The sequence below is a fragment of the Acipenser ruthenus genome, chromosome 3 (assembly GCF_902713425.1).
Source record: "Acipenser ruthenus chromosome 3, fAciRut3.2 maternal haplotype, whole genome shotgun sequence".
Lineage (NCBI taxonomy): Eukaryota > Metazoa > Chordata > Actinopteri > Acipenseriformes > Acipenseridae > Acipenser > Acipenser ruthenus.
This window is the reverse complement of record NC_081191.1, coordinates 66,802,573-66,874,661: the sequence shown is the minus strand read 5'-3', so window position 1 is coordinate 66,874,661 and position 72,089 is coordinate 66,802,573. Positions and strand designations below refer to the sequence as shown.

At 38.1% G+C, this 72,089-nt stretch overlaps 1 long non-coding RNA gene across 1 annotated transcript; it reads right to left on the bottom strand.

Annotated features, from left to right (window-relative positions):
- Positions 1-23,687: 23,687 nt before the first annotated feature.
- Positions 23,688-57,423, bottom strand: LOC131721883 (uncharacterized). The gene is made up of 4 exons (XR_009319955.1): positions 57,359-57,423; positions 53,969-54,018; positions 50,859-50,988; positions 23,688-23,947 (listed from the first exon to the last, which is right to left on the bottom strand). It is a non-coding gene; the product is annotated as an uncharacterized LOC131721883 (long non-coding RNA).
- Between the last annotated feature and the right edge of the window lie 14,666 nt (positions 57,424-72,089).

Genomic DNA, 72,089 nt, shown 5'->3' with positions numbered 1-72,089 from the left:
CAAAAGCCCCGAAAAAAACGATTTACATAAAACTCGAAAACAGCTGAAAATAAGCACAGAAAAATACAATTAATAAAACCCAAAAAACAGAAGCCCTAATTATATTTGATTGTGAAATCTTCAGATAGATATTTTAAGACCGTGAAGTGCTGTGAATGAGCCCCATAAAACCACACACAGCCACAGCTGTATATCGCTTGAACTTCAAGTTGCCGGTTTCTGCCACCAGAGATCGACGCGTGACAGTGAGCTTGTTAATTACAGTGGGCTTGTAGCTTTCGACATCAGTTGAGAGTTTCTGGCTACTGCTAAAAGAGAAAAAGAATATTTCTGAATGAATTGCCTGGTCAAGGGCAGCAGATTGCATAGGCAGCACTATAAGTACGCTTGCTACTTTTCGATATTAATCAGTAAAGCTCATTAAACATCGAATTCCCAAAGGTTCTTACCAAAAATAATCATTTCAAAATCATCTCTAGTTTGTGTAGTTTTTATACTTACTGTCTATCCCGTCTCTGTTCCGCTCTGAATGGCTAGGGGTCGCTATCAGTCATCTCAGTGGTCACTGTCACTTTCACACTGTTCTGACATCATTGACTGAAGCAGTGCTAGAATGCTCATATTCGTTTAAATGACTGTCAATCATCAAGACCTGCACCGACTGTGCACTTTCATTTGCCAGCTACAGCGCCTGTCATTCAAAGCGTCTATTTTGAACTTAGCAGGTTAAGGTGTAGGTAAGCTTTTTCTATAGGTATACAGTGACAGTTACTAGTTTGATTTGAAAATGGTGCGCAAGAGGAAAACACTTAATGAATATTGTGAACAATACCCTGACTGACAGCTGAAGTCTCCATGGCAGGACGAAGCGAGCCCATCTGCCTTGCCTTTCCACTGACTCTGAGTCCAGGTATGCTGAAGCAGGAGAGGAGGGAGATCAGGCTCAGAATAATAAGTGCAAGTTATTATTCTTTCAACTATCTGATGTTTTGTTCTGTTCATATTTTTACTTGTAGATTTATGCTATAAAAGTCTGTGTGCTGCATTTTCTACAGTTTATTTGAGAACATTTGTTTAATTTGTGTAGGATCTTTATCTTTACAAGGTATAGCTCCGAATGTTGGTAACCATGGTTGTGTTGCATGTTGAATATGATAAAGGGGTTTTGCTAAATGAGATATTTCTCAGTGGCATAAATAGTCTGTGTTTTTTTTTTTTTTGTTTTTTTTTTAAAGCATAAAATCTGAATTGAAAAATAAAGATCGAAAAAAAACATGGTAAATTATTTCTAAAATAAATGACGATATTAATCGTCGTTTTGGGAAAAAACAAAACAAAAATAGTAATCGAATAGTAATGATTCAATGCGCGTATCCCTACAGGCGCTATTATAGGAGCCCACTCAAAGTTTTGGGTAACAAAGCATTGCCACTCCATAATTAATGTAGACTGAACAAACACAGTCATGAGTCTAAGGGGCGCAGCTGTAATTAAATATTTTAGTATGAATGAATGCGTTGCTACTAATTCTGGAGCCTGAATGGGTCATCGGGCCGAGCCGGCAGCCTCGGGATTGAACGAACAAGTACACCCAAAAACACACAGCAACAGGATAGGACAAACAATCATGTACTATCCCATGATTCAATGTGCGCCCACCACCACGGACGCCATCATTGGAGCCCACCCAGAGGTGGTAAACAAGTATTTAGACTGATATTAGAATGGACTTTTAATTTCTAACCTTGAAAGACAACCCACTACCAAATTGCACAGGGAATCACTGGAAGCCAGAACAAGAAGGTGAATACATGCTGCCACAATTACTGTTGATAGACCCAACATAGGCGTGACTATACTATAAACACAGAGCACTGTTGACAGAACACAGACTGCTGACATAAAACAGACAGCCAATCGGGAATGCATTCGGGTATCGGAGTGAGACAGCTTTGTCCAGCAGTATCGAGGGTAGAATAGTCAGTGGTTTGTCAGCTGTGTTTTATATTTGGAGCGCCCAGTCAGGTATTTACCACAATTTGAAATAACCAATTAATAAATGCAGCCCACAATTTGAGCCAGTTGCTTCTGGCAACTCTACTCTAAGCAATGGGTATGGCCAAACTATATAATACATATTTTGCCTGGCTAGGCTTGATCTGGTGCATGAGCAGCAGAGGTTGCTGAGGCACAACGTGACAACCTACCCCAGATTACTTCTCATCAATCCAGAGGTCAATGTTGTGCTCCCTGTTTTACCAGCAATCTCACAATCGCAAGTGTGAAAAGTAACTTAAACACAAGTACAATTATCTGATATATGGCACTTTAGGTTCATAATATTACAATATTACTTATTCCACAATTGTCATGTAAACATACACAAACACACACACAAACATGGAATCGTTAACACAATAACTCTTATTTAATGTTTTTTTTTTTTCTAATAAAACTATGGGATCTATTTTAATTAACTAAACAGTGAAAAAGCTCAATACTTACTGAAGCCTTTTAGCTATATTAATATGTGCAGTAGAAAGTGATCTGATATAGAACCGGGTCACAAGTCATGTTGTGATGTGCTGCTTTTATGACAGTGCCTGTTCTTTAAACACATCTACATTGCTAAAAGGGTATGTGTCACTTTTTGGTTTGTTAGACAGCTTCAGGAATGGAAATTATGCAGCCAGAAATCTCATCCTCATCTAATCAAACCCACGTTCAATTTAGACTGTTATATTCATGTAACATGTCTATTAATAGATGGGAGCCCCACTGTATAACAGTATTGCCAGAGACCAGATTTGATGTCAAATTTAGTGGCTAATTATCACATGCAGTTCCTGCAGATGAGTAGCATTGAAGACGACCATGTATTTTGTTAGAGAGCAGCTAAACTGCACACAGGGATTTTTGTTTTTAATTGGTTTTAAATCCGAATGTCAAATTTAGACATTTACTTTGCCACTTATCTTTTTTCACAGCTTCTGCAATTGAACTTTGTTCAATATATTTCTTATGTCCTTAATTTGAATATGAGTTTTAAACTTGTAATGCAAAATGTCAATGTTAATTTTGCACTGAAATTTTGCATTTGCATTGTGTAAATAGACAGATTCTAAATTTTATATGACAAATAATATTAAAGTTGAGTCAATGTTAAAAGGGAATACAATGGACATTATACATACAGTACCAAAGATTAATGATTGTTTACACCAAAACCAACAAAGTAGATGTGGACTGCTATATCAATGCACTACTATAGTTTTATAGCAAAAATATCAGAACCTTTGTATGTCAGAAAACTTTTTAAAACCTAATTTTAATCAAAAATCTGAAACTAGTCTTGGCGAACAAGACATTTTGACTGTAATTCCTTCAAGGGTTTACTGTAAAATGCATCTTAGCCTACATTTAATAATAATAACTAGAAGTTGCAAGCAACTTGACGGCTTCCAAGGCATTCTTGTTCCTATCTGTGTTTCATAGTAACCATGACCCTATCTGCACTCTGTAAGGAGTTTAAGATAGTTTTGCATTTGACCTTAAGGAGAGGTCAAAGGTCACAGTCAAGGCAATTTTTGAATAAGCATATATTGGTTCCTAAATATGTTCCATAGTAACCATTACTATATCTGCACTTTGTAAGGGGTTATAAGCTAGTTTTGCATTTGACCTCAAGGAGAGGTCAAAGGCCACGGTCAAGGCCATTTTTTGATAGCGCATATATGGGTTACTATATGTGTTCCATAGTAACCATGGCCCTATCTGCACTCTATAAGGAGCTATTAGCCAGTTTTGTATGTTGATGATGTCATCTAACATGGCAGCAATCCGTTTTATTGTAGCAACTTCCCTTGAACATCCTTTAAAGACAACCACACTACGATCATATGTGCCATTGGGTTTGTTTCAGACTAGCGATTTGGGAGAAGAAGATATTTGTAGTTTGTGATTATGACATCTGTACCGTGCAATTCTGACGTCATGCAGCATGGCCGCCATACCACACAACCTATCAGCTTCTTACAAACACCAGTTAATCTTGGACTATCCCTCAACAACTATACCAACTTTCAGCACTCTGCAATAAGTCGTTTTTGAAAGATTAATTTCTACATTTAGGCAAAATGTTTTTTTTCAATCCAATACGATGACCAAACAATGTGACTTTTGACATATGTTCATTAGCATTTTCCATCTTCCCTTAAGCATTTACCAACCTACCGAATCTGATGAGTTTTCAAGCAGCTCTGGTGGAAAGAAGAAGAAGAAGAAGAAGAAGAAGAAGAAGAAGAAGAAGAAGAAGAAGCAATAACAATAGGCTTCCCAGCCTATGACCTGGAAGCCTAATAATAATCCTAACAATTACAATAGAGCTCCAGCAACTTCATTGCTTGGACCCCTAATAATAATAATAATAATAATAATAATAATAATAATAATAATAATAATAATAATCCCAGCAATAACAATAGGCTTCCCAGCCGTTCTGGCTTGGAAACCTAATAATACAATAAAACCCACTTAATGTCACGCTCTGCATATTATCACCACATTGAGATGTCCTTGTCAGAGTATAATGGGAGTCAATGAAAAAAAAGTTCCTGATAATATCACTTCAGTATTATCACACTCTGTTTTATATCAATCAGATTTATAAACTGTTCAACAGATTTGCACAACACTTAATATAATTTCAAACTGCGTGGATGATCACGTTTCCTGTCAAGAAGCAACTGTTGGCTGTGCAGCGTATGTTCTCCTTAGGCTGCATTCACACTGCTGAAACAACGTATCAATGTGCTTGCTGTTCACACTTATCTTCGAGCAAAGAGATTGAGTCTGTTTTTTTTTCAGGATCACATTCGTTTGTGCTCACAATGCAGTTTTCAGGTGCACTGAGTTCGTTTATTTGGTTTACAATATCCAGCAAGGAAACTTGAAAGATGGCAGCTATTGAGGTATTACTCCATTTTTAAATAACATGTTTTAGATTCTTACATATTGCTGTGGAAGAAAGCAGGGGAATAGGGGGGGAGCGCTTTGCTAATTTAATTAATTAACTTGTTGAACAACGTGCAGTAGGAGAATAGTGCAGTGTTCAGTTACACAACACTGCACTGTTCTCCTACTGAGAAAAGACTGGGTGTTTTACTATTTTTGTGAGTTTTGTCCAGTTGTTCAGGTTGGATTTTGGTGTCTGACCACATTTATATCACAGCTTTAGTTTCTTGCACTGTCCATGTAATTAGGGTTATAAGTTTTGCAGAGTGAAAAAGTGGGGCGTTTTATTTTCTTCAATTCACTGACGCCGTACCAGAATTGCTACACATTGTCTGATTTTACATTTAAATGAGAAAAAAGTCATCCTTGTGGATCATTAATATTTTCAAACATTATTCTACAAAGCTTTACCACATGGCAACATGCAGAACAGTTTTTGTTCTGCTTGTGGCAGCCCAGTTCTATGCTTTTGGTATCCACATATTGGTCTGGACACATGCCGGTCTGTCCTCCTTTTTAGAGAGTTTCCCACAGGGAGTAACAGTTCTGGACTGATAGCTATTTAATTTGTACATTTCAATTTGATCACAGAGGGTTATTTTGTTAGGTATTCCTTCCATCCAAAATATCTGTGTTGGCCAGAATTCGCTATTTTTCATGTCAGGGTTCCCAAGCCTCATTATCATCTCCACCCGAGAAATGAAGTTGGTTCGATCGAAGGACCACTTACTTTGGCTGCATAGGCCTTCCATTCAAAAGGAACTAATACCTTATACAAGAAAGAAGGGGTTTGAGGGTTACTTGTGACAAGATCCAGTGAGAGAAGGGCTGCATTCTCCAGAACCGGCGCCTGAAGGAGAAACCCTGCTATCTCCAGAACCAGAGGGAGAAGCTCCATTGTCTCTAGAACCAGTGCCAGAGGGAGAAGCCCCATTGCCGCTAGAATCAGTGCCAGAGGAAGAAGCCCCGCTGTCTGCAGAACGGGAAGGAGACGCTTCGCTGTCTGCAGAACTGGAAAGAGAAGCACCGCTGTCTCCAGTACCAAAGGGAGAAGCACTGCTGTCTCCAGAGCCAAAGGGAGAAGCATCAAACCCAAAACCGAACCCACCCCATGGGCAGAGGCCCTGCAAACTGGGAAAATGTGTATTTTGTGGCTGCTTTTACACAGCCACATGTTTAATTGTTAAATTGATAGTGTTTTATTGATTTAATTAAAGTGTGGAATGTGGTTAGGTGGTAACTGAATGACTGATTGTCAATTACCCCTGGTCACACCCAAAATAAACCAGGTCTGCAATGTTTGTGGTGCTGTCGGTCTTCCTCTGTGTGAGGCCTGGAGGAAGTCTGTGGGGACAGACCGTGAAAAGGTATTGGAATTAAATGTTTGGTTACTGGTAAACAGCTTAGCTGTCCAGTTTATAGATAGAACTGGGAAAAGTTTAGCTAGCGGTCCGTGACAGAGTTAGGCTTTTAGATTTTGTTTATTTTGTTTTGTGGTGTATGAATAAATATACAGGCACTGCCCTGTTTGAACCTATTATTGCATGAAGTACTTATTTTACACTAGAAGACAGTGATAAAGGTCCTGAACGTGGCAAAGCAACCCCCACTTTGCAACACACAAATAAAGCACTCTACTGTGATTTATTCAACATGACCTTGCTTTGCATGAACAAAATGTAAAAAAAATGCTCGATCAACTGACATTAAAATCAGTTGTATTTGATCATAATTGGATGATGTCACGTTTACCCAGAAAGCGACCAGACAGGATTGTGATCATTTAGAAGTCCCAATGTGTCATGTTATTTATTTTTGTGCAGAATTATTATTAATTTACTTGTTATATGGAGATTTCCGTTTATTGTGATAGGGCGGAGCTTGTATACATTATTTAATATGCACTAGTCAATTGGGTATTTCAGATGTTTTAGTCAAACAGACAAAAAAAGAAAAGATTATTTTTTATTGTTAAGCCAGAGATTATTTTGGTTTTACAAAAACAAAGAAAGGAAGACTGAATTTAAAGACACAGCGACACAACAGAAGAAAAACTTTATTGATTTATTTTTTTAACATCATAAGCATCTCGAGATATATCTTACTTTTGTTGAGAAAAAATCCTGTCTTCTTAATGGATGATATACAATTGCTAAAGGCTAAAGTTTTCACAAAACAAAATGGCTGTTGACCATATATAGCAGGGGTAGTCAATTATTTTTATGTCAAGGTACGAATTCCTTGATCAAGGTAAGGTCAAGGTCCAGAGAGAAATTTCACACTGCACCTGCCCCTGTCCCAAACACAAAGGCCTAGGTGTATACAAAAATATACATAACTTTCAAGACTATTTTATGTTCTTAGAAATGAACATTAGTGTCAGCAAAAGGACATTTATGAATCAATATTTAGAACACAGGACAACTCTTTGTTTTAGTTTTCTGCTTCAGTGGTTTTTAATTGCTGTCCGGTGACGGCTGATTTTCCCTCCCAGCACAAGGAAGATAACGTTAGGTTACCGATAACCCTAGTTCCCTGAAAGAGAAGACGACCACCAACCAATACCTTTGGGATATGCCTGCCACAGGTCAGGTATTCACTGAGCATTTTATATCAAAGCTGCCAATAGACCTCTCCGGGGAGTGATGTCCTTGGTCCTGCCTAGGGAATAAGTAGTCACTCTGCAGAGCTCAAATCTTTTGCATCGAACCCATGAATGTGAGTGATGCAACCTTGCAAGGTTTGGTGGTAATCTTCTCTTTCAGGGAACCAGGGTTACATCTGTAACCTAATGTTCTCTTTCAATTCAAAGACGACCACCAACCAATACTTTTGGGAAAGTATACCAAAGCCATTGCAAGGGAGTGTGAGCGGACAGCAGACGAGGGTCATTTTGCTGCCGCCAAACTAATGTTTGTGGTGCAAGCATGCAACCTGAAGGACCCTTGTGCCTAAGTCGGTAGAACCTGGTGATTGTATGTGGAGTAGCCCAGCTATTCGCAGTACATATATCATTTTATGAGGCTCCTCTAAAGAGTGCCCATGAAGTCGTCACTTCTCTAGTAGAGTATGCAGCTACCCACCCAGGTGGGGGTAAGCTGGTATTATTATACGCAGTCGAAACTGTATCCACAATCCAGTGGGACAGTCGCTGCTTGGAGAGGGCTTGATTGAGGGTCCTTTCACCATGACAGACGAACAGCTGGTCAGACTGACGCAACGCTTTCGTCCTGTCTATATAACTTCTCAATGCCCAAACAGGGCAGAGGGAATTCTATCTCCAGTCTGTCTTCTCTGCAAAGGAAGGGAGATAGAAAGCCTCTAGTTTCACTGATTGATTCAAGTGAAAAGCCGTAATCACCTTAGGGAGGAAAGCAGGGTTCATGTGCAATGATACCCTATTTCCATTGTCCCAAGTACACATACAGGAACTGTGCACGGACAGAGCCTGTAGCTCACTGACCCGCTTAGCGGAGGTGATGGCTAATAGAAAGGCTGTCTTCATAGAGAGATATTTCAACTTTATGGAATGTATAGGCTCAAACGGGGCCTTAGTAAGAGCCTCTAATACCATGTCTAGGAAGCACCCTTCAGAAACTGGTAGAGTCGGGGATTTACCCGCCTCTAACAAATTTTGCATAAACTGCAAAATAGTTGCTATACGGAAATAAATGGGATCATAACCTCTGGTCCTGCGTACAATGCTGTTTTGGAGAAGGCCGTAGCGTTTTGCAGTGTACCGACGACTGCGTCTGAGAGCCCTAAGGTAGACAGAAGGTTCAGGGGCCAGACCCACAGTTGGAGTCTGCCCGGTTCTGGGTGCCAGAGGGTGCCTCTTGCCTGACTGAGGAGATCCATGCACAGCGGAATCACCCAGGGCTGGCCTCGCAGCAGCTGGCAAAGGTTAGAAAACCAGGCCACCTGGGGGCCACCAGGAGAACTCTCGTCTTGTCTCTCCTGACCTTCTCTAGGAAAGCAGGGAGCAGCAGTATCGACAAGAATGCAAACAAGAGTGCTTTGGGCCACTAGTGGACCTCCGCAGCGGCGGAGGGAGAACCACAGGGGTTAATGGGTCGTCTCTGCCGTGGCAAAGAGATCAACTTGGGCTTCCCCGAAGCGTTCTGAAATACGTTGCACCACCTGAGGATGCAGTTGCCATTCTGATGGGTGAGGACCCTCCCTCGAGAGGAGGTCCACCACCCAGTTCACCACTCCCGGGAGATAAACAGCCCAGAGGGATAGTAACTGCATCTGTGCCCAGATCAACAGCTGAAAGGCTACGCAGTGTAACCATGGGGACTGAAGCCCTCCCTGGTGATTCACGCACGCTACCAAAGACATGTTGTCAGTGTGGACAAGGACACGTCTGTACTGGAGCACAGGAAGGAAATGCTGGAGAGCGAGATGAACTGCTTGGCGCTTCAACGCATTTATGTGCAGGGATGTCCAGTGAGCCAGCCATGGCCTGCAGACTCTGCCTGCACAGACCGCACCCCAACCAGAGTTGGATGCATCTGTCGTCACCACTTGACGGCTGTGTAGCACTCCCATCCTTACGCCTTTACGCAGGTGACAGGTTTGCCTCCACCAGCGTAAGACTTTCCAACATGAGCGAGACACGGTCAGCTGATGGTGCAACAAAAAATACCCCTTTTTTAACATCAAGAGAAACTCGAAAAATATCTTATCTTTTTTAAGACAAAAACACTGTTACAAGAGGGACAAAATACTATTGCTTTGCTTTTAAACAAAATGCATTGAAAGAGGTTGCAGTAAAAATGACTGCTCTTTACCCCTAGTCTAAACAAAGACAACATGGCAATTTAATAACCCACACAGATCACAAAACACATGAAAACAGACTGAAACACCAACACAAAAACATACTTAAAAAAGTATATGCTAGTTGCTTTTTTTCTTTAAAAATGTTTAACAAAATTAGTTTCACGATCACATGCACACATACTGAAAGAATAACCTTAAGAAAAGAATAAAATGTTGCTCAAGCTCCAAATAACCCTAATATGAATTTAAACTTAAAAAAGAGAATGTATAAGCATGTCTTACTGCAGCTCTGCTGCTTTGCTGTCTCTGCTCTCCACTGAGACAATGATGGATGCCTGATGCTTTGTTTAGTTCAGAGACTGCTGGGCTCCATGGCCCTCCTCCTCACCCCTGGATTTACTATTTATCTCGAAACTTAAGATTGATTGTCATCCTTGTCATGTTGTAACCCAGAGCTAATTCAATGTAATTTTTCACATAGAAAACAAAAATTGTTCTGAGTGCGACAGCAAAATTGCCATACTCATTAAGGATATTCGTTTGTGCTCATTGATCAACATGGGCCTAATAGGAATGCCCTTACAATAGATTTTAAGACTTTGCTATCAACAGCACATAACATTAATACATAAGTAAATAGCAAATGGGAATATCAATATTTCAAAAATAATTGTTTAAGTGACACAAACTTAACAAGAATGTCACATTCCATGAATTCATTCTAAGTGAATTTCACCCCAGGTGTTTACTTACTTACACTGACCTAAGTACTTAACTTTTTGCTGGATAATGATTTTGAGGCATTGTGGACAACATCTCTGCTAACCTCAGAGAGATGCTTGGCAGGAAACAAGTGTGGTTACTAACTCATACTGACAGAAACAAGTGTTGAAAAGCCAAAGAGCTTAGATTTGTAAAACTCCATTTTACTTCTTTTGACTGGGGAATTTGTTGAGAAAAATAAATCGAAGGGTGAGTGTCCATGACCTGACTAAATTAAGTACATCTGGGGCCTTATGCTTGAAGGGAGATTTGTTGCATTAATAAATGTGTCATTTGAAACAGAACTGCTATTTTACAGATCTAATAGTCATGAAGCAGCACGTCACAGGAAACAAGGACTTGATGTATAATTAATGGTTTTGCCCCTGATGTGATCTGTTCAGCTGAATGAATCAGTTTGCCATAGTTTCTGTGTGTTTGTTAATTTGAGTACATTTATTTTTCTTTTAGGCCTAGACACAAAGAAAACATTTAATAATGTATATGACTCAGCATTTACTCTCATCATTATTTAATTAAATGGCAGGAAGTTTTCCTGTTGTTTGTATATATCCCTGCCATCATCTCAGTTCATCCTGGTGCCTGGTTCTACTAAATGTAATCCTGGTAAACTCTTGCTCAGTTTTCTTTTATTTTATATCTGCGTTTCACTTTATCCAGCTCCTTCATTACAATCACTTATAAAATGGCTTGGATAAATTAAGTGCTGTGATTGGCTGAACAAGATCACATGACCGTCCGGTAATAATTGTCTTACCACACAGCTATGACATCATAAACCAACTTACTTACCTGATCTATTAATATTACTACGCCTGAATAGTAACAATTATCTAAACAGTGTTTCTGTAGATAAAAATGTCAACATACAACTGAAACAGCATTTAAATCACTCAACAATCTTTTTTTTTTATCTCTGTCACTAAGAATTACAGAGAAATTGTCAAATATACTGTGGTACTTATTTAGTCAGAGAACAGAACAAAGATGAGGCAAGCAGTCGCAGTAACACTATTCAAAAGCCATATGAGAAATCACCACGCCAAGTCTCACTCAGCATGTAATATATACAGTATATGCAGCAGCGGCATCTGCTTATTAACTAAATATCGCCTTGTAAAACTGACTAGCGAGTATGCAATTTTTAAATTCGACACAACAGATCTCAGCACTACTCTCCAATTTCAGAAACATATTTAAAACAAAATTAAAATCTCTCCTGCTCTCTGCTGACACAACCGTTGATTTTAAACAAGGTCGGGTTCGGCATAGAATTCTATTGTGCTCGCCACGGATGGGAAGGACTGCGCAAACTGACACGGAAGTCGTTTAGTCGTTTAATGCTGGTTTACAATCTAGGGAAATTATGCTGGTTACCAGCATCAGTGTGAAAACAGCCTCAGAAATGATTGGTCAGCTTCTCTTGAAGACCGCAAAGTCTGAGTAGAACGATTTCCTGCAAAAAACAACCAAACAAAAAAAAAAAAACACTCGGAAGCCCCTCCCTCGAGTGCCAGTGCAGTGCAGTGTTTGGCTGTTCCATGAATCCTCCCTCAGAAATGGGAAATCAGTCTGCTTTCAATTCACAAATGTCATTTCATCTCAAAAATGTTACTATAAATGGCAATGTTCAATGTAATATTTATGGCAAACAAAAAAAGCACAAAATATACAATCAGTTTTCAGGGACTATTTTTTCTCAGTGGAAGGATACATAATATATTTCTTATTTTTTTCCTTAAAAAAGCTAGTTTGTGTAATTATTTTAAAAAAAAAATGTAACCATTTTTTAAGCGAAATAACCCACTCCAGGGTCTGCGGCCTCGTGCCTCACAACGCACCCAGGACGTGCGGTAAGAATTGTCTTACCGCACACCCTGTCGTGGGTTATTTCTTAGATAATACTGCAGTATTTTTGTGTGGAATGCATTTGACTACCGTATTTACTCAAGTATAAGTCGAGACATTTAAACCCAAAGCACAATTCTGAAGTGGGGGGGTCAACTAATACACAAGCAAACATATTGACCAATCTAAAATTTATAGTCAAAGCTTATATTTATTGATTGATTTATTGAATAATAATAATAATAATAATAATAATAATAATAATAATAATGTTACCTTTTCTATTGCGTGACCCTGCAGCATAGTGCTTCTGTGGGGAACAGCAGCACCTCCATTGTTGTGGGCAAATCCTTGTTGCCCTCATTGACAGAGCAAATGCTTCTAATTTCTCTCAGATCAAAATGCAAATATCTCAAGATTTGGCAAAAACAATTCTGTGACATTGTCTATATATACAAAAAAAAAATCCCAGGTTTGTTTTCATCCAGGAGCTGTCACGTAAAACACAGACACAGTTTCATTGAATTACAGCCAGAGCACACCACTTACGTATGTACTGTATTGTGATGCGCATCAAAATGACGCATCTGGCGGTTCTAGGTAGAAGTGCTTATAAAATTATTATTTTTGCAAATCTGCCGCTCAGACGCCATCAGGATATCTAATACATATATTTAGGAAAAACAAATTATACCCGAATCTCGCCCTCACAATGGGAGGGTCGACTTTTACACAAGGTCAACTTTTACTCTAGCAAATATGGTAACTAGGCAGATTATCATATGTTTATAAGACCAATAACAATATCAGTTAATACAAAGTATGAATATACAAAGTATTAAATAAAGCAGAAAGGGCCAGATTGTTTGTGCTTTTTGCTCAAAATTGTTATAAACACTGTAGCAGGGCAGAGGAGAGTCCTGCACATAATTAGAGGGGGCAGGGCAAAGCCTTGCTGATAAAATGTACTGTTTATGTTTATTAAGAACGGGTGATTGTGTTGTAGAATAAATGTATGGTGGTTTATTGATGTATTTTTGTAGTAGTATGAGTTGAAAAAAATGTATTGTTGTGGGCTTATTTTAAAAAAAAAATACAATGATGTTGTTTGTTATTGTTTGGCAGTTTGCATGTGGTTAAAGCCCCATCTCTGCAAACGCATGCAGAATGTGTCTGTCTCCAAATTGATTCATTTGTCATTAATTCGGAGATGGCCACATGTACAGACGTGCTCAAATTTGTTGGTACCCCTCCACAAAAAACGAAGAATGCACAATTTTCTCTGAAATAACTTGAAACTGACAAAAGTAATTGGCATCCGCCATTGTTTATTCCATATTTAATAGAAATCAGACTTTGCTTTTGATTTTTTATTCAACATAATATTGTAAATAAGAAAACAAATGAAAATGGCATGGACAAAAATGATGGGACTGCTAACCTAATATTTTGTTGCACAACCTTTAGAGGCAATCACTGCAATCAAACGTTTTCTGTAGCTCTCAATGAGACTTCTCCACCTGTTAACAGGTAGTTTGGCCCACTCTTCCTGAGCAAACTGCTCCAGCTGTCTCAGGTTTGATGGGTGCCTTCTCCAGACTGCAAGTTTCAGCTCTTTCCATAGATGTTCGATAAGATTCAGATCAGGACTCATAGAAGGCCACTTCAGAATAGTGCAATGTTTTGTTCTTATCCATTCTTGGGCGCTTTTAGCTGTGTGTTTTGGGTCATTATCCTGTTGGAGGACCCATGACCTGCGACTGAGACAGAGCTTTCTGACACTGGGCAGTACGTTTCGCTCCAGAATGCCTTGATAGTCTTGAGATTTCATTGTGCCCTGCACAGATTCAAGGCACCCTGTGCCAGGCGCAGCAAAGCAGCCCCAAAACATAACCGAGCCTCCTCCATGTTTCACTGTAGGTATGGTGTTCTTTTCTTTGAAAGCTTCATTTTTTCATCTGTGAACATAGAGCTGATGTGACTTGCCAAAAAGCTCTAGTTTTGACTCATCTGTCCAAAGGACATTCTCCCAGAAGGATTGTGGCTTGTCAATATGCATTTTAGCAAATTCCAGTCTGGCTTTTTTATGTTTTTCTTTCAAAACTGGAGTCCTCCTGGGTCTTCTTCCATGGAGCCCACATTCGCTCAAAAAGCGACGGATGGTGCGATCAGAAACTGACATACCTTCACCTTGGAGTTCAGCTTGTATCTCTTTGGCAGTTATCCTTGGTTCTTTTTCTACCATTCGCACTATCCTTCTGTTCACTCTGGGGTCGATTTTCCTCTTGCGGCCGCGCCCAGGGAGGTTGGCTACAGTTCCATGGACCTTAAACTTCTTAATAATATTTGCAACTGTTGTCACAGGAACATCAAGCTGCTTGGAGATGGTCTTGTAGCCTTTACCTTTACCATGCTCGTCTATTATTTTCTTTCTGATCTCCTCAGACAACTCTCTCCTTTGCTTTCTCTGGTCCATGTTCAGTGTGGTGCACACAATGGTACCAAACAGCACAGTGACTACTTTTCTCCATTTAAATAGGCTGAATGACTGATTACAAGATTGGAGACATGTGTGATACTAATTAAAGAAACTAATTAGTTTGAAATATCTCTATAATCCAATTATTTATTATCTTTTCTAAGGGGTACCAACAAATGTGTCCAGGCCATTTTAGAATATCTTTGTAGAATAAGCAATAATTCATCTCTTTTCACAGCTTCTTTGCTTTATTCTATGACATACCAAAGGCATGCAAGTATACATGATAAAATAGCTTTTAATTTCATCACTTTTCAGGAGGAATGAAGCATTATTTCAATGAGCTGTAAGGTTACCAACAAATTTGAGCACGTCTGTATATAAGGGTGTTTTTTCTTTGGGGGGGGGGTGTTCAAGAGGAGGAACAAAAACAAAAGTAAAACGAAAAACATGACTCTAGGATCAGTGAAGGCAACTGCCAGCCTGACCTAGATTTTATGTTGGTGATTTGTTTCGTTTAAATATTTATTTTGCTCTGTGAGCTGTGGGTTTTGTGAAAGTATTTTTGTCTACACTTTTTATTTATTATTGTTTTGAATAAAAACGGCACACCCGCGCTTTCAACCCCACAAGTACCTGTCTGCCTCTGTGTCAGATTCCTGGTCTGGGAACGTCATCATTACTCTGCTGTCCTGTCACAAACATGTAGAAAAAAATCCTTTTGTTATAGGAACAGCAATTTTAATTAGTAGGAAACAACTTAAGATTGATAGCTAGTAACATTAAGTGTCATCATATATCTGGTTAAATCCGGTTGTGCTTTTCTATTTGGAAAATTTGGAGGAAAAAGCTTTGTGAATGTACCCCATCTAAATTGCACATTTTAATACTCCATATTAACAATGTACTATTTAATATAATGGTGTCCTGTATTAGTCACTTACATGGCAGTCTTATCTAATTGATATACTGTATATGTGAATTTTATAATGACATGTCTACATGGGCTTAATTCTCAAAAGCCACTTTCACATACAGATGCTGGTAGTGAGCCATCGTAAAAAGACCCATTCACACAGTACAAAATTGCAACATCTACAGTATGCCGGTATAGTACCATCATAACCCTTTCACACAGCCAAAAGGATCATGAGATCGTTCTCAATGCAACGGAAACCACTTCAACAAAATCAGAAATAAATGATACAATCTACGGCCAAAGAAGTAAATTTAGCTGCGATTTGTTTGCTATTAATTTTCAATAATATTATACAATACAACAACCTGTCAAGTGCCAAATTGCAGGAGCTTCAGGTACACTGTAGGTCTCACATTTTCTTGCAAAGAAGAAGATACAGTCTAATTAAATGAAATATAAAGGATGCTCAACCTGGGTAAGGGAACACCAACATGGTGATAAATTTTTACATGTATGTCTGGTATACAGTTACCACTTTTAACACTAGAACTGCCACGGCAGTCATTTTGACTGTTTTCACTTTTAAAATTTAAATTACTCTGCATGTGTGAAAGATATGCGATTGCCTGTTGACTTTTCCTAAATACATGTATATTAAATACCCTGATGGCTTTTGAAAGGCAGAATCGCAAAACTAAATAAAAAAAATTATAATCCCCTCTACCTAGAATCGCCAAAGTCGTCATTTTGACTGCCTTTTACAATACATGTTTTTGTTTTGAATATAACCTACAATATTGTAGTTTACTTTTATATATAACAAGCCTGTTGTTATCTCTACTGGACCTGGCAGCCATCAATTCCTTCGTTTTGTACAAGGAATGCACGAGGGAAAATATCAGTAGGAGAGATTTCATCTTGAAGCGAGCCACAGTGCTTCGGCAGAAACATTTCGATCAGAAAACTGCAAAGCAGCAGGCTGCAGCAGCTCAAGCTGCATTCTGTGCTGCATCGACTGACACACGCAAGAGAAAATATAATGTTACTTTTGTTTTAAATTAAAAATGACTTTCGTTTTTACAATTTTATATGTACATATACCTGTTTAACCTGGTTTCTTTTGAAATGTTTATTTTATTATATTTTATTGAAGTGGTAAGTTAGAAAATAAACCCTTTTATGTTTAATTGTTCATTTAAATACAGCGTTTCGGCTGTGAAGGTGTTTGGTATGATGTGCTTGAGTAAAACTTTTGAGTTGTATCCGATAGTTTGTCTTTCATTTTAATACTGATGTTGTTTAAAATGTAACCATCATAATGACTGCCGGCGGTGGTTTTAGATATGAGTATAACCACGGTGGTTCTAGTGTTAGCTACGGCCATTTTAGTGTTTCAGTGCCTGCAGAGCTCTTCACACAGCCCTTTAAGACAGGTCTGTGTCATCTCCGAACTGCCTCACGAGGTGGTTCAGAACTGTCATTAAATATGTTGACACTGTGCTGGTATAGGCAATTCACACAGCCCAACATGCCGCTTCAGTGCTTGAGCCATAATATCTTGTCTGTGTGAAAGGGGCTTTCTACTCCAAATCGTTAGCAAACAAAAGAGAAACATTCAATGTAGGGTTTACAAGTATTCATAAGTTGTTTTTTATTTGTTTTAGAATTTCATAGATATATTTTTTGCAATTAGTATGGAAGTCAAACCCATAGAATATATAAAGCCCATAGTTCTTTTTTAAAATAAAATAATAATAATATTTTTTTTAAAAAAACACACCATTGTTCCTAATTAATCCTGGTAGAAAAGGTTTCTTTGAAACACTGAAGCATGATCAATGTTGCTCAAGCTGTAATTGTGGTTGTTTGACCCTGCCTTCCCTTAGTTGTTTATATCTGATGTAGAGCCAATATTGATGCCTGTAATAAGCTTGGATCTTATCAATGTAAATCAATCTGAGGAATAACAAAATCTCCGATATTGAGAATTAGAGGGATTTCCCTATGGACCCCCCATGAATGCATGGCAATAGCTTAATAGTGAAAAATGTGATTTCAGAGCTTTATGTAATCCTGTGTAGATATCGACATACTCCTAACATACCTCAGCCAAATATGAAATTATATGCTATGGTGAATCTGAAACCTCCATTTAAGCAATGCTAATTCAAATCTTCTTAAATTAAATTGTATGCATATTATTTCATGTGAACTGAAAGAGAATATAACAGATCCAGTCCTATAAAATTGAGTTGTTTTTTCTTTATTAACCTATCCCTAATCTCAAGGGGATGGACATCTTGTACGATGCCTAAGCAGCAAAATTGATTTAAGATCAGTGGGGGGAAGAACAAATACATATTTGCTGCATCTTCAAACTGCTTTAATATTCAGTCCCCTAATTCCAGCTATACATGTGTTTTCTCTTGCTTTATTTGGAATGGGCTGAGGAAATATTAATGAAACCAATCATGTTGTGTGTAGTACAATGGCATGAACTAGTTTCAAATCAATATTTTTAGACAGTTACGCTGCATACTATGCAGGCTTGGAAGGTATAAATGTCAAAGAACCACATGGCATATATGCTTACCATTTTATTTGGAATAATCAGAGAGAGAGCTCACCATCAATAGATGTTTTTTTGTGTTAACGTTTATTCATGATTTCCAGAACAATTACACTACAGGAAAGTGCTGTGCATGGGAGAACTCTCCTAAGCTTTTTTTCCGTTTTTTCAATATTTAGATTTCTGTCTGATTTTTACATAGAATTTCTGATTAGTATATTTATCTGTATTTATTAAAAGTGCAAGCCTATTTTATATTTAGACACATGTCATTCATAATGTATAAAGTAAGACTTAAAAGATAAGGTTAGAACAAGTTGAGGAACGAAATGAATCACATAAGACTAACCTAAGGACTGCAAATGACTTGATATTGCTCTATAAATATCATTGATATTTAATGCGTGTATAAAGCCTTTGGAATCCTCTGTCTAAGCAGGGAATATTGCTTGAATAAAACACAAATCCATTTCAGATGCTGCAATCCTTGGAGACTATCCTTGGATGTGAAATACCTGTTGCTATGGCTACTGAAGTTCTTTGCTGACCAATAAAAAAGAGAAGATGCAAAGCCATTTGCTGTATAAAACAGTTGGGCACACATAACAAACATATTTTCATGCTAAGGAACTCTCTGTTACCCTTTGCCTCATCTATGAATGTAGATGTTTTATATTTATACAATGTATCAACCAACATAGCCGAGGCTTGAAAGGACTCTGCAGCATGTCTTCTCCAGCTAAATCAATTACATATGCCAGTATTTATTTTTTACTGGAAATGTGAAATAAAACTACATTTTCACCTCAGCAAAATAAAATATATCTTGGATATATATGTAGAATTACTGAAATAATTAAGTAGCGACATTTGTCAATCCAACATTTTTGTCTTAAAGGAGGTTGGTGGTCCAGAGGTTATAGAAAAGGGTTTGATACCAGGAGGCTCCCGGTTCAAATCCTAATGTTAATGCTAGGGTAAGGTAATGCATAACCAGAGGGTAGTTGTTGAGGTCACCAGGCAAAGAGTGGACTGGAAACAGTTTATTTTGGCAGCCAAAACAGAAATATGAAGAAACTATTTAAAGGAACATAAAAACAAACAATACAAAACACAACTCTGGATAACTAAGCAAAAAATAATAAACATTGCTGTAGTACATTTGCTACTCAAACAAACTAATAATGCAGTTATAATGGGCTCCCTCACAACAAGGAGACCATCTCTCACACTAGTCAGCCTACAATGATCTCCCGAGGGGTTTTATACCGCCACCTGGTTATGGCTCCTCCCACTTGGAGTAAATTAATACTAAAAGAATTATATATGAAGCTTCTTAACCTGATTCAGTGATTCATATTGATATAAATACAATTAACATCATACCTTTGAAAATATGACTATTACCTCAAAACATCTTTATGCAGCAATTCCCCCCTCCATATACTAACATTGGGTGCACTCCCTTCTATTTCAGCCTTGGCTATGTGCGTGTGTGCCCCCGCTAAACATGCTCGCATTCGGCGCCCGGCTTTACTCATAGCTATACGGTAAGTAATACTTTATTTTCAGTAACAAAACCCTTTCTCTCCTTTACTGGTATATTTGCTTCAAGTTGATCTCCCCCGCTATTCTCGAAATAATGTGCATCTTATTCCAAAAATAACTTGTTTTTTTAACATAAACATGTAACCTCTTGTAACAAAGAGCGAAGGAATTCAAGCTGTAAATCTCCCTCCTGAACAGAAAGGGTGCTTTGTAAGGTGGGTGGTATGCTTCCTCCTAGATGGACAGCCTTGACGGTAGGCGGAAACCGGAAGCTGACCATATTGGGGGGAGCATGTAGCTGCATGTACATGGAAGAACTCCCTTGCAATCAGCCAAAGGTCAGAGAGCAATCGGAGGAACCATGGAACTATAAATTATTGCAAATTCGGTCATTTCAGACCCCGTTTACCACCCGCAGATGGACAGACAAGTGGAATGTTTTAATCAGACATTAAAACAGATGCTGAGGCAGTTTGTCAACAAAGATCAGAAACATTGGGCTAAACTCCTTCCCTACCTGATGTTTGCAGTGAGAGAGGTGCCTCAGAGCTCAACCGGGTTTTCTCCCTTTGAGCTGCTATACAGGAGACAACCACAAGGTGTCCTTGATCTTATAAAAGAAGGATGGGAAGAGCAAAGTAAAAGTGTTACATAGTTAAATTCCTTGACCGACTGGGACAAGCACGGTTAATCTCGACTTTGGACCTGACGAAGGCATACTGGCAAATTCCATTAGCTCAGAGCTCGCGAGAGAAAACTGCTTTCTCTACCCCAGATGGCTTGTTCCATTTCCTGACCATGCCCTTTGGGTTGCATGGAGCCCCGGGCACCTTTCAGAGAAAAACAGGCACAAATAGGGCTGAGTTTAAAGAGTGAAATTTATATAGAAAATGTTACAGTGTACTGGTGGCTACAAGTAAAACACACAGCCTACCTGCTACTTTTGTTTTCTGTTATTTTATTTTTTTTGCATGTTACGTTTCAAGGAACTGGAGTGCATTGCGATGAGATGAGTGATGTTTTTGACTGTAAATGAGTTTTATGGATCACTCGATAAAATACTGTCATATTAAACACTATTACTGGCACAACGGTAAGTTTTGAATTGGGAATATAGGAGTCAGTGTGGTCCAGTGGTTAAAGTCCAGGGCTTGTAACCAGAAGGTCACTGCCTCATATAATGCACAGTTCACAGCCTACCTCTGTAAAGCGCTTTGTGATGTTGGTCCACTAAAGTGCTATATAAAAATAAAGATTATTATTATTATTATTATTATTATTATTATTATTATTATTATTATTATTATTATTATTATATACTTTATGAATAGCATAAGTTATATTTTTTCATAAGTTAAGTTTATTTGAATCTCCTAGGATTACATGAAAAAAGAAAAAGGCACAATAGAAATTCATTTTATAAACGTTAAATGGGCTTCTTTTATAAGAGGTGTGCCTTCTTTCCCCCGTCTTCTTGACCGAAACCAAAAATCTAGCATGGAGCTGGAGTGAGATGCTGTTAAATGAAAGCCAGTTTCTTTAAAGTATACTTATTTAATAACAGCAAGGCAACAGTACTGTACAAAAGGATTTTCCCCCTCCATTGTACAAACTTTGCCAATAAAAAAATGAGGAGTTCAACTGTCTGAGAACAGTTGAACTGTCTGAGAACTCTGACAGATCAAACTGTCAAAGTTCATGCAAAGGAATATGTTACTACAACCTTGTTTTAGATCATAATAATCCTGCATGTATGTGTATATTTTGTTTCATTTTTTTTTTTTAAATATAAGCAGCGGCCACTTTTGCATATTTACATATATACATAAACAAAACGTCATTAAATTAAATGAAGCAAAATACAGAAAGAGAAACAAAAGGACTTTTCCAGGATAAATGGGGAATTGTAGCCGATAATCACCCCTTGCATCTACTGACCAGTTTCATTGAGTTATATGCAGAGCTATCAGAAAACATTATAATCAACCCAATAAAAAAATAGTATGTATTAGTATGGCTGAGAAAAGGTCCCCTGCTACTTTAAGAACCCTCTTAACTTGGAGCTAGTAAGGTGAGGGTGGAGCTAACCCCTGTATTTAAGAAAGGAAACCCTAGACCAAAAAGATGGTCGCTCTTGAAAGAAAACACCTTTTGATTGGTTTGTCCATAGCTACAGGACCTGAGTATTCTTGGAAGGCAAATATAGAGAAGAGCGTTAAGCTAGCTGCTGTCTTGAAACCTGTGTTTGAGGCTCCTTGAGGGGGTGATAACAGGATTGCGTAAGAGCCTGAACTAAATGCTGAGCAACTGATTTGACTGCGAAAACATGGTGTTATCATGGTTTTATTTGCATGCTCGTTTGTAACTTTGATTTAATTGATTTAACTTATTTGCACCCTATTTGTATTTTATTTATTTTTTGTGGTCACTCACAGTGTTTGAGACATTTGTTCTACACTATTGAAGATTGTATTTGGCACAAGTTCACATTGAGTTTGATGTTTTATTTATGGTTTTGTGATGTTTAACCTGGTACACCCAGATAGGCAATGCTCAAAGGTTATGGGAAGTTTGGAAGATCTTTGATTGCAATAAGTTATTGTGAAACTCTGTTACAAAAATAAATACATTCTTTGTAATACTTACTCTGGGTCTCTGATGTATTGTTGTATATAAAAATAAAGAGTTGACTGGAACCGGTGCTATGAGCAGGGTGCATCAGAGACTATAGTAAGTAAAATAAGACCTTTTTCTTTTTGTTGGTGGTATTGCAAGTAAAAACCGTGATAAACACTGCAGGAACCAAAGGAGGATCCTTTGACCTGGACTGTCAAGATCTAGATGATGCCATCGGATACTGTTTCTGATTGCTGTATTTTTAAATGATTTTTAGGGGGGGTTATTAGTGCTAAAAATTTGAAGTGATGAGTTACAGCTGGAACTGCAAACTTTTACGGGACCCAGAGAACAAAAAGGGCAGTGGATGTCCTCAGCAGTGAACATGAGAGGTTGATGGGATTAATTCAATTTGAAAAATCAATGCCTTATAATGTGAGGGTTTCCCCTGATAACCAAAGAACCTATGGAGATGGGGTGGAAAGACTGATTTATGAACCTAGAGAGCAAAAATTTAGAAAATTAAGGCCAGGGGGCATGTTTGTATATAAGTGGGTAGATGAGATCCAGGGTGTGTTAGGTTCTCGGCGCATTTCACGCTCACAGGAGGCAGATTTTATATATGCGCATTTGGAAGGGGAAGCCAGAGAGGAAATTAAATATTGCCCTTTAGAAGACAGAAAGAACCCTAAGCGAGTGCTGCAAATATTGTAAGAGGTGTATGTATGCGCACAGCCTTTCGTTAAGTTGCAGAAGCAATTTTTTGACCGTAGGCAAAAAGAGGGTGAATCTTTGAGAGCTTTTTCCCTTGCTCTGGTAGCTCTTTTGGAGAGTGCAATACATTGCAACCTCAAAGGATTCCCTAATAAAGATGCTGTTTTAAGAGATCAATTAGCTGGAAATGTGAGGGATAGCTGTAGTCACAGTGTATTCTATGCTATTATTGTGCATTATTTATTTTAACCATAGTACTAAATTTAACAATTTAATAATACAAAATTGTACTGCCTTTTAAAAAGGCTGCAACTAACAAAATACTATAGGTCTGTGGCAAAGTGGTTCGCAGTGCTCCGGTGTACAGGTGATTCAAGGTGCTCCAGACAAAGGACAAACACAAAGTTCACAGGTCAGGTATTTTAATATCCTTGACAAGGTTTTTAAATAATAAAGCTGGCTCTACCCAGCAATGGGTATTGCCAGCGCCAAAAACAAGGGGTTGCAGTCCCGAAATAATAATTCAAACACAAAAACGTAACACAGTCACAAACAACACATCTCCAGACTGTGTGTGCTCTGGGTGCAGGTGCGGTGCTCTGAGTGGTGGTGCTTTTGTGCGTTCAGGTCCGGGCTAACTTCTGGCTGCAGCTCCCGGCTTTGTATCAGCCATCTGGCAAAGACAAACACAAGTGTTTTTATCAATGTAACGATACTTCATTCAAGGTTCCCGTCCTTGTTTCCTCCCATTAACCACAACAAAGGAACCGATTACAGCGTCACATCCCCCTAAAGTACCTTAAGCCCCGCCCCCTCTGACAGCTAGTTCAATCATGTCTCCTCCAATTCATGACTGAAACTTCACTCACCGTACTAGGGCGATGACTCCAGGTACTGTAACGCCGCCCTCTTCCTGAATGGCCGGCTTCCGACTGCCCCCAGAATGAACTGCTCTAACATTCAGTACGAAGCCCGCTGTTCCTGTTGTACAGTGCCCTCACCGGTCAAGAGGGAGATTGTTGATTCGGATTCATTCCCTCTTCGTCACAAGGTCTCAAATATGCACTTAGGAAAGAAACATAGTATTGCAAACTTGAAAAAATGTAAAACATGGTACAACACTAGGCAAAATACATTTTTCAGTTTTCTTGTCTTTCCTTCTTGGAAATCTTACACTTGCACTTCCTGGGTCATTTCACCTTTGCAGTGTCTTCAGTTAAGCATCTTACTGGCTGCAAAGCATGTCAGTCATTAGGGGAAACAGCTGGTTGGTTATTAACAGAAAAAAAGATGACAACGTAACACTATCAGAAAGCAAAGCCTAGTGTAGTTCCAGGTATCTATTATTACAGTGCACTCAGTTTATAAGAATCACATCTGTCCCGGATTATTTGATTCTTATAAACATGTGATTCTTAAAAGCGGACCGATATTATAACAATTAGCAAAAGCGTCCCTCCGCACATCAGCAGTTTAAATACAGTATACAAATGTCAATGGTACTCAATCACTGAGGACAATACATCAAAACAAGTCCTCGTGGGTAAGCAACTTGTTATATGATCACGATTATGTTTACTCAAGGCTGCAGAATCCTATTTTACTACACTATAATTGAGGGTGTCTAGTTTAACTGCTGTGCGGTGTTACGTGTAATGGCTACCACTGCATTTAAGCATCTGTGGCTTACTTATTTTCAGTTGCGATGCAAATCTGTTAGCAAAACAGTTTTTCAATAATTGGAGATGCAAAACTCTGCAATCCCCCCACGCAGCCATACAATAACACTGCTGTACTTGGTATGTATTCAATGAATGTGTATTCACTGTACTGAAACAGATTTTCACTAACAGAGAACACAAAAAAAACATACCTGCACACTGCAGTGGCGCAATCACTGTTTCATTACAAACTTGTGTGGTGTTTCCTGCATCATTGCATGATCCACGCTGCGTACGTGCCTTTGATCAAATTCAAATTCAAAAACAGCTTTATTGACAGTACATGTCATTACACTTGATACAGTACCATATTACATGTAGTCAGTTTACCCCGAAATTATTCTTATAAGAGGATTGCTTGATTCTTACAAGCAGATTATTTTAACATGGTTAGTATAGGCATGTTTTTGTCCCAGTGGTTTTGATCACTATATGCGATTGCGTCTTATATCAGTGATTCTTATAAATGGAGTGCACTGTATTAAGTTTATTTTAATTTCATAAGTGATGTATTATTTATATTATAATGTTTCTTTCTTTCCGAGATTGTTTTGTATGCATACAGTAGTGCCTCATTAAAATCTAATTAAGTACCTTTTGTACCACTGGAAATTGTTTATTTATTGCAATACAAAAGCTCAATAAAATACATTATTAACATGCAATAGTAAAGGTTAAAGTAGAAAGCTGGAAATGAAAAAAAATTCTCAGAGTTTATACATATGGGCAAGGAAGCAGTGTCGTAACCAGAGCTGACATTCTACCGAGGTCAAATGTAGGTTTCAAGCCATAGCTGGCAGTATTTATATGACTGCTTGGTATTTACTATTCATCCTCCAAATCTTTCTTACACAGCAAACCAACAGAGATAATTAAGGAGTCTTTTGTACTTTACCAGAATTTTTTCATGAGCATCAGCACTGATGATGCAAAAAAAGTTTCGACCATGCAAGGAATATATATTCCACATTCATAAAATAATGTCTGGGTTATCAGAATACTGTAATAAACTTAAAGTAGCACAGCCCAAATATAAAAAATACATTGTGTTTAATGTATTAAAGTAGCATTTGGAATCTGAATTTGAAGAGAGAGTAAAACACAGTCTATAAGATACACAATACTGAGGGTCGGTTAATGTTTCAATGCAGTTTTATGTAAGAATTTATTTATTTAGTTTACGTATTTATTTATTTATTTATATTTATTTATATTTTAATAGAAATAAATTGTACATTAACTGTAAGCCACAAAATCATGATATTTCTGTGTTAAAAAAAAATAAAAAACATTTCTGACTTAATAAGAAACCTGATCAGTTACAACAGCAACAGACAGGCATAGATTTTTACCTAAACAAAAATACATTTATAATAGAAAAAAAAAACACTATACATCATAGGTAAGTAACAACAATGCATATGAATTCTACCTTTGGGAAAACAAAATGAAAGCAAAATCGTTTTTAGCTGCTTTAACCCTTTAAGGACCACGGTCGTGTAAACACAATCATACTGAAGTGTCTTACTGGGCCCGTGGTTGGGCAACACGATAAAAAACACACTTCCGTTTATTGACTTATTGGGCCGCCATACTTTGCCGTACAAGTTGACAACGCATTTCATTGGATAGGGGAGGGATTGAATTTCATTCCCTGGTACTTTGTTTAGTGATAAGAAAGAAATGGAAAAACCGATATATTTGACTTATAATTATATTAAAACATTTATTCTGTCATGTGTTTTAATATATATGTGTTTACAACATTTATAAATTTCAAGAAACAAGTGGATATAAGCAGCTAATGTTTCATGAACTAAATTTATATCAGTTACGTTTTTTTCATTATTACTGATAATAATGGAATGAAGAATTATTATTTTATTTATAAATTTGTATTTTGGGAACATAATTGAGAGGAGTGTCCATCATTGCTTATAAACATCGATCCTGAGAATAAACGTTTATTATGGAATTGCAATTTGACTATGTTTGCTTATACTGTAATAGTTAGTGTTTTGTAGTTTATTTAGCAGTATTTCTGCTGTTTATAAAATACCACTTCGATAATAGAATATTCTGTGTATATGTTTACTGTTTATGTGCAGAAATTGATTTGCACACAATAATATAAATGTTTGCACTCTACCGAATTTCAAGATAGCAAGACGCAGGGGCGTAGCACACAGGCCCACCCAAATCTGCGCCTATGTGAATGCCAAGTTTAAGTAAATGTATAATTTATTTATACTGTGCACCCCGAAGGTGAGAGCTCAAGTTTAGGACAAATAGGCTATACAGAAAATATCACAGGCTTTAGCCAATGAAAGCAAAGTAGTAATTGTGATGCAATGTTTGGGTGGGATCTTCCTCTTACACAACGAATCATTATTATTATTATTATTTATTTCTTAGCAGACGCCCTTATCCAGGGCGACTTACAATTGTTACAAGATATCACATTATACATTATTTCACATTATACAGATATCACATTATTTTTACATACAATTACCCATTTATACAGTTGGGTTTTTACTGGAGCAATCTAGGTAAAGTACCTTGCTCAAGGGTACAACAGCAGTGTCCCCCACTGGGGATTGAACCCACAACCCTCTGGTCAAGAGTCCAGAGCCCTAGCTGCAAGCTATGTTTGATTGACAGCTTGTGAGGCAGTTGGTGCAGAACTGTTAAGTCCCAGACGTTTCCATATTCCAAATGTATTTAAAATGTGCAGTTTTTTAAGCAAACTTGCAGGCTAAATAGTCGTAGTGTGGCGGTCAACATGCCAAAACAAATTAGTATTTTTTCTTTTAGAAGACAACGGACAGATAATGAAGCCACAAAAGCAACTCACATGTCATCCTCTTCCTTCGAATCTGCAAATTATTCATTTACATCTAGTTCAGCAGTGGAAATGGCAACATGTGAAAATAAATGTCAGAAGAGAAAATTACCAAATTGACTGGATGATTCGTTTGTTACTTTATCTCTGGGAAAGTCAACCAGGGAGCACTCTAATGAAGATTTGAGAGCAATGCGGAATCATATTTTACTAGATTGTCAACTTTGCGAATTGAACAGCCGCTTTCAAAATGACGCATGATACGGCCTCATGAAAGCTGCTTCTGCATGCTTGCCAACACCAGACACATTCGGCAATAGAGAAAGTCTACTGTCTGGCATTTCCTACAGATGTCAGGACTGCCCAGTCCCTGACCACATTCCGGCGCCTCCTTAAGACTCACCTCTTCAAACAGCACCTGTAGAACTGCTCTGTTTGTATCCTGGGACACTATCACCCTTCATGTAAATGTGCTTTATTTTGCTCTTATCTGCCCTCTATTTTACTGCATTTAATCCTGTACTTCAGAATACTGTAATCTGCCAAGTGTTTAACCTGTAGTACTTTGTATTTAATCACATCCTGATGTAACTATCACTATTTAATCATATCCTGATATAACTATCACTATTATCTGCTGTATTATTGAATTGTGGTTTGTCACACTTGTACTTTGCTTGAACAAAAGTTATTGTATTTCTTGCTCTTATTGTATTACTTGTATTGTAACACTTGAAATGTATTTGCTTACGATTGTAAGTCGCCCTGGAAAAGGGCGTCTGCTAAGAAATAAATAATAATAATAATAATAATAATGTACTTTGTTGTACAAAGTTAATATGGATGAAGCTGAAGTTTTTAGTCTTCGTTCAACAAATAAAGCGCAAATCGATTGTGGGGAAAAATGATCCAACCCTAATTTAAGTTTGAGATGATTGCTACTTGATTATTTTTCCAAATATGCACACACTTTTAAGGCTCTTCTCCACTATGAACAGGATTAAGACAGCTGTGCGAGCCTCTGATAAGTCGCTTGAACATGCTGTCTCTCCCGTCGTTTGATAGAGACCTGTGTGCTGCTCTGGAGTATGACTAGAATTGAAATATTCAGCAGCAAGCCTCAATGGCTTACCCTGTTACTAACTAGGCAATGGTAAGTCATTTACTAGCTACTATTTTTATTTAATAATTGCTTGATGTAATATGACTGTTTTCTCACTGGTTTGGTGACACTGCCCATTTGGCTTTTTAAAGCACATTCACTGTGGATATATGTAAATGTATTTTTGTGTCTACTTCAAGCATTTAAATGGATTTACAGGTAAAATTGTATTCAGGGTTTTAATGGATTTAAAACATGTTTGCAAACTATTTCTTGTGACGTCAGACCTTTGGTCTTTGCCCATCCACCCTAGGTTGGGGCCCACCCAAATTTCCAAGCCTAGCTATGCCACTGAGATGGAGCACTAGGTAAACCTACAACAAAGTAACCCTAGGATTCAATTTCTAAGTATAGAATTCCTGCAATATTGTTGCATTATATAAATATGCTTTATGTGTTTACTACTTTTTTTCCATTACTACATTACAAAAGTCAGAATGTACCAAAACCAATAGTTCATTTTGGCAAACCAAAATCAGCCAATGAAAAAGGTATAGATGAAATACTTTTTTGGCTTTGATTCTCTTGCCCCGGGAGAAGGGTTTATCCCCTTGGTGTTCAGTTCATTTTGATTAGCTTGAAGTTGGAAAGACAGAAACTTTCCAGTACTCCCCCCAAAGGCACTTAGGTAGTGCTGACACAAAAGGGAAAGAAAATGTAACCCCAAGGCACAGAGGAAAAGAAAAAAACCTTTGACTGTGAATCCAGGGCCGGGCTGCCCTTGCTCTGAAATGGAAATGGAGGGAGAAAGGATTGAAAAAGGGTTGTTAAAGGCTGATAATAAAGTAATATGTAGTTATGTCTGTTTCTTAAGGTAGGTCAGGGATGGAAGAAAATAAAGCATTTCAAAGCAGAGAATTACCCCTTTAAGGACCAAGCAATTTTCATTGGGATGCTCCCCCAGGACCAGGGTTTTTTTCTGTATTTGACTGTCTTCCTATAGAAATTTACTAACATTTTTATTTTTACAGTAGCATCTTGGAATTGGTGTCCTGTTTTTCAAAACACTCTAGGGAACATTTTTAAAGTACTTCAAAAACCATAAAAAACTTTTCTCTTTTTTTCCACCACAATATTTAGTATTTTTTTATTAAAAAAAAAATAATGTTAAAGTATTTTTTCATTATTATGTATTCCACTTAGTGTTTTCAAAGACACAGATGTACAAAACATGTTAGTCTATGACCTGAGGGACCTTACAATACTTCCTGAAAGTTTTGTTGAAAAATATTCATGTTTGGACATTGTTTCACCTGAGTGATTTTGTGATTTTTTTTTTACACATTTCTAGCTGACTTTGCCTTTCTATCTTTGAAATTAATCACACAAATTGTAGTAGAGACTTGGAAATGAGAGAATATTATAGATCTTCTTGGAAAAATCCTGCTCTCTGATTGATTAGTTAGCTGCATTCTATCAACCATACGTTAATCCCACACAACCATTCAACAGACACATCACCTTTGATTCAAATTTCTCCACCACTTATCTGTCCTAATTCTATAACATTTAATATCTTTAAGTAACCACACACACACACACAAAAATGTCTGACCCAGAATCAAATGTTGATATTTTTAATGGAAATACTGTTGAAGAGTGGTATGAAGATTAATTTCCTGAACTGGACAAAGTACCAGTAATTAAAATTTATTTAAAAGAGAAATGGTACAGTGAAATAACGGAACCAAAACTAAATAAACGCTTTAAGTGTATCATGTCAACCTTCAAAAACTATACAAAATACCTTTACTGATTTACTTCCTGAAAGATATGTTGAAAATGTTTGCAGTATCAGCAAAATACAAGACATTTTTTTTCTCCTGCGTGATTTTATGAATATAGAGACTTTTGTTAAAAACAAAAACAATACATGGTTTAGAACTGAACATTAATTTAAAAAAATAAATAATACTGAGAACACCTATATTGTATAAATTAATCAGTGTCAGAAAATTCTGGTTCACCAGAATCAGACGCCAGTATTTCTGCCAACAATGATTCATCTAATTGTCTTGCCAGTGGTGTAGCTAGGCTTGGAAATTTGGGTTGGCCCCCAACTTGGGTGGACGGGCAATGACCAAAGGTCTGACGTCACAGGAAATAGTTAGCAAAAATGATTTAAATTCATTAAAACCCTGAATACATCAAATATTTCCCCCGTAAATCCTTTTAAAATGTTTGAAGTAGACACAAAAATACATTTACATACTGTATATAAAAACAAAAATACATGTACCGGCTTACTTTCACCTCTGAAGCCAGTAGACTTTCTCTATTACCGAATGTGTCTGGTGTTGGCAAGCATGCAGAAGCAGCTTTCATGAGGCCGTATCATGCGTCATTTTGAAAGCGGCTGTTCAATTCGCAAAATTGACAATCTAGTAAAATATGATCCGCATTGCTCTCAGATCTTCATTAGAGTGCTCCCTGGTTGACTTTCCCAGAGATAAAGTAACAAACGAATCATCCAGTCAATTTGGTAATTTTCTCTTCCGACATTTATTTTCACATGTTGCCATTTCCACTGCTGAACTAAATTTGAAGGAAGAGGATGATATGTGAGTTAGTTTTGTAGCTTCATTATCTGTCTGTTGTCTTCTAAAAAAAAATACGAATTTGTTTTGGCATGTTGACCACCGCACTACTACTAATTAGCCTGCAAGTTTGCTTAAAAAAAGGCATATTTTAAATAAAGTTGGAATATTGAAATATCTGGGACTTAACAGTTCTGCGCCAACTGCCTCACGAGCTGTCAATCAAACACAGCTTGCACATGATTCATTGTGTAAGAGGAAGATCCCACCCACCCAGGCCCACCCGTGGGTACGCCCCTACTCCATCTAACCTTCTGTATATGTGTGTTGGAATGCTGCAGTTTGAAAAGAGGTCATTACCCTGTCTGTCACTTAGTCAGTCTTGGTGCTTGTCCAGCACATTTTTACAAATACTAAATTATTTAAAGGGATGGCCAGTCACATTCTATTGTAGTACATCTGATTGAAATTCAAAATAGCATTATCAGAGTGATTTATATATTTCCCATTTTTCGTAGGATAACCTGATGGAAATTTGTACCAATAAATAACTTCTCATTAGTAAGTTGTTTCCGGGAAATAATACTCATTGCATGGAACTGGAAGGACCTGGTTCTCATCTTGCACCAAAAAGTTTCAAAATGAACTTCCAAGCACCCAGTGGTAGTTTTCATTGCTGAATCAGTTACAAATTTAAAAAGCAAGGTATTTGTTGTCTTGTTTTTTTTTCTCACTAGACTTTGATGGATATATATGTGTATATATATATATATATATATATATATATATATATATATATATATATATATATATATAAATAAAATAAGGGGTTTTAATTTTCTGTTGATCGATTAACCGTCTAATCGATTAATCACACCTTTTTGCTAGTGATACGAAACTGTATTGAAAGAAAATTAAAAGTATTAACATAATGCTATTGTTACAGACAGATGTTTGTGAAACCAATCCAGGTCATGTTTATTCTTGTGTCTCCCAGATATACAGTAACTTGATTACAGCATTTCCAATTATACAAACAGGAATATGAACATATTCTTGCAAGTTTGAAGTAACGCACTGACTACATGCTTGTACTTCCCCATAACTGCTCCTGCAAGCACTGCGGCACATAACATTACTCTCTTAAAACTACAGCAGGTTAATTATAATGAATATATATGAATAAACCATTTCATTTGAACTGCAACTATTGTTTGGTTTACATGCAGTTTAGAAACTCAAAATATTCTCCAGTTATACAGCAGCCTGCACTAATCGGTTATTGGGCAAATTAACCAATAACATCGAATAGGCACGAATGCAATTCAAGCCCACTAAATCAAGGAGCATCTCTATAATTAAAGGTAAAGTAGTAGATAAAAGGTTCTACGTTAATGGTGAGGCAATACCAACAGTGTCTGCTATAAGAAGATATGGTTAAAAAGAGTGGAAATCATTTCTTTCTTGAAAACTGAGGTGCTGAGAAGTCTACTCTGGGAAGCTGCTTTGACCAAATACAAATTAATAAGCAAACAAGGGGCTTGCTATATCGCTTTTTTTTTTTATTCATGTGACATAATTTATACAGTTGTACTTCCATTTTCTGGTGACCCCTTAAAATTAGGGTAATTTATAATTTGGTAATTTTATAGCCTTGTGTTTATACCCCAAAATTCATAAATCCATTAAGCCTCACACTGACCCTACACTGTTTAGCTAAGTTTAGTATTTGGGTGATATACAGAACATTATCCACACTATATGTTGTGTAACTTTAGACCCGGGGTCTTTGTTTTGTAATTCACATAGTAGGCTGTTATCCCCACATTTGATTAATCTATACATGGACTGATCAGGGTTGTTTTCTCTTTCTTGTTTTTATGGTGGAAAAAAATCAGGCTTCACTTGCAATTGCTGCATGTTTTCAACACAGTCTGAAATCTTCTTGTAACCCTAGTTGGACGATACCAATAGAGTGCTCACAGACATTATGTTTAATGGTATAATTTGCATATTGAAGGAGGAATTCTCTCTCTAAAAACTATATGCAAACCCAAATTGCTAAAAAAGAACCACCAAAATAGCATGGTAAAACAAGCCTATATCTCAACTTGTTTCACAATGTGATCTGCTGTCGATTGACAAAAATATATAAAAAAAAATTTACACCCTCTGTTGTCAACCCTACACATGCCGTTGATGCTGTGTCGCCAAACTATTGCAATCTACCTTCAAGATGTAAGTAGTACCTTCTTAAACATGTGTATCATACTTGTTATAAGTATCCCTTATAAAAGTTCAGAGTAGTAAAAGAGTAGCAAAGTGTAATTTATGCACTGTATAATAATGGGAAAAACGCAAATTTACTGTGGTAAACCTCTACAAGGGACAACTGAGCTTTAGAGCCATTCAACAGCAAGGTTAATACCAATTATTAATACCAACAGAAAATCACCAGCTGTTCTCAATGTAGATTTTATATCCGTAGGCATTGTACAGAAAACCCACAAATGTCAGTAGAAAGAAAAGACTGTAATATTCACAATACAGTCTCCAGTAAAATTCAGCTATTAATAACATTTGATACAGTCCCCTCCCAAACATTTTGGTGTGCTGAACCAATGTTCTGGAAATCTTCAAAACAAAACAAAAAAAAACATAAGGCTGTGAAATATTCTGTAGCTGTCATAACCTCTAACAGATGATATGTAAAATAGGTACCTTGCCATTGGCCTACTACATAATACAATAATGCCTATTGGCATCATATTTCTTAACATAGAACAATGTATCTCTAGTTGTCCCAAGGCACATGGTAAGAGAAAGGACAAAACAAGACTCCATGTTCACTTCATTGCATAAGGCAATAATATCGATGCAAAGTATATTTAAATCGTATCAAATTGTATAAACAAGCACTGGAAGCAGAATAAAAGATATTGTAACAGATATGAAAGATTCATAATAATAACAATAGTTGATATTTCAAATTAAAAAGTACAGAACTCCAATACAGATACACACATTTTAACATTTAATATTTCAAGGAATGAAATTTCCCTCTGTGATGTAATAGAGCTACATTATTAATTATACAGATTACTACATTCCATGTGGTTTAGGTAAGTGTGTGCAGATAACATTACTAATCCTTAAACTCATGTATGCATCATTAGCATAAATAAAAAATACTTGTGTGCTGATCAAGTGTTTCTTTTAAATATTCTTATAATATAAGAATAACATAAATTGTTGAATTGTGCATTGGGAACCTAAAATTTACTATTTACCATACAAATACCAATATACCACTAGTTTTGCCAGATATTTATGTATTGCTTTGTTTCATGATATTTTGTTCACACTAAACATAATCAACCACTGTCTTGTAATGTAACTGCAGAGACATAAACTGATAATTATTGTAATGTTTTATTTTTATATTCAGGGCATGAAAGCGCTAACAGTGTGTTTAATACAATATAAAGTCCTTTAGATGCTCACCTGGGAAAGACGTGGCTGCATGGGGTGCAGGGTGAGTGATACTGTCAGAAGAGTGCAGGTTCACATCCTGGCTGTGCAAAGCGTCCAGTCTCGGTCAGGGAGTGTTGCATTGGCTCTGGTGCTCCGTGGTTTTGGGTGGCAAAATCGACATGGACTGCTTGTCCTCATCACGCAACAACTGACCCCACTGGCCAGGTGTACCCAAAAACTGGATTGTTTTCTTAACATGTTTATTGGTAACAATGAGTGATAAAGATATGTGCACATCATTTTAATGTAGCAAGATTGTCTGACTAATACATTTGATTTTGAAGTTTAAAAGTTACGTGTGTTGTGTCTGATATAAATCATCATATTTGGATTGAAGCTGCAGGTGTTACCTGTTTCTATTTTATAATTATAGCTCTGTAGATGAAGATGGCCAATAGAGAGCCTCAGGGTGGAGTGGGAGGACTTCAGCAATTATGCAAATGAATGCTAGGGTGTTAATTAATCGCTGGCAGCATGTTCTGTCCTTCCTGTGGTAAAAGTTGAAAATCAAGGTTTGCATTGACTATGGCATATCCAGCTGTCTGCTAGGGAAGATTCGTGCCAGGATCATGTAGCAGTGCTTGGTATAGTTTGCAGAGATGCACAGAAACTACAGGTTTGTTTTCACTGCTCAGCATTACCATGCTCAGGAGCATTCTGAAACCTGTTCTTGTTGGGCATCATGCCTATAACTGAAGGTAGGCTGCCCTTCCATTGAACCCTTGTGACTTTTCCTCTTTGAGCCTTGCATGTTGATTTGCTTGCTTTGAGAGCAATTTATTACACAGCTACTGATCATCTATTTAGCATCTTTTTTGACCACTATGTATAGGAGAATACCCTTAGAAAAACAGTAGGTTAAATTATGTATAGAAAAGCTTCCAGGACGGGGTTGTCTTTAATATTGCTTTGGCAGTGAACTGATGCAGTATATTATTCTGACAATATATTACTGTGACTTGGGGGACATGCTTAATTACAAAAGGACATTTAACCATATGTTACATAACATGGCATCCAATATAATCAATACTCCAGTTGATTACAGTGTTTTGATAAATCGAAATATAAAATGTTTTACCGGTACACAGTACCAGCTTACTTTCACTTCTTCTCGTCAGCCTGGGGGGGTGTCTGTGACTCTATTTTATAGCAAGGTGCTCCACAGGGACACATCCACCAGCTGGTCAAGGGACCACAGCCGTCGAGTCCTCAGCTGTGATTCTCTGAAAACAAAACAGAGCTGGCAGCGTGTCACAGGCACAGCGGCTGGCTCTTTCCTGCAGACGCACGCATTCGACTACGAAACCAGTGACAGTTTGTTGTTCCTGTTGCACAGCGACAATGATACAATTCTGTCTATTTTTTCCCCTATTAATTCAATATACAAATAAAATAGGGCCCATACACTATGCCGACTGCTTATTAAACAGTGATCAAAGTCACATGTCTGCTAACCACATTTTCTAAATTTTAATGAGGCTGTGATGACAAATATTGAAGTAAATATAAAATGCCTATCAGTACTGTCAACTCTTACAAACACACAAGTATTAATAAAATCAATCTTTAAAATTCTGGACGTAAAAATTATCTATTTTCTTAAGCATGTCATATGTATTCCTGATCTATAGTTGTTACACATCAGTAAATGAATAGGGACAGAGTTGTCCATTCTCTGGAGAATACCCAGGATAATTACTTGAGCACTGTCTAATTCTGATTCACGCAGAATTCCTTTTTAGCAACAAAGTAGAGTTCAGGATATCAGTCATCTGTACACACTTGGTATTTTTTTTTCTTATAGCTGGTATATGTCAGACAATGGCATCCCAAGACTCCACAGGGGTATTGTATCTTAATATTGCTTTATAGAATAACTAGCTTATACAGTAGGTTGCTGAACTGTGCTTGGCAGAATGGATGTTTTTCTTGGTTGCTAGTAAGTGTTCCATGAATATTGATTTCAAAATCTTCCAAAAGCAGTCATTGTTGATGGGAGCTCTACTCCAAGACAGTGGCGGCGTTTGTCCCATGGTGGCCCCATGCAAAGCTCGATTCCGGGGCCCCTATTCCCTATTCTTACCAGTAATACTACACTATGATACCATGACTTTCAAACAGGGCAACAATGACATTATTAAATTGATTGCATTTTACTACACACAGAGGCAGTTAGAAATTAACCTTTCATGATTTCGCAGCGGCAAAGTCTACAATTATATCTGAATAATCCCGTTTTCGGCAAATCTGGTGCACAATCGATATCTTCCCCAGTCCAGTCAAACGTTCCTGTGACATTGTAGAAAGTAAATGTTTTTTTTTTTTTTTTTTATTAATTTCATGTTCAGACAAGAAAAGCTTCTCTCCTCTGACACTACTGTGACAGGCACAGCCAAAAGCAGACTGAAGGCAAGTCTGATTTTAGGGCAGCCCAGCAAATTTTCCTTGTAGATGTAGTCGAGCATCACAAGAGGTGAGGACGATACATTGTTTCCAGGTTCATTCAGACACGCAGACCTACGCATGTGAGCCACTTATACATGTATTCCCCTCAAGTATGCAACACTGACGGCATGTGCAAGCATACTTTTTGTTTGCAGTGTGCCAGAATTAGTACATTTTTAAATGTCTTACCGCTTAATCGTGGGTTACATTGACAATGTACAAATGACCTGCGGGCCACTTACATCCCCAACCAAATCCACCCCCCACCCCCCGCAAAAATGAGCTCTACAAATGTGTTGCTGTATGACGCATGGCATAGAGAACACATACTGAACAATTTCAATGTATTTCGACCTATCATTCATATCATAGTCCAGGGCGCACGGCTCATTTTAATAACCAATGTATGGCTGCTGCTGTATTTTTGATGCGCGTACATTAAGATGTGCCTGCATGCACCCTGGACTACATGAGCTTTAACTGCATTCCCGTCGGCAATGCTGCATCAATAATCTTTACCTGCATATACGACCCAATGTATCGATATCTGTTCCATGGTGGAAAAAAAACTGCAGATTAAATTGTTTCACCGGCATCCGGCTCATCAATAAAAAAAAAAACTGTGGCTGGTTGAAAACAAATCAAAAAAGAATAAAGTAACTCCAAATACATATCAGTAAAAATAATATAGCATCTGTGTTGCATCTATTAAGAGACAAATTTGTTTACTTTAACATTCCGATATGTTGACAGTGAAACGTAACTCAAATGTCAGCTGTTCAGCCGGTGTCCCCCACATTTGTCAAGTGGTTTTGAGTGACATATTGTATGAGTTGGTATTTCAACAAAATAATGAGGGGCGCGTACATTTTTGGAGGACTGCCTCACTCACACCTGATGTTTTAAAGTTGATCGCAAAAGGAAAGTGCGTTTTGTTCTCATTGAATTTGTTATAACGCAATGAAGCATTTAAAATACAAATGTATGCTACTAAAAAAATAAAAATAAAAAATATATAAATAAAAGGTTATTCTGCGTTCCTGTGTATGAGGGTTCCATACCATAGCCAGGCATAAATGAAACGCAATGAACAAAACACAATCAAGAATTTAAAATAAAAATGTGTGCTACTTTTTAATTTACTTTTTATGTTTTTGTGCATTCCTGTGTATGAAGGTTAAAGTACCACAGCGAGACTTAAATGTAAATTTATTTAAGCGAGTGACCTGCTTGTACGTGGATTGTATTGCTTTTTCCAGTCTGAAGGAACAAAATAGCGATTGCTGATTCAAGCGACTGACCTGCTTAGTATGCGGTTTTGTTGCTGTTTGCAGTCGGAAGGAAGAAAATAGTGATTTGATAAGTAACTTTTTAATGCTTGTTTGCTGAGGTAATTACATCAGCTGGTTGAAGTAATTTAATTTTCTAAAGTGTTCACAGCTGTGGTAGATTGAAGTGAATTTTGATAGCGTGTAAACTGGACCAGCTCTAGACCTGCAGGACAGTATAAATTGGCGAACAGTGTCTTAGAACGGCAGCCTTTCTAAGTGCCAGCCAGCCTAAGGGCCACTTGTTCAAGGGCAGTCTGAGCTGTGGCAGTCAGAGCGAGGACAGGTGGAGTGAGGACCTTTTCCAAATCCCTCCCAATGGCTACTAGAGGCCTCATTCCTACCTTGACACCTAACGTCTGGATCCCTCGTACAGAGCAGGCTCGCTCATTCTCCACTCCCAGAATGAACACTGGTAAGTACCTGCTGCACATACCCTTACTAACTCCTTCTCCCCCTACGCTGCCTGCTACAAACTTGAAAATCTCCTTTTTCAATGGTTGTTCTCTGACTGACAAATCACTGCTTTTCATTACTTATAACTGCTGCCAGTCTTGATCTTCTCTGTCTAGCTGCACTGTAAACGACATGCACTCGCTGCATCTAGCCACACCAAAGGGCTATTCCCTCTTTGCTAAACCTCGCTTCACTGGCCAAGGCGGGGGCACTGCTGTTATTGCTAATTCTGTGCTCGTTTCCTCAGTTCTTTCTTTGCCTGCCTTTTCTTCATTTGAGTATCTCGCCATCAAGCTCCCCTCTCCCATGTCCCTTACCCTTGCTGTTATCTACCGTCCAGCCAAGAGCAACTCTGCTTTTATTGCAGAGTTTTCAGTATTCCTCTCCCTCGTCTGCACTTCTACTCACAAAATCCTACTCCTAGGTGACTTCAACATTCATGATGACTTGCCTTCCTCCCCCCTAATGACCGACTTCAACACGCTTCTGGACTGTCTTGGACTCTCTCAATCTGTCAACGTCCCTACTCACACCCGAGGACACATCCTGGATCTGCTAATATTAACCTCCCTGCTACTTCCTAAGCAAAATGTATTTTCTTACGATTGTAAGTCGCCCTGGATAAGGGCGTCTGCTAAGAAATAAATAATAATAATAATAATAATACTTCCTCCACTACCGATACTGTTATCCCCTTCCGTCCCAAGAATCTGCTGAATCCTCTGAAACTCTCTGAATGTGTCTCTTCATCCCCTCTAACTGCCCATTGTACACCCTAGAACTTCGATTGCTTAAGTCTGCCTGCCACAAGCTTGAGCGCAAGTGGAAGTCGTCTAGACTAACTGTTCACCGTCGCTCACTTTAAATCAGCTCTCAAGACCCACCTGTTCTCTCTTGCTTTCCATGCTCTTTAAGCCTGATATCTGCTATTAGCTGCTGTGTTGTTGCTACCATTTCATGTATTATGCTACTATATCACATATTATGCATTTTTCACTGTATTTAATGTATTATGCATTGTTTTTTACTGTATAATGTATTATACATTTCTCCGTATTTAAAGTATTATGGATTTTCTTGCTACTGCATCTTGTAAAGCACTTTGTGATGGTGGTCCACTATGAAAGGCGCTATATAAAATAAAGATTGATTGATTGAATTCAATATGTCATCGTATGCAAAACCTGATATACAAATGTATTATCTCACAATCAGCAAGTACTTTGGAATCAATATTGCAAAACACTTAATTTTTGGCTTAGTGGCAAGAACTATCTTGTAGCGGCCGGCTATGTGCGGAGGTTCTGGCGGTCAATGAAGAGACAGACAACAGGGTGCAGCAAAAGCAGTAAAACTGCTTTTTTTATTTTTATCAAATCGTTTTCGCGCTGTTTTATTCAAAGGGCCAATTTATTCTCGCTTACAGTCTCATATTCCCTGCTCTACTCAATTCACTCAATTGGCACGCAGCATACCCTTTTATGGACGCTGACTCTGCCCACTCATCACCCATTGGTCCATCGATATCCACTCACATTCATACACACACGCAGAACTGACATGCAGGCAGGCTGCTAGAGAGATTAGCCGGCGAAACAGACTCATGCACCCACTCACATCAGAGGACCACACAGGAAACATTATGTTTACAGTATACATTTTGTTGTGTTTGCCCCGTCGCTACTATATATGTAGATTATATGGGGAATTCCCCATGACAGCCCTCTTGCAGCAATATTACAATGAAGTTCCACTCTAACTCCGCCCTTGATACAGCCCTGCCAAGGAGGCTACCGCGGGCCAGACGACACACGTCCGCGGGTCACCATTTGCTGACCACTGCCTTATAATATATTTTTCAACTGCACTCATTAATTGTGTGCTTGATTTGTTTCTTTCTCAGCATGCTTAGTTCAGATGCGGGGCAGGAAAGCTGTCTGTGAACATCTAAGACAAACACCAAGTTATTTTGGCAGTTTCTTGTGCTGATTGTTAATGCAGTTATTATTTTAATGTCAGAATTTTCAGAATGCTCCTGCATATTAAACCCAGAACGAACTGGATACGTACCAGTTTCTCAAATAGTAGTAGGGGACTGAGCCCCTTTCAAACGGCAGCTGCGTGTTCCCCCCAAAGCTTGTTAAAGTTTTTAGAACACGAATAACATTTAATAAAACATGTTTTCTTTCCAAAGCTGCATTTTTAATGATCAAAACCTTGCCAAACTGGTTTCTTCATTTCTTATTAACCTAGTTTTCTAATTTCTTATTAACATTTCCATTTTTATTTATTTATTTTAACAGTTTTGTTCTCTGAAGATACACATTTTTTTTCTAGAACTGAATCTATTTAGCCTGGAACAAGGAAGAATTGGGGGGGACATGACTTAAGTCTTAAAAATTAAAAGGTGTTGACAAAGTTAACCCAAACCAATACTTAAACATAATACAGAGAGCAAGGCAGAGGACACAGACTGTGTGTAATCATTTTAATGATACAAGTAGAAAAGCTGCATTTATTTTCATATCTCACTTTTATTCATTTTCCTAATGAAGGTATGTTGTACTGTACCTCTCAAAATCAATATATATCGTATCTGTGTTAGAAATGTTGATGTACTTATGCATGTACACAACATTCACAATGGAAATATATGCAAACTGAAATCTGTAATTCTGCAGGGTACAAAACGCACATGTGTGTGTTGCATCATAAATACCATTTCGATATTGTGGTGAAATGTTATATTATCATTTTACGCATACACGTACATTCAACTATTTAACAAAGTGGATACCTTCTTTTGTCATACAGTTGACAACGATGTTTTAATTAAAATAAATAGTAAATTGTTTTAAGTTTTGTTACTTGTTAGTTTTCTCTAAATTGGCTGTATTTACAATAACTTTTGGCATCCAGAATGGAACGTTCTTTTTCTAGAATTGTGATGTCATCGTACCGTCCTTGTACTACACTTTTCTAGATTATGGAAAGGCACTTCAGAGTGGAATGCCTGGTGGGGGTAGGCCAGTGCCAATTTGGTATGACTAACATCGTTCATCAAGTATTTCTGTCTCATCATTACTGAGACAGAAATACACTTTATTATCTCCTGTAATCCTGTTGCAAGTATGATAGTAAGAAATGCTTATCGCACAACTTCAGAACATATAAAGTAAGGGACAATGAAACTTGTTATGAAAAAATGCCAACTAGCAAAAGGGCATAGAGCTACAGCAGTGCTTCCTCACGATTATCAAAAGTACATTGTTGTTGATTGCTCTGAATAATCTCAAAACAGGTTAATCTGTTTTTACTGTACATTTTATATGCATCATACACATGGGAGGGGTCATAAGCAAACAACATATAGAATAATAGACGTATCCCCTCAACAGCACACCACACGACCAGCATGACAGTAAACACAGACACAATGAAGCATTCTTACCTTTGTATACCGGTAAGTTAGTGATCAGCAGATGTGTCAGCCGCACGAAGAGCACAGCGTGTGGTTTTCACTAACTCTACTGTGCAGAATAAATGAATTTTTTTCTATGCGTAAATATCGGGACTTTATTCCTATGCATCGGGACGCGGGACATTTGCTTGGAAATCGGGACTGTCCCGACCATATAGGGACTGTTGGCATGTATGAATTACTTTTAACAACTGCGTCACATCAAATATATTTTGTCTGTGAAATATAGTGAAATTAAAGGCAACGACTGAATATGTTATGTAGTAACTCCTCAATGAGCGACCCCGAGTGAAAAAACAGCAATCCAGATTTTCTTGTTTTTTTTTTACCAAGTATTTCAACCCAACCTGAACCCAATCACAAAAATAAAAATAGCCATAGGATTCTTTTTTTTAAAATAAGCTACACAAAACTGTGAATCTTTTGACAAGAAAAGTTAGCGGTCATAACCATCACAACACATCCATCTCCCGCATGTCGGATGTTTTTTCTTTTAAATGCGATACTCTGACATTGATTTCAGTTCACACAAAAGAGGGTAAAGACTGCTGAAATGCTGGAACTTAAATCATCCCTTTGATCAATTATAACAGCACTAAAGTAACAGCTAATCTTTCAAGATCAGACACACTAATACCCAGCTGATTTGCTGTCTGTACTTAAACTATTGATAGGGTTTAAACATGTGTGAAAATGTGTTTTGAATAAAGATACCAGTTTTCAAAAAACAGATACAATCTGAAAACGTCTGCCATTCAATTACTCTTTATACTTGAGCATTATTTATTGAGTGCTTGGCTCCTGCATACAGTACATTCCCACAAACCTTTTCATACAGACCTATGCACATTCACGGATGAAAAGAGATATTTAAGGATATTTAAGGATAGATGAGATTCTAGGATCAATAAGCTAAACGAGCAAGATGGGCCGAATGGCCTCCTCTCGTTTGTACACTTTCTTATGTTTATACTATATATATATATATATATATATATATATATATATATATATATATATATATATATATATATATATATATAATTATATTTAAGTATCAAATGTTTTGCATTTTATTTAAACTATTTTAAAGTACTTTTTAAATTTGTTTTGTCATTGCCTCAATTATAATGGGTTAAATTTGGCAGTGGGGATAAGTGTAAAATCATGAAAATAATGTATTTCTATTGGTCGCTCTGTCTCAATTACAAGAGCTGCTGTACAGAGAATGAGAATGAGTCATAAAGATGGTGTATTTGCATATTGTTCAGTGTTACCAATGAAAACAGCTACCTTTATGATATAAAATGGAGAATTATCAATTCCCCAATGGTCCTGTTGCATCGAGGACACCATACGGTATGGGGACTTACAAATAAGTAGGTCCGTGCAGAGCAACAAGTACAAACAAATATCCATAATGAATATGGCACTTTTTTCTGTGTACGGGTAATACATAAGGAATTTTGCTGTTACTCATACTCTGAACATTTGCTTTCTATGTAAAAAAGATATATTGACTCAGCTGGTTCCAATAGGACAGTAATGACTGTCAATTCCAAGTTCAGAGATAGAGAGACAATCCAGGGGGGAAGGAGGAGAGACCATTAGCACAGCAATCTCTGAACTAAGCAAAACATTAGGTTTCCATCATGTTCAGGATGATCATCCTGTAAATGGCAATGCAATTTTCCTCATTTAAAACAGGTTTTGAAATTTAAATGAATGATATTATTTTTTTTTACAGCATATAACTTACTGCTGTGACAAAAACTAGGCTACAGTATTATTGGGGTGGTTTTAGTACAGTAATACACATCTTCCAAGATACCACTATGCAGTAGACACTCCACCAAAATTACTGTCACAGAGACTGACAGCTTGTTCAGAAGTAAGCACAGAAAGCAGATAAAATATGGAATGGTGAAACATAAAATGTTTTCATTCCTCTGCCATACTTAAAATAAAATAATATAAACAAGTTAATGTGTTTATTTTTATTGACTGGATTTTTTCCATGTTCTTTGTTTTAAATGATGCGTTATGAACCAGCCACTGGTTTTGGTGGGACTTTTTTCATGCAGTCCACTGCCACTAATTACCTTATCAGAATCCCTTTACCATCACATACACACCCTCTCACTTGTCCTTCATAACTCCCCATAGGTGTTAATTTTGCAGTAGTTTCCTTTCACACAGATGTTTCTGCATTTTGAGTATGTTGTCTCAAGCGTTTTCATACGCCCCCAAACACACGCAGAAAAGGCCAGTGAATTCTGGCACAGAAATAAAAAGCACATAGTTCCTTGTCCTTGGGTGCATACACAACTGCTAACTAAAATAGAGTAGTACATTCTATTTTAGGCACTTATCACTTTATTATGGTTGCTTCTAACCAACTTAGCCGTCCAAAGGCTATGCGGGAGCATTCCCTCATGCCGAACAACATTCCAGTCCATGCTGGTGAATAATAAACAAAAACTAGAACTGTCAGGCAGTTTTACGGCTTCCAAGCTCAGTACCAGTTGGACATTTTGGCAAGCTGTAGCATTGCAGCACAAGTGTCAGCGACAGATCAGTTTTGTGGAGCAGTTTTAATTCAAAATACTGCATTAGTTCATTATCTCACAATGCTTTATAACTTTAAACACCATAGTAACCATGACCCTATCTACACACTGTGAGGAGTTATAAGCTCATTTTACATTTAACCTTAAGGACAGGTCAAAGGTCACAGGCAAGGTGATTTTTGGATAGAGCATGTATGGGTTCCTATCGGTGTTCTATAGTAACCATTAACCTATATACACTCTGTAAGGAGTTATAAGCTAGTTTTACATCTTAACTTAAGGAGAGGTCAAAGGTCGCAGGCAAGGTCATTTTTGGATATTATTATTATTATTATTATTATTATTATTATTTATTTATTAGCAGACGCCCTTATCCAGGGCAACTTACAATTGTTACAAGATATCACATTATTTTTACATACAATTACCCATTTATACAGTTGGGTTTTTACTGGAGCAATCTATCTAAAGTACCTTGCTCAAGGGTACAGCAGCAGTGTCCCTCACTGGGGATTGAACCCACGACCCTCCGGTCAAGAGTCCAGAGCCCTAACCACTACTCCACACTGCTGCCCATATGGTTTCCTATATGTGTTCCATAATAACCATTAACATATATGCACTTTGTAAGGAGATATAAGCTAGTTTTACATTTGACAGATGATTTTGAAATGTGTCAGGTGGCCATATTGGTTTACGCACAAACACAACTTTTGAAAAAGTCAGTTGTGTTGACACAGGGATGATGCTTGTCAACTTTGGAGTCAAATAAACAATTTTTCAACTGAAGCGGTTTTAAATTTAAGAGCGAAACGTAGGTCTGGCCGCCATCTTGTTTTATGAAAGAACACCATTTTGCGATATTAGAATTCCATTGTCCCCAGGATGGTCTCGTTTGTTAAGCACAACACCGACTGGAGTTCAAGTTCAACCAAACTTTATTCACCACATGTCATTAGACATGCACTCTTGTATAGCGCTGCTATTGGTTGTCTAGCGCTCGTACTGGTTAACCCTGATGCCTACCAAGTAGGAGTTAATTGGTTAAAAGGTTTGCAAACAGAAGCAGTTTGATGTTTGGGTGCATTTTGGCGACAGTGGTGGCAGCCATTTTAATAGTAAAACTTATTGCAGCAACTTCTGCTGTTGATGACATATGCGAAGTTTCAGATCAATGGTTCACCGGTTCCCAAGAAGAACATTTTGAAAAGTTTTTCCAAAAAATGGATCAGGCCACCATCTTGGTTGACACAGGAGCACACTTTTTTTTTTTTTTGCATCTGAACTGTAATCTACACATAGTGATACCTCCCAAGTTTCATGTTGACTGGTTACACCACGTGCGAACAGTAACAGTTTAAAGTTTTGGGAGGAAAAATGACAATAATACAAAAAAAAAAAAAAAAAAAAATCTTTACAACAACAATAGGCTCCCCAAGCCAGCTTGGAAGCCTAATTACAAACACCCTCCCACGTGGCACCAACCCGCACTGGGTGGAAGACTTGTATGATTCACTATGTGCCCCTTCCAAAACATCCCATAAACCCCCCAAAAGCTTCCCAATTCAACATTCTACAGCCCCCCTGCCCCAATTTGCATAAAATCCCACTGTCAACCAATTAGCACTCCCTCTCACTTACCCATTGACTAGAATGGTAGTAGTTCATGCACCCCTCCTGGCGGCAGTTACTCACCACAAAGTCTAGAGGCTTCCAATGTCAGCGCCTCGCTCCTCTCAGGATGCTTGTTGCCATCTAGGGGGTGGCTGTCCCGGTAGTGCTGGCGGGCCTAAGAGGAGTCATCACTGAGGGTAAGAGCAATGTATGATCCTCGCTGGGGGCATTGTGCACCATCACATGCCGTCGCGTTGGACCTGGTACACCACATCAGAGAGCTGGAGAGCGTCGACCACCTCCCTGTCATTTGGGTACGTAGAGCCACACTCACTATCCCAGCTCGAGGTCCTATACCTTGCAGTGGAGGTTGTACCCTTCTCTTGTCTCACAGGGCCTCTACAATGTGCTCCCTTCAAACTGGTGTGTGGCATCCAGGCGGTCTTGCAGGTGGTGGATGTACTCCGGCCCTGCTGGTGTGAGGTCCCCATCCGGGTCCGTCTGTCCAAAGATCAAATCCACCGGCGTATACAGTGGTGTTCCCGGATAAAAATGTTCAGCTGTGGTTCAACTGCTCAACCATGCCCTCACTCTGGGGGTAGAGGGGAGTAGTGCAGGTCTTGTGGAACCCCAGTCGGCAGCAGCTCACCTGAAAAGCCTACCTCAAAGTCACACTTTGTGAAGTAGTCCATGGCCACCAGGATTACTTTGCCAGTTTCTGTGGTGGGTATTGGCCAGTACACATCTATAGCCACTTGCTCCTTGGGTGAGCCGACGTCTGGACGGGTCTTCCAGAACGGATCTGTAAGGTGTCTCACTGTGCCCACAGTGCCTTGATGGCCATCCCAACTGCCTCACTCCACACAGGCCCCCGACCAGCTTCCTTCCAGTGTAGTACAGGCCCGCCTTCTTGTCCTCCTGCTGCAACTGCCTCCAGTCTTCACAGGTCATCCCCTAGTCAAAGGCCACTACCAGCACACTGGGCCGCTTCCCTCTATTCCCGAAGTTCATAGAACCGACAGCCCACCTCAGCACTCGGCCGGTAAGACAGCCTGTCGGTGTTATTATTTGTTTATTTAGCAGACGCCTTTATCCAAGGCGACTTACAGAGACTAGTGTGTGTGAACTATGCATCAGCTGCAGAGTCACTTACAATTACATCTCACCCGAAAGACAGAGCACAAGGAGGTTAAGTGACATCCTCAGGGTCACGCAATGAGTCAGTGGTTGAGGTGGGATTTGAACCGGGGACCTTCTGGTTACAAGCCCGTTTCTTTAACCACTGGACCACACAGCCTCCTACAGTGTGGTGCTTGCCGGCTCAGTGGCAAACTGTGAAGTGATACTGCTGGAGCCTTTCAATCCACTGGGCCAGCTATCCATGGCAGAAGGCCGGATTCCTGTGAAAGGACAGCCCCGATCCCAACGTCACTTCCATAGGTGGAACAGCGTGCCTTTAAAGGAAGTCCTGTGGACCAGCAGGTCATCCAGATAGAAGGTACTTGATCTTTTGGATCCCTCTAAGAGCCTCCAGCTGCTCGAAGGTGGCTGGGGTATTGCACATAACCAACGGGTGCCGTTGTTCAGCTGGGTAAGCGCCCCCTCCCATTTCCATCAGAACACCCAAAAAACATTCAGAGCTCCCCTACTTTGCATAACTTCCACCATCAACCAATCAGCACTTCCCCTTGCTTCCCTATTGAACAGAATGGGGTGCTCAGCACTGTCATCTGTTGGTTTGTCACAGTATAAAAGCTTTCACCTAAGAAATATTAATCATTCTGTATTTAGTAACAAATACAAAACAGAACAATGTACAACATCCTTAGACACACACCATTAAATCAAAATTATTATCTTGCTGTTTTTTAAATCAGAGCCTACTGCACTGCTGTGCTCATTCTTTCATGATTTAAAATATTGTCCAGGAGATAGTATGAAAACATTTATTCCAAAGGAAACTACAGCTGCGTATTCATTTAATTTTTTACCTTTTTTTAATTTACTAATTGGGTGCTAAATCCTTTAAAAAATGTAGAATCACCTCGCCAGTTGCCTCATGCAAGTCTGTTTTATGATGCATGTAATAAAAAAGTCACCCTAACCATCTACTGGCATTAATCATGTTTAACATTTACAACGCCATGACAGAAATTATTGTGACAAATGTCTGTTAATATGCAAATTAGGTTCCTGTTGCCTGCAGCATAGTCCTGTAATAGACCAGCTGTTTCTTCATTGTGATTTATTGAATCAGCTGCTTATGAAGACAGAGTGGCATAGACTAATTTACCTATGTAGATTCATTAATGTTTTAGTGGTGGAAATATGCTGGCTGTCACATTCAGGGTAGTAATTTTTAGCTTGAAAATAGGATGTGGCAGATTTCATTCATCTGTGTAAGTTCTACTGCAATATTGGGCCATAAAGAGACATTGTATAACTGGGCCCATAAAATGTTTTTACTGCGAGGGAGAAAAACAACAGTTATAAAGTAAAATAAACAGATCCATGGCTTCATTAACAGTGATTCAATCATGCACAAGCTTAGGTGTCACTAGCTTGTTTAAATCATACTTATAGACACATTTATAGATGCAAAAGTGAGTAACCATTTGCAGGCTGGTCAATAAAGAACGAAAGATGACCCTTATGAAATTACCTTCATATATTTTATTGGAGCGAAAGAAATGGAGACAGCATCTACACAGGAGGTACCAGTACGGTATGGGCCTGCAATATATATGCATTGATGGCTATTTATTGTGCACTGCATATCTTTATGTAGCCTGGATGCAATTCAGGGCATATTAAATCTATACACATTTAGGATAGGCAATGAAGGAGTTAACAGGAAGTTCCGCCTTTGATTGACAGTGCGAGGAGATTGATAAGCAATAGATAAATAGGTGTGTGAGAGAGCAAGGCTGAATGCAGAACATCCTGAAGAGCTTTACAACTCTGAGAAACTTGCGTAAGAACATTTCCCCCCAGAAGAACTAACTTTGAAACAAAGATGTTTCCTTTTAAGAGCCCTGGTCTGATTTTATTTTATTTTGGAGTTTGAAAATTGACTGTAAGGAATGGTGACCTAACCTTTTCTGAAGACCTACTGAATAAAGAAGAATCTACAGTCCCTAGTTTTGGACTCTTTTCTACTTTGGACTTTCTACATAATGGAATGAAAATCAAACCACTCTCTATAAACTCAAACTAAGGACAGTGGTATCAACTAAGTAATGACAAATCTTCTGTGTGATTCTCGACAAGAATTAAATGTCAATATATGGTGCACTACAATCTTTTAATAAAAGTATGTCGGCTGTTTTGAAGTAAAACCATATTGCATGTCTTTATTTACATTTGTATTAGCCAAAACCTCTTACACGAACCTACATATTAAAAGTAGCCAAAGGTAGGTTACATTTACTTGGAATCTTTCTCATGTTTCCAACCCCATCTTATCGTTGCTCCTATGTGATCCTGCTTGGTATTTTATTGTTTTTTCTTTATCAGGAAATCAACTCTATAAACAATTCTATATTTACTACTCTAAAACAGTGTTCCCACCTTTACGACGCCAGGTTATGTCAACCAAAAAATGGTAGTTTAGAGGGGGTGGTAGTTTAGAAGGGGAACAATGTACATGCATAGGGGAGGGGAGGGGCAATAGTTGCTGCTTGTACTGTACACTTTAACTCCTGTCACATACTGTATACAACAAAAACAGCTTAAACTTTGTAAATTTTGATTTATTATTATTTAGTTTTAATTTATTATTATTAATTATTAATTTATTTAGGAGACACCTTTATCCACGGCGATTTACAGAGACTAGGGTGTATGAACTAATCATCAGCTGCAGAGTCACTTACAACTACGTCTCACCTGAAAGACGGAGCACAAGGAGGTTAAGTGACTTGTCCAAGGTCACACAGTGAGTCAGTGAGTGAGCCAGGATTTGAACTGGGGACCTCCTGGTTACAAGCCATTTTCTTTAACCACTGGACCACACGGCCTACAGCAAGTACAGGTAATGAAAAAAAATGCAATCAACAATTGTAATATCTGTACATTTTCAGTATAAAACAACTTCAAAAATAAACTAAAATCGTATTTACAGTTCATACACCCATCGCATTCATTCAAGATATCAGAGATGGTTTATTTTTTTTTTCATCATGCATGATATTTAAATATAATACGTAAAGAATATGCATAGCCATTTTGCTGCACAGCTTGAGTTCGCATGTTATCAAGCTTCTTGTACTTCGTTGGTTCCTGGCGTCTCAATGGTCAATTGTGAATATACTGCATGTAGTAGCCAGAGAATGGATCATAGAAATGTCAGGACAGTTCATTGTAGCCTGCCTCGGAATTGCCAGAAACATGTGACTAATAAGTCCAGGTTTCCAATAAAAAAAAAAACATAGGGTTGAATCCACTCCTTGAAATGTGTGTTTGTGACTAGTGAATAAGTGACTGGATTCTTGATTTTGGATTCTGGATTTCTCTGCACCATCTTTAGTGCCCTGCAACCTAACCTAACAATTTACCTATCTGTTAATCGATTTTTTGGAAGGTAAATCTATATAATAAATACAACATTCTGTGTCTGGAGAGAGTCAGTATGCTTTATATTGCTATAGCAACACGGTCAGTAAGGAATACAATATTATCATTTCTTTATAAATATATTGTATGTTAATGCAGGCTTTTTGTTAAGTATGTTCCATCTGCAGTGTTGGAATTAAAAAAAAAAGTGTTTATTTGCTTCATAGCCATATTGTTTGTGGTCAATAAAGAAAATAAGAATAATTGCTGTTTTTGTTTTTATTGTGAGACAAAGTTTTTGTATAATAGTTCAAAGTAACATTACAGTTAAAATGTAAGGCTGTAGTTAATGCATACCCCATAAGAAAGCATTAAAGTATGTACAAGGAGTGGGATGTTATGAAATTTCCATGGTATAACCTTACCAAAAAATACCAGTTATCATAATATCACGGTATTAACCTATTTTTTAAAGAAAAGTTTAAAACAAAGAAAAAGTGCAAACAAACACAAACCTGTGGTTCATAACCTGTACTTTATTGTACACCATGACAATTTCTCTCAGAAATTTTGACCTATTAATAATATCCAAAACAGAATTCCCAATTAGCAACACAGAAAAGAAGAGGTTGCATTTCTGCTTTTAATTTACCGATACGCAAGTGACACAAAACTTTTCAAGTGATTTTCTGTCGGTGAACACTTTAAGGAAAAGTACTCATGTTCACTGCTATTTTTCCTCTGCATATACCTGCCATACCAAATCATACCTGCAAGCGCATCTTTTACTTAGGCTTAAAAACACAGCTGGCATTCACTAACTTATTATTTTTACATTATCCTCACTGAGCTTACTTTGGAAATGTCTGCATAGATTATGGGATGATGCTCCTTGAGGTGGCTAAAGAGATTTGAGGTGTTTATCTTCAAGCTGCAACTGCCCGTCTGCAGATTTTACAATAGGGGGCGCCGTCTTCTTTAACGACACCATCTTTCTTTTTGTAGCCAAAATATGTCCAGGCAGACAACGTAACCCTCTTTACAGGTGGGAAAAGGTCGTCATTATTTTCTGGTGTACTTGACTTGGGCTGTGGCATGTTTTATTGGATAAAACAGTAGTTGACAATTCCATCCAGTTGCATGGTTTCATTCCTGGTAATGACGTAATTATGATAATCGCGGTGTCACATTATTTTTTTTTTTGATGATTTCATAATTTCATTGTCTTAATCCGTGATATACCGTCGTGCCGGTTTACCGTCCCACCCCTAGTATGTACAGTATGTATTGAAAGTACTCATGACTTCAAGGTAATGCTGCAGATTACTCGCCCAAAATACATTTTACTCATATGGTGTTTAAATTGGAGAGTAAATTACTAAATGACCCAAGACCTTATCTGGAGTGCCAAAGTTCTTTAGCCAAAGTTCTGAAGGTGCAACTCAGGTCTTGTTTCTAGCAGTAAACATGTATAACAGAGGCTAGATCAGCCAAAGTGTATTTTTTTTTTAGTAAAACCCAGCGGCATATATTGTTTGAGTGCTAAAATGTTACTTACAGCAAGGCTAAGATTGTGGTAATTGTGGTGGTAGCAGTGTGGTAATTCCACAACAGTGCTCACCTTAACATGTTTTTTTTCTTTAAGTATGTCTGTTTTACCATATTGGTTACATAGAAGTCTCTGACACTTCTTAAAATTACCCCAAAATGTTTAAAGGCTGATTTAACTACTGTATAGTGAGTGCAAAATAAGTATTTTTACACTCATTCTGCCCCCACCCATAAAAAGTACAGTTTCTTGTTATTGTAAAAAAAAAAACAATAAAAAAAAACACGTTCATATGGAAGCAGCATAAATACATTTTAGAGTGTGAATCTCACAGATATGAACATTTCATTGGTTAACACCTCCAGTGTCTTTCAGAAATCATTAGGGAGTGACAGAATGATGTGAATATTACACAGTCAAGCATTTGACAGATATGAAATCTCCAAAAATTGGACTTAGTTATGAAAGGCATCTTGTTTTATATATATATATATATATATATATATATATATATATATATATATATATATATATATGCACGCTAAAATAAGCTGACAAAAAAAAGAAAGAAAATCAAGTGAATGTATTTTCTGCAACATTTCTTGGTAAGTAACAAGACAGTGAGTTAATACCTTTGTTCCTGCTTAGTTTTCATCGAACAAAGAATATTAATAAATCAATCAATCTAATCTGGCTGATAAACAAATGCAACTGATTAGTACCACCTTTTAGAGACCATAACCATACTTGACAATGCTATCTTTCCAGGCTTATTATAAAACAGTACATTGGTGTAATTCTAATCAATGAAGAGCTGTCAGCTAATTATTCCCTTGCCCAGAGCAACACGTTCTTTGATGATAAAGTCCCATGGTATAACTCAGTGTTTACTGACCTTGATAAAACCCCAAGGTGGAGTTGTAGATGTTCAGGCTGGGTTCACAGCTAATGAGAGAATAGCGGAAAAAACTAGAATGAGCTGCAGCACATAGGTAACAGACACTTGAGAACGACAGTAAGATTTCCAGACATCAAGGGGAAAGAGGCATAGCAGACTCCTGAAAACAGTCAGAACATGTAGATAGCAGGTAAAAAAAAAGATAAACACAAATCAAAATCCATAAGAAATGAAAAATGAGATTTACTCTTTAGGCAGTGTGTGTGCACAATCTGTCAAGCTACAAACAAAAGAGTTAATTTTGCAAAAAAAAATAAATCTACGTGTGACATTTTATGAGTGATCTATTATATCAAAGTGACTTTTTTAACATGTAATAGGAATATATTGCAAACATAAGTGTTTGTCATCTGGGTAAATATTTACAGTCTGAAATGCTACAAGCCAATCATGCAGTAATTAATAAAAGGGAAAATAGACAGGTTAATATACAGTACTATTAAAAAAATCTGAGTTCAAGCAATCCGCAGTTTGCAGATTGATTTAAACAGACTCATGATAAATTAAGTAAGGGTTTAACACTTTTTAGAGGCCAAAGAAGAGTCCTGTGGCATGACATGTAAATGTTGAATACCGTAATTAAATTAGGATAACTCGCACCCATTTTCATATTATTGAAGCTCATGAAAGGGATGTGCGGAATGCATCAAAGCATGTTTTTCAAATGTGCCGTGTCATGTGCATAGGGCTGTGCCTGCATGTGTGTTGCCAGAGGAGAGCCGAGATAAAAGCGGAAAATTACTCCACTAAACCTTTAATATAATTGAAAAATACAGGCTTCCTGAAAAGCGTGTGACAGCTGCTGGGAGTGAAACACAGTATTTAACCAATGAGACCGTATAAGAACTTCTGCAACCAATGACATAGACTAAACAAATGTACTTTTGTGCAATGTTTTATTTTTTCTAATAATACCATATTATTTAGAACTGATGTCCCGTGCATAATACAGTAGTAACACTGAGAGTTTTGTGGCTTTTGTTCACAAAAACATAAAAAAAAGGTTTTACAAGCAACAAATCCAGTCACATGTTTATCATTTTCATTCGCTATGATTCCAAAAAAAATTCACACTTCTGATTTACCTCTCAAACTATTATCCACTATATTTTTTGTTTCACCTCGTTCACAAGCATTTATAATATCACTAAGCAGACGTGATAAAAAAGATCTTGCGACGTATCAAACAAGCGAGAACAACACTGCTTAGTCAGCTGGCTCCTGCCTAATCGCCTCCTGCTTTAGTGTAGGAAATACTGGTACATTTACCTTCTAATACGTTATTTGGGAAAGGGTTACAGACGAGTACATTGAAAGGACAGAAAATGTTTTAGATGATTCAAATTCAGACCCGAAAAAAAAAATTTTGACCCACACCCGAACCGCTCTCATGCTCAATGGTGTAGTGCAGTGTTTTTTTGAGCCATCTATGATTACAATATGCAATGACCAAACATGATTTTTTTAAAAAGCTGTGAACTCTGTCACAATGAGGTGGCTTTTACAGTACCTGAATAACATGCATGTAACGTTTGGTGCACCGGTGCACCGAAATGAATGGGGCTGAGTTTAGAGAGTTAAGATGTATATAAGATATACTCAATTAAAATGCAGCAACTAAAATATATTTCATGATATAGAATATGTATTCAGTGGTAAGGTATCTGTAAATAAAATAAATAGGTATCTGTAAATAAAATAAATAATGTAACAAAACAATGTGTGACTTGTACAAAACAGTACACGTTATAAAACTATACTTGCATTGCAATGGTCAGTAAGTATTTAGCAGTGAAACACACTGGCCATTTCTAGAAAGAAATACAGAATTTAAGCACATTGCCGAGCCCATTGATGAGGTTTACAATCAGATGATCCCGTTTCCTAGGTAGTCAGTCAAATAAATGTCTTTAGATCAGTCAACTCTTTCTTATACAGTGGTTTGTGGGATACTAGAAGACTAATGGTGTTTCTTTATTGTTTGGGGTGTGTTTAGTTACAAATTGTTAGGACAATTGTTCGGATGTAAAAGCTGAATTTGGACCCTAGTGGTCTCAAGTTTTCGTATTGTAACATTGACTTTTATACTACAGACTATATTATAAAATAAAAGTCAAAGGGTCAAAGGTCAAAGCATTTTTATATTTCTCTTATAGTCAAACACTAACAGAAATTAATATAAATGATAATCAATTGCCATGATTTTTTTTCTTTTCTTTGCAATCTCAAAATGTCGATCTCCTCAGCCATGACTGGGCTTAAACAGTAAGCAGCGGGGTTCCAAAAAATATATAGCGTTACACGTCCCCACGTGCTGCTACAACTGTTTAAATAATGTACCAGTACATTTTCTTTTCATTGTTAACATAATGACAACTTTTTACAATTAAAAACTACAGTGTATACATTAGAATAGAATGAAAAAATATATAGAAAAATAATGTCAGTTCTGACGTTTCTTCCACTATATTGGTGCATTTCAATGATAGGTACCTTTACTCATAATAACTGCACCTTCAAGTATTTCACCCTCATGGCAGAGGAGGTTGGAGGGCAAAAAAGCCATGTAAGATTAGTATTTTCAACTGCCAAACTCAGTGACAGTGTGCTTTTTTTGGACTGATTATATAATTGAAGGGGGGGTGTCACAAAGACGGCCGGAGTGGGTGGCGTCAGACCAGAAGCAGGAAATAAACAGACAGAGAGGTGTGGTTTGGTGAAGCTGAGTGGATGCTTTCGCTCAGCATTTAATAAACAGAACAGAAAATAAAAGGTTTGAACAGACAAAACACAGGGCACGGAACTTGAGGCCAAAATAAATAGACGAACAAAACGGACTAGACAGACAAACAAACACGGTGAGCAGATACTCTAACTATTCACTTTTACTATTCACAATTACCTCCGTCTCCAATCCCGTTCTCCACTCACCGAACACCCAAACCCCGAGTGAAAGAAACGTGCATCTATATATACTGTTGTGCTGGGATTCAATTACTAATTAATTATTCACTTGAATCCCAGCACGTGAATTAATTCTGTGCAACCCCGTGCTCACATATTATATTTAACCAGCACGTGAAGTGATTTGTGCCCTCCTCGTGCCTAAATACAAATCTACACTTTTTAAATCACACGTGAAACACAGACCCGTTTATATCCCGTGTACCAATCTATACACCAACATTAACACACGCACGCAACATACAACACATAATATGCACACAGGGGCGGGGCACATTGCCACAGGGGGGTATACATTTTACCACAAAATCATCATTAAACTAAAGAGTTTTTGTTGATCCATTGGTTATGAATTGTACTTACTTTCACTGTAGCTTTTTTTTTTTGACAGCTTCATCACATACTTGCAGAATGAGGTTTCCAGTAACCATGTATGTGGGTGGATGTCAGCTCCCAAAATAGAAGAGGTAATTGGATGATATATTTTCAGACTGCTTATCTGATTGGATTTATGTTCTGCCTGTAAAGCTCTGGAGTGTATACGAGAATAGGCAGATCCAGTGACGTTGTGTGAAGGAGAAAAACACCAAGTCATACATATTATGAGCAGAGTGTTAAATAAATAAAATGTTTTAAAAGCAGAGACAGTAGACTCCAGGGAGACAACAAGATAACAACTGGAAAGGAAGGACATACAGCAAAAGAGAGGGATAACAGACTCAGGGTTGGGGATGGTGTTTTTTAGAATATGGGTTGTATGGGTTAAACCCTATAACTCAAATCTTATGAATGAAAAATAGACCTTCCCATTAAACTAGATTAAAAAAAACAAACAAACACTAAGACAGGTCCATCATGTTACAGGACTACAAATGAAACTGTTTAATCTTTTTTTTATTATTTATATTAGCAAGGTTTAGTAAACAACTGGTCCAATGCCATTAGGGCATGTTCAGCATGTTTCTGGATATCACTGAATAGCTTAATCTAGACTTGGATAGACTGGTTTCATCCTCAATGGAAAAGAACAGCAGCAAAGAAACAAGAACATTTTTGACAAGAACAGGACATCTCTAACCCAGTGGTGTTATGTCCACCAAACATGGTGTGGTAATAATGGCAAAAGGTTGTGTAGATAAGCTTTACGATTCATCAATAATGGGGAAAAAAATTAAATGTTGCTTTTGACTTCAGTAAAAATACAAATAGTGCCACACTTGGAATACTTTTTTTACACCCAAAACATTTGTTATATTATTTGAACAGTTGTGTGATCTGTATACACAGTTAAGTGTATATTATTTACTCGAATAGGCATGGACATGGACAAATACTGACTATTCGAAGTAGTCTTTCTTCTGCTTTGAGATTTGAGTTACTGCAATGAGTATATATATATATATATATATATATATATATATATATATATATATATATATATATATATATATATATATCGTCAGTGTGACCCCTTCCTTTGGAAAATAATCCCTTTAGTGCAAAATATAGCTGAATAGAAGTATTGCTTACTTGTGACAAAGCAAAAGACAGTAAGTGCTCACTGGAGAGCAAGCAAGATATCAATCAGCAAGAATCAAGAAACCTTGGCCACTACTCCAGGAGGTTCTGTTTATCACTCACTGGTGATAACATCATTTTAAAGAGCATCCATACACTTGTGGTATAGCTTATGGTTTAACTTCAGTAGATAAGCAGGTGGTAATTGATCAAGGTTTCGAAAAACTACATTTACGACTGTAAATAGGGAAGTTTTTCTCAGTTGTTCTTGTTGAACTGCTTTTGTGGACTTTTACTGGGCTATTTCACTGAGTGATCCATAGCAGCCACTGCCATAGCAACAAGGGAACTTTCAGGCTTTCTGTCTCGCAGAACCTGCCCTGCAATATCCTGTCTTCAAAAAGTATCAGAGAAAGTACATCCAACCATACCATTTTACAAGGATATACTCTACCAGTTTAATTTTTTGAGCATAATTTGGGATATATAATCTTCATATAAAGGGAAATTAACATTACTGAATTGCACACCCTGAATTAATTTGTAAAGAAAGTACACCTTGTGAATGGCCCTGTATTAATTTATATGTTTTAGATAATCTGAAAATATTTGCTAAACTGCTAATTTGAACTATTCTGTACACACATATATTAAAATTCAACCTTGCCTTTACATCATATTGCCTTTACTGCTTATTCTGCTGAGCCTTAAGGTATACTTGACTGCTAATTGTACAATAGAGTATATATTTATTAAAAGTACAAGTTAAACTTGTAATACCATTTCTTGATGTTTATATGTGCCACTAATACCGGTTTTAAACCAACCCACCAAAATAAAGAACTTGTGTTTTGATAATTGTGTTAAATTATGGGAATTAACCATACCCTTCCTCTGAGAAATGTATATCCTACTGACAAGTTTAATAAAAATAAAAATAAGAACATTCATACTGTGAGAAAATAAATGTACTTCATTAAAAAAACGTGTAGTTTCTGTGCACTCTAGTCATCCAAAAGGTTTATTATTATTATTATTATTATTATTATTATTATTATTATTATTATTTAGTTTGTCATTTAGCAGACTGTGACCCGAATGGCTGAAGGGTGACGTCAGACCAGGAGAGATTGACACAACTGGCAAGTACTCTGGCTAAAGCGCTGGTGCTCACGTTTAATAATAAATAAAAAAAATTGAAACAAACACAAAACGGCACGCCGGCCAAAACAAACACGGAACAAAAAGGGAGACAAAACCAAACCAGGTAACACAGACCAATAAGCCTGACTTCTATTATATGGAAACTATAATAAGATCCAAAATGGAAAATTACCTATATGATAACAGTATCCTGGGAGACAGTCAGCATGGTTTTAGGAAAGGGAGATCATGTCTAACTAACCTGCTTGATTTTTTTGAGGATGCAACATCGACAACGGATAATTACAAAGCATATGACATGTTTTTTTTAGATTTCCAGAAAGCTTTTGACAAAGTCCTAAATAAAAGATTAATTCTCAAACTGAACGCAGTAGGGATTCAAGGAAATGCATGCACATGGATTAGGGAGTGGTTAACATGTAGAAAACAGAAAGTACTGATTAGAGGAGAAACCTCAAAATGGAGCTAACCAGTTAACCAGTGGTGTACCACAGGGATCAGTATTAGGTCCTCTGCTTTTCCTAATCTACATTAATGACTGAGATTCTGGTATACCAGGCAAACTTTTTAAATTTGCAGCAGCAAAGGTCATTCAAAATGATCTAGACGGCATTCAGAATTGGGCAGACACATGGCAAATGACATTTAATATAGAAAAGTGTAAGGTACTGCACGCAGGCAATAAAAATGTCCATTATAAATACCATATGGGAGATACTGAAATTGAAGAAGGAATCTATGAAAAAGATCTAAGAGTTTATGTTGACTCAGAAATGTCTTCATCTAGACAATGTAGGTAAGCTATAAAAAAGCCCAACAAAATGCTCAGATATATATGGCCACGGTAAGGCTGGCTCCTCTAGCAAAAGTGGTTCTGACAGCGGAAATGCTGACAGCGGCCATGCTACTCTCAGCGTGGGTCACTCCGCCAGTGTCGGTGGCGCTGCATACTGCAGCAATGAAACTAATGCAGGTGGAGGGGGTCTCCTCACCTCTCCCCCCGTCCCTGTAGCTGGCGGCTCCCTGCTCTTGGGCTCCGGCCCCAGAATTTCCGGCAGCGCAACTATTGCTGCTGGACACAACAATGCCCGAGATGATGACATGCAGGCATCCCTGGGAGATGGCGAACTGGTCTCCCCGGGCGATGGTGAACTGGTCTCCTCGGGCAATGGTAAACCGGCTTCCCTGGGCTTTGAAGGCTTAGCAGCCCTAGGCATTGCAAGCGTTCGCAGCCCTAGACAGTACAGGCTTGGCAGCCCTAGGCGTTGCAGGCTCGGCAGACCCAGGCATTGCAGGCTTGACAGGACAGGCAGCAGGAATTGGGAAACGGTTCTTCTGCATTTCTCCAAAATTCAGTCAAGGAAATTCCACTACCATTTTCTTTTGCATATAGAGTTGCCACCGCTTAGAATGGGCGCATTTTTGTTAACGTGATTCACCCGCAGTAAGCGATGGATGGTATAAACTCCCACACAATAACCTGACATTCAAAATGACCCCCAATCACCAGTACAGTAATAAAAACAAATAAGCCTGTATGCAGTTAAAAATCTTTATTAAGACACTCATTACACTAATAAAAAATATGTATTAAAACCTATGAATGCAATACAAAGTACAGTAATACATCGCGTATCTGACTGTGACGGGACCAGAGTAAGGGCGGATATGTAAAAAGGTGGATAAATGAATCCTGTTTTAAATGCCATTATACACAGCTGTAACAACTACTGTACTCTATTATTATTGTTTTGAGATTCAGCTTTTATGAGTGAGCTCCACTAAATCCCTTGTTTAGAAAGATACAGGGTATTAATATTTGTGAACTGGCGAACAGGATTTATTTACATATTGAGTGCTGAGACAACAGTTGTGGTTCAAAGCAGCAGAAAACTGCTGTATTTATTATTTTTTAGCTTTTAGTGAACAATGGCTCTCATTCCTCTGCTCTCACTCTCTCTCTCAATTCTCCCGCCACCAGATCCTGCTTCTCTCTTTCAAACTGTCATCTCCACACACACACCCAAGTCCCTCCCTCTTCCTCACTAATTATGTCCAACACTCCCTATCTCTGACTGGTTGTGTCAGACCTGCTCCCACCCCCCTCAGTGACACACTCACACACAGCTCTTTCAGCTCTAGGCACACAAGCACCAAAACGGACAGAGAACACTGACAGAATAACACAGTTTACAAACACACATTATTTACAGAGTACTCCCATCCCCTTCCCCAGTCCATAATCAGGTCCATTCCCACATTATCCCCATCTTTTTGAAGCAACGTTGCATTGTTTGCTGACTGACAGAGTTCCAAACATCTAACAGAGAATGAATTTTCGTGCTGATGCGCATCGCTTTTCTCTTTACAGCCATGCTTGCTGTTGCAGTCAGTGCTGTTTTTTCAAACAGTAAACCCGACACTGCGTACAGGGATTAAATAGCCAAGGTACAGTACAGGGGTAATCGCTCAGTAACAAAGTGCAAACAGCTGACTGATCGATCTTTCAAGCTTTTACTACAGTAAAGTGCTGCCTTTTGTATTGAAATATATGTGAATGGCAAGGTAACAAGTTCAAAATAGCTGATTGTTGGATTAGTAAGAGTGATTGCTACAGTATAAAGCAGTGCGTTTGTTATTTAGATCTAATTGAATGGCCGATAACGGTTAAATAAAACGTGGTTAAATAAAACGTGGTTTTAGTCTGCATTGATCAGGGTAACTTTTAATTTTTCAAAAACTTACTGGAAAGTTTTAACAAGACACTGTTTATTCTGCCATCTGTGCGTGCAACCCTTATTCCAGTAATCGGTATGCATTTATTAATTCTGCAACTTTATTTGCATTTGATGAATTCTATTGTTATGACTTTCTAAATAAGTTATACCTATCAGTGTGCAGCACACCATGTGGATATTGCTGCATGCGATCTCTCAAAGAAATGCTTTTTGAGTTTGTTGGTGCATGTATTTGTTCTAAAACAGAAAGTCTTGAGATAAGCTTTTTCTTTAAACGCATCAATTTCTAGAATGGCAATAATTGTCCCTCGTACTTATGGTTTTTTTTCTAATTAGCCAGAATTTAATGGGTTGATTACTTAATTATTCTTTTGATCAGTTTAGCTGGAGTGGCTACACAGACATCTTGAGGTTTATGACTGAATTGCAGGTTAGTCCTGTCATTCTAATTCTCCCGTGAAATTCACAGGGCCCTAACGATAACACAACATTTTGCATTCAATTAAACTTGATTTTGTACTGTTACGCTGGGACTGGTTTCTGTCACATGAGTGGACATTTCCAATGGTTCATCTAAATGCCATTCATTAATAAAGTTACATTCAAAAGAAGGGTGCTGTTTCTCACTTCACTGTTCTACAGCTACAGCATTATTACAAGTCACAGTGGATGAGTTGTCAACTATGAACAAATGTCTTTTATCAGGCACAATTTATCTCAACCCATCAAAAGCCTTCAGCAAAATTGATCACTCAGGCTCTCTTGTTGTTCCACTATCAATGTAACAAACCACACTCAAGCATCTCTGTTAGCTAAACTGGGAGAGCTTTTGCCATCAGACCATAGGGCCATGGCTTAAAAAACCTCATTGCTATAATATATGTAGAAATTGAGAGGAAAATAGAGGGTAACATGCCAAAAACATATACTGAATAACTACTATTTTCTTGTGTTGAGAAATGGCACACACTTGTGATTGATTCTATGAATAAACTGATCACTCTGTCCTCAGGATATACATGTTACCGAAGTTTTTTCCCACGGACCAAACTGAGAGTCATCAGCAGGGATCCTAGGAATCAGTTTGCTGCGGAAAAACACAGATTTGCAATGCTGTCGGAGAATTTTTAGTTTTACAGGGGCAAAAAAACAAGCAAGGCTTTTTTGTTTGTTTGTTTGATAACCAAATCAATACACTTATCATGAAGGCTGTAAGAAAATCGTGATTTTTTATCAAGAAGTTGCAGCCACTGTGTATTAAAAATGCGGTTTCGGTGCGGTCATAAATATAAACAATATATAAACGTATATATACTTGCTTTCAAGATGGATTTTTGTTCAAAAACACAGAAATAAATACTGACGGCAGACCACTCTAAAAACGTCTGTATTATTATCACCTGACCAAGGTGATGGTATCAGTGGACATTTATTTCACTTGAGGTCACAACTGAGCCTAAATGCCAATAATTTAATACAAATTTAGTTACTTTTGCTTAATTTAAGGAAAATGTTATCCAATGAAAGACATCCATATAGATGCAAAGACAGTTTAAAGTGGTTTTATGAGCAAATGAGGCATCGCAGTCCCGCCCCCAGATTTCATTTTCAGATTGATTGTTCAAACAAGTTAATGTGGATGAAAAAGATGAGACTGGCAAAAGTAAATTATTATTATTATTATTATTATTATTATTATTATTATTATTATTATTATTATTATTATTCTCCTTGTTAAATTTCATATAAAACTGAGTAAAGGTATTTTTTTTTTTTTTTTTTTATTTCAGGCAGACTTGCCTAAACCCCCCCCCCCCCCAATAGAAAATCCTGGGTGCACCAGTCTGGCACTGGTGAGCTTGTAACTTCCTTAGAATTTAAAAGTGTACCAATAAATACTTCCTGTGTTAACTGTTATTCAATAGCACTGTTTGTGTATCTTATAATGTGACGGAATAAATCAGATTAATTGCAGAATAATTAATTTTTTAGATAATTTATTTTTTTTATTGCGGAAAACTAGGATCCCTGATCCCTGGTCATCAGTATGCTGGTGTTGGGTCAGACTCATTTTAAATTGGTCCTGAGGTCCCTGATTGATGGAGTATGACAGATATCCTGGAAATAGCCATGCTACAAGAAAGTTACCTTATCCGTGGAATATGTTGGAATAAAAGTTAATAGGTTGTGTGTAGGGTGCTCTTATTGTATTGCAACTTGGGCTGGTTCTGAATTCTCAAACCGAGAACTGACATCACTTACAAAAGAAGACACACTACACCTGATGTATTACATCTGACATCTGTACACAAGATAAAATATCCAGTAATTCTGACAAAACCTTATTTGATTTAGAAAGCCATTGATTTAAATGGTTCCCAAATATTCTGGTGTTCAATTACGTGTTCAGTAAATTCTGAAGTCTGAAATGTGTACACCCCTATCGATCGACAAGGAATTAGTAACTCCAATATGGGACAATGATTGATGGTCTTTCCTCGTTAAATTTAATTTTGAATGCCTTGATTTGATTTTTGTTTTTCTGTGGCTGCATCAGTATTCTTGTTCATTTAGACCTTGCCATCACAAAGGGAGGAACAACAGTCTATGAATATGACTGAAAACAAGTTCTTATCACAAAAAAATGCATGGTGTTGTAGTGGTGCAGATAAACCACTCAACCAATGTAATCTGCAGTTATATCACGGTTGAACTATTATTTTGTTTATCACGATTGTTTATACTGGTATTACAATGTTTCATTCTGTATTGTCAGTTGTCTCAATGCTCAGTATCATGGGGAATAGCATATAAAGTACTATTTTGTATGTGGGTGTGTAACAGGGATTTGTTACGTGTGTGGGTCGTCACTGAATAATAATGAATCAGACCCAGAGCAGTGGGTGTTGACGCATTGTGCAGATTTAATTATACTTTTAAAAATAAAAGGTTGCCACACAAGGAGAGTGCTAGTCTCACTAAAAGAGAAGTCCTACTCCAGGAGCCTACTACACTATGAAAGCCCTCTCTAGATACTTTTTGGGATCAACCTCCCCTGAACTAACCTACTGCTGTTGCTCCCGAAGTCCCGGTATCCTCCAGGCGACTGGCCACTTTCTGACGGCCTCGGCAGGGCATTGCCTTCATGAGAACCATCTTGGAGTGGAAAGATTTTGTGTAGTAGTTCTCTCCATGAAGCGGACACTCTCCTCCTTGATGTCAACAAGTGCAAGCTTTTGCTCAGCGCCCGTCTGTGTAGCAATGGCCATGCAGTAGCCTTGAGCTGTGGCGTAGACACTTTTTGAGCTCCCCGCAGCCTCATCGGGCATGCCCCCCAGCCAATCCGGACCTCCCGATCAGCTCAGCGCCAGACAAGCCTAATTGCTGAATTGGTTGCCCAGCAACGCGTCTCCTGTTGCGTGTCCCAGCTGCACACATTTGCGTCTGAACCAGCAACAGGGCTCTCCCTGTCACATATCTTCCCCCTCAGAATGGCACCACTGGTCTATTCGAAATCTCCTGCTCTGGCACCGGATTGGAGCACAGGCTTCTCTCCTTCCTCGCTCTTGGGGACAGCAGTTCCTCCTCCTCAGGCTGACAGGACGGTAGCTCCTCCATCCTTTGGCCCTCGGGACAGCCACGACTCCCTCTTGGCCCATAGCTCCTCCTCTGGCTTTTGAGAGGCAGTCAGCCACTCTCACTGGTCTTTGAGGATGGTACTTTGGCCTCTGAGGATGGTAACTCCTCCCCGTCCGGCTTTCAGGGCTCCAGCTCCTCCCCCTCTGGCTTTTCACCCATGTCTCCTGGTGCACATCTGGCAGCCAACTGCTCTGTGCCTATCCTGTGACGGCAATAGTAGCCCTTGTGTCAGATTTAATAAACAAAACAAAACAAAACAAAACAAAGCTAAAAATAAAAGGTCGCCACAGGGTGTTACGAATGTTATGCTTTGGGTACCCAGTGTGATATTTATTCATGTTAGACTGCTTTTCCTCATCAAAGATTCTAGCTCTACGAGTACTTGGAAGAGTCCCTTTTGCAGTGGTGACTTTTGTGTCCTATCCATGGTTTCTACCATCTGGTGGACTGGTCTGACATGTGACATGTCATGTGATAGAATACCTGCATATAAGCTGCACAAAAAGTCACAAAAAGAATGCAAATTGAACAAGCTGCTGTTATATATGAGTTGCAGTGATGACTAACATTAATGTCATCATGATCAGGAGCACAAAGTTGGTTTCACTCATTAAGACAGAAGCCTTCTTTCAGAAGGTTGTACTGGCAAGAAACATGTATTTCCCAATCTGTTTATTTACCTTGATGGCATAATGTAGTTTACTGTGAACCTAACTTTTTGAACACTTACAAGTCTTGATAAATACCATAGTATTATATTTTAGTTATGTCACTGAAAATTAACCGTGATAAAGACTGTGCTGTATTAGCATGTATTATAATGAAGGCTTCTGATTTTTGGGTTTAACCAATAAATAAAAAAAAGTCCTTTCCCAGTGCAGCTGGGCAATGACCCTCCTTCCTGACTTCTATCATTCCTGTCTATCATTGATTCATTCTGAATACTTTAAACCCACTCCAACTACTGAGAACAGCACATTCCTATTGGAGACCCCTTCAAGATTTAGAACAAGATTACAATTTTCAATGGAGGCTTGTTTGCAGGATTTAAAGCTGTATTACATATAAGATACGGAGGATTTAAAACAGAATTGCAAATTGTGGCAAAATGTAAAAAAATGCCTACACATAAAAAACCCAGAAGAATGTGCCCATGACCATAGGGATTTCACTGTGGAAGACATCAAAGGAAAGAAGTTACAACATGTGTACAAGTACTGTCGAGTTACTACTATACATATTTTGACAGAAAAAAAACACCCAAGCATTTTGGAAAGTAACCGAAACAATAATTTCATACGGTATATAAAGAGTGAAAGCCCCGAAAAAAAAAAAAAAAGATTTACATAAAACTGAAAAACAGAAGCCCTCATTATAATGCAGTATTATCATTAAATAATTTAACGCTATATCATAGTTTGTGTTATTTAGTACTTTTTCAAAGACACTATAAGGAGAGCAGCATCACAATTAAAAGTGAATCCTCCTGTACATCAATAATGGACCCATGAAATGCACAACTGGGGCAATGGGGACTTGACCATCTTATTATGTTGAGAATTTTGCTATATCAATTCGAAACATAATGTTTATGTGTATAAATAGTCCAAGAAAATACTAAACATGGCAGATTTTCTTGTTCATCACACCAAGTCATAATTACAAAACATATAGGGAAGCAGTGTGGAGTAGTGGTTAGGGTTCTGGACTCTTGACTGGAGGGTTGTGGGTTCAATCCCCAGAGGGGGATACTGCTGTTGTACCCTTGAGCAAAGTACTTTACCTAGATTGCTCCAGTAAAAACCCAACTGTATAAATGGGTAATTGTATGTAAAAATAATGTGATATCTGTATAATGTGAAATAATGTATAATGTGATATCTTGTAACAATTGTAAGTCGCCCTGGATAAGGACGTCTGCTAAGAAATAAATAATAATAATAATATATAAAAAATGTACAATGCTGGAAACCTCTGTCAGGTCAAACACAAGCGAAAAAGAATACAAGGGTAAGTAAGATATACCTACAAAAAAAAAAAATCATGTTATTTGTGAATTATATTAAAATGATTTTATGAAACCGACTGATAATGTTAACTGTTTTGTATTCGGTAAATAATGTTGCATGATTCACATTAACCCAATGGTGGGAATTCGGTTCTAACATAATAGTCGTACTATCATCGACCCCTGTGGGATAAATCACTTTAATAGGCAATTTATTAACACAGCAGCTACCAATACTGAGCATTTGCTGCCAAATAATCAAATAAGAACTGATTCCTACAAATTTGTAGGAATGCCTCGCCAGCACTTCAATGGATCGTTAAAGATTGTGGATAGCAACAAAAACAAAATATTCAAGAACAATAATGTTGTCACTGTCACAAATGATTAGGCAGTTTACCAGCTATGAACATGTCCCCCTCAGTCATTTAAAGACTGACAGATGTTTATGGTGTTTGTAACAAAGTTGTTCTGTGTTATGTTGATCCAATATTTTTCTCTCAATCAGCCTTTACCTGTATATAAGCTGCCTTCTGCATTCCATTGAAATCATGCAACAATGTGACCTTGAAATTTGCTTGCCCCACCTACTCTACATTTATATAGACATGGAGACTGGGTGGGGTTATCAGACTTGAAACGCCACATTATTTGAATGAGTAATGTTGTTCAGTCCCAGCATTTAAGATTCTCCAGACAAGCTGAACGCAAATTGAACACCTGGCTGATTACGAGAATATTACAATAACACAGTATTTAAGCAACAGAACCCAGAACCACTGAGAATGATTGCAAATGGGGAAAATGTTAAAAGCAACGAAAATGCCATTTTAAGATACTTACAATACTCTCTGATCAGTCACTTGTCATTATTGTCTACCCCGACTGTCCTGTTGGGTGACTTCAACATCCATCTCTCCAACCCCAGCCACTCTGCTGGATTCCTCCCTCTCCTTCACTCCTTCGACTTCTGTCTCTCTCCGTCCCCTCCTACCCACAAAGCTGGCCGTCAACTGGACCTCACCTTCTCCAGGGCCTGCTGCCTGTCCACCCTCTCTGTCACCCCCCTGGACCTCTCTGATCACTATTTCATCTCTTTTTCTCTGTCTCTCCCCCCTCTCCCTGCTCCGCCTACTTTCACCTCTCGCCGTAACCTCCGATCTCTCTCCCCCTCTGTCCTTGCCTCCACTGCTCTCTCTCACCTCCCTCCTATCGACTCCTTTTCACAACTCTCCGTAGACTCTGCTACATCCACCCTCTTCTCCTCACTCACCTCCTCCCTCGACTCCCTCTGTCCCCTCACCTCCCGACCTGCTTGCCCCTCCCCTCCCCATCCCTGGCTCTCCTCTGCGCTCCGCTCGGCAAGAATCACACTGCGATCTGCTGAAAAGAAATGGAAGAGAACCAAACTCCCTGCTGCCCTAGACCTTTACCGCACTCTCCTCTCCTCCTTCTCCTCTACTCTCTCCTCTGCTAAATGTACTTATTTCCAATCTGTAATCCAAGCCTCCACTAACAACCCACGTAAACTATTCTCTACCTTCTCCTCCCTCCTAAACCCTCCCCCCTCTATCTCCCCTGATGACTTTGCCACCTTCTTCTCTTCTAAAATCTCAGATATCCGCAAACTCTTTAACACCTCTTCCTCCCCTGCACCCCCTCCTGCTCCAACCCCTACACCCACTACATCCCCTACTAACTCGCCCTCCTTCTCCACCTTCTTGCCCCTCTCAGACTCTGACCTCTCCTCCCTGCTCCAGGGTCACAAACCCACCACGTGTGCCTTGGACCCCCTCCCCACTCACCTCTTTCAAGCTGCTGCTCCTGCTCTACTCCCCTTCATCTCCTCCCTCCTCAACACCTCTCTACTTTCTGGTATCTTTCCCTCTGCCTTCAAAAAAGCCTCTATCACTCCCCTCCTCAAAAAACCTACCCTCGACCCCACCTCCCTCCAGAGCTACCGTCCTGTCTCCCTCCTACCCTTCCTCTCCAAAACCCTCGAGCGGATCGTACACCGCCAGCTGTACTTTCCTGTCCAACCACTCTCTGCTTGACCCTCTCCAATCTGGCTTCCGCTCTGCTCACTCCACTGAAACCGCCCTCCTGTCTGTCACCAACTCACTTAAGTGTGCCCGAGCTGCCTCTCGCTTCGCCCACGCTACTCCACTACTCCGCTCACTCCACTGGCTCCCGATCACCGCTCGCATCCAGGTCAAGACTCTTGTACTAGCCTACAGATGCCTTGACCAGACTGCACCCAGCTACCTCCAGACCCTCATCTCTCCCTACACCACCACTCGACCTCTCTGCTCCGCCTGCACTAGAAGACTGGCTCTACCTCCGCTACGCTCCCCTGCCTCCAGAGCCCGCTCCTTCTCCACCCTTGCTCCGCAGTGGTGGAATGACCTTCCTACAGATGTCAGGACTACCCAGTCCCTGACCACATTCCGGCGCCTCCTTAAGACTCACCTCTTCAAACAGCACCTGTAGAAGTCCTCTGTTTGTATCCTGGGACACTATCACCCTTCATTTAAATGTGCTTTATTCTGCTCTTATCTGCCCTCTATTTTACTGCATTTAATCCTGTACTTCAGAATACTGTAATCTGCCAAGTGTTTAACCTGTAGTATTTTGTATTTAATCATATCCTGATGTAACTATCACTATTTAATCATATCCTGATGTAACTATCACTATTATCTGCTGTATTATTGAACTGTGTTTTGTCACACTTGTACTTTGCTTGAACAAAAGATATTGTATTTCTTGCTCTTATTGTATTACTTGTATTGTAACACTTGAAATGTATTTGCTTACGATTGTAAGTCGCCCTGGATAAGGGCGTCTGCTAAGAAATAAATAAATAAATAAATAATAATAATAATAATAATAATAATAATAATAATTATTATTATTATTATTATTATTATTATTATTATTACACTGGCTGCCAAAAACAATGCACAGAAAGACTACAATTATTTTTACAATTACAAGAGGATGTATAATATTGATATGCTCAGTCTGTGATATATCATTAACATCTCTAATCACTTTCAATCACAAGCATATAGGATTATACAAGATTCCTAAAAGTATTGTATAATCATCTGAACGTTATCTACTTTTAAGTCTTTATTCCCTTGATTAGCAACTACCTTTAAATGTATTTATTATACAATACATACAATACATGCATCAAAACAATAATGTTAAATATTCCTTGTGGGACTTCGCATTCATATGCAATTAAATTACCAGTACCGGTACTCCTACCAACAACTGCTTACTGGATTAGGCTGTGATTATATTAATGTACAGTAAATGTTGTAATGCAATCTCTTTCAACAAGCTAATATGCTATAGATGTTTTCAGTTATATTATGGTGTTCTTGTTTTTTTTTTTTAATGTTTTATTACTTTGTGGTCTTTGTGGTAAACTGTTCTTTACCTGAATTGAGCCTACCAATGTAAATATTGGCATTAAGATTGCAGGTGATCCTCGAAATTGAGAACAAGCAATAACAGCATAACAAGGGGACCACATGGATTTTAATAGATTTTATTTAAACTCTTCAAAAAATAGTTTTTACCATTGATATGTTTGTCAAAGTTTGATTTAAGTTAATATAAATGAACAGCATACGTGAACAGCGTACACGTCAAGTCACTTCCGCTCAAATGCTTAAGGTTCTCATTATAGATGCCAGCATACAGGTGCTGTAACTACACTTTACAAAGGTTAGAAAAATGAAAAGGTCCTCCTGACGCTACTACAGACATAACCTAGAATGGTCCCCCGTGTGCATTGCTTCATTTTCTAAGGCTGAGCACATTTCCTTGCTCGTGTTCTGTAGCTGTCTGTCCTTGCTTTGTAGACGACTCCCTCTTGTAAACTTGTTGTCTGGACTGACAGTTAAATGCTAAATTGTGCCTGCATGTCCCCGGGATTATTTCTATCTGCAGGTCCTTGGTGTCTTGGTGTCCCTTGCTGTCAATGAAGACAGGGCTCAATGCCTTGAAATGG